Genomic DNA, 72,089 nt, shown 5'->3' on the forward strand with positions numbered 1-72,089 from the left:
TCCCTGACAGCCTTTACTCACTTACCATTTTAAATGACTGCTCTCTTGTTGTCTTTTACATTTATTCCCTCTTCCCCTAATTGCATCCTGGATTTAACGTTCTCCTGAATGTTGACTCTCTCCCCATATTTGTTGACTACTGGAGTTCTCCCCGATTCAGTTCTCTCTATTTCTCCTTTCCTTCGTTTTCTATCATTCACTGCCCTTTTTTGTTCAGTCATGGCATTACATCCCTAAAACATCTATTTATCCTGTGTCCAGAGACTTGACACTCAAGCATGGAAAACTTAGTGATGTTTTAATGCCGAAGTGACCAGAGACTTAGAGGCATCTGAACTCAGATATTTTTGCAGGAGCAGTGGCTCAGGAGTAATGAACTCAGGGTTGATCGTGACTTAATACTACATTGCTACCATGAAAATGAGAATCAATATCATAGGTTTACTGGGAATCAAAGACATTATCAAAGAAACCTAAAAAGAAAAGTGCAAATAACATACAAAATAAAATTATTTTATACTGTTACCATCAGAACTAATATTTCTATCCTTTCTCAGTGAATCAAATTTCTTCCTTTTCTTTAATTCTGTATATCATGTTACTTAGACAAAATCAGTTTTCCAGCATCATGGCTGCGTGTATGTATGTGTTTGTGTGTGCATGCATCTGTATTTTGAGTTTAAATTTTGCATTGCATTTTACATAAGTTGCAAGTTTCTTAACCTTTTTATAACAAAAATATGTATAATGATTTTTCCATTTATTTTCAGATAAACTTCTGAGAAATAATGGTAATTACATTCTGACGATTCTTTAACCCATTAAAAGTTTAGAATTCTCCTAACCTTTTGTTATTTAAGAACATTAATATTGAATTTTTCATCTTATTTTCAGATGAACTTCAGAGAAATAATGGTAAATAGTGTCTGACATTCATTTATTTCCTTAAAATGTTAGAATTTTTGGGTCCGGCACTGTGGTGCAGTGGGTTAACCCTGGCCTGAAGCGCTAGCATTCCATATGGGTGCAGGTTCAAGACCCGGCTGGTCTGCTTCCTGTACAGCTCTCTGCTAAGGCCCAGGAAAGCAGTAGAAGATGGCCCAAGTCCTTGGGCCCCTGCACACAAGTGTGAGACCAGGAATAAGCTCCTGGCTATTGGCTTCGGATTGGCACAGTTCCAGCCATCGCAGCCATCTGGGGACTGAACCATCAGATGGGAGAACTCTCTCTCTCTCTCTCTCTCTCTCTCTCTCTCTCTCTCATCTCTGTGTAACGCTGAAACTCCAAAACTAAAATAAATATTCAAAAAGAAGTTAGAATTTTCTCATTCTTGCATTCCGTAACAAGAATGTTTATATTGATTTTTTCCATTTTATTTTCAGAAGAACGTCAGAGAAGATGTGGTAAATATTCCTAGACAGCATTTACTCACTTATCACTTTAAAGTGACTGTGCTCGTGTTATCTTTTGCATTATTTCCCTCTTCCCCTAAATGCATGGCTTGATTTACCCTTCTCCTGTATGTCACTCTATCCCCATATTTGTTGACTACTGGGCTTCTCCCATATTCCTTTGTCTCCATTTCTCTTTTCCTTCATTTTCTATCATTCACCTCCAGTTTTAGTTCAGCTTTACTTCCCCATAAACATCTATTTCTTCTGTGTCCAGAGACTTGACACTCAAGCATGGAAAACAAATGGATGTTTTGGTGCCGAAGTGACCAGAGACTTAAAGGCATCTGGACTCAGATATTTTGGCAGGAGCAGTGGCTCTGGAGTCCCTAACTCAGGGTTGATTGTGACTTAATACAGCATTGCTACCCTGATAATGAGAATCAATTTCATAGATTTACTGGGAATAAAAGACAGTATCAAAGAACCCTAAAGAGAAAAGCGAAAAGAACATACAAAAAATAAAGATATTTTATGTGGTAATCATCAGAACTAATATTTCTATTTTTGTATCAGAGAAGCAAATTTCCTCCTCTTCTTAATTCTGTACAGCATGTTGCTTAGACAAAATTAGTTTTCCAGCAGCATGCGTAGGTGTGTGTCTCTGTGTGTGTGTAAGTATCTTGAGTTTAGATTTTGCTTTGCATTTTACGTAAGTTGGAATTTTCTTATCCATTGTTAAACAAGAATATTAACGTTGATTTTATCCTATCTTATTTTCAGATGAACCTCAGAGAAATAATGGTAAATATTGTCTGACATTCCTTTATTCCATTAAAAGTTTATAGATTTATTAAGCTTGCATTCTGAAAGAAGAATATTTATATTGATTTTTTCCATCTTATTTTTAGATGAACTTCAGAGAATATTTGGTAAATATTCCCCGACAGCCTTTCCTCCCTTTTGTTTTTAAAATGATTGCTCTCTTGTTGTCTTTTGCATTTATTCTGTTTCACCCTAATCACATGCCTTGCTTTACCCTTCTCCTGTAAGTCTACTCTCTCCCCTTATATGGTGACTTCGGCACTTCTTCCATATTCTGTTCTCTCTATTTCTCTTTACCTTCATTTTCTATCATTCACCTCCCTTTTCCGTTCAGCCATGGTGTTACTTCCCCATAAATATCTATTTCTTCTGTGTCCAGGGACTTGACACTCAAGCATGGAAAGCTTAGTGATTTTTTAAAGCCGAAGTGACCAGAGACTTAGAGGCATCTGAACTCAGATTTCTTTCCAGGAACGGTGGATAAGGAGTAATGAACTCAGGGTTGACTATGACTTAATACATCATTGCGACCATGATAATGAGAATCAATATCATAGGTTTACTGGGAATCAAAACAGTGTCAAAGAACCATAAAAAGTAAAGCACGAATAACGTACAACAAATAAAGATATTGTATATGATAACCATCAGAACTAATATTTCTATTTATTCTCAATGAAGCAAATTTCCTCCTCTTCTTTAGTTCTGTATAGCACGTTACTTAGACAAAATTAGTTTTCTAGTCGTATGGGTGTGTGTGTGTCTGCGCATATTATCTCCAGTTTCAATTTTGCATTATATTTTACATAATTTGCAATTTTCTTATCTTTTTATAACAAGAATATGTATAATGATTTTGTTTCCATTTTTTCAGATGAACTTCAGAGAATTAAGGGTAAGTACAAACTTTTATCCCATTAAAAGTTTAGAATTTTCTTAACCCTGCATTCTGTAAGATGAATATTAATATTGATTTTTTTCATCTTAATTTCAGAACAACTTCAGAGAAATAATGGTAAAATTGTCAGACATCCGTTTTTTCCCTCACAATGCTAGAATATTCTTATCCTTGATTTCCATAACAAGAATATTTATATAGATTTTTCCACCTGATTTTCAGATGAATCTCAGAGAAGAAGTGATAAATATTCCCTGACAACCTTTACTCCCTTGAGACTTTAAAATGATTGCTCTCTGGTTGCTTTTTGCATTTATTCCCTCTCCCATAATTGCATGCCTTGATTTACCCTTCTATGCATGTCTACTATTTTCTCATATGTGGTGACTACTGGACTTCTCCCATATTCAGTTCTCTCTCTTTCTCTCTTTTCCTTCATTTTCTAACATGCACCTCCAGTTTTAGTTCAGCCATGGCTTTACTTCCCCATAAACATCTATTTCTTCTGTGTCCAGAGACTTGACACTCAAGCATGGAAAACAAATGGATGTTTTGGTGCCGAAGTGACCAGAGACTTAAAGGCATCTGAACTCAGATATCTTGGCAGGAGCAGTGGCTCTGGAGTCCCTAACTCAGGGTTGATTGTGACTTAATACAGCATTGCTACCCTGATAATGAGAATCAATTTCATAGATTTACTGGGAATAAAAGACAGTATCAAAGAACCCTAAAGAGAAAAGCGAAAAGAACATACAAAAAATAAAGATATTTTATGTGGTAATCATCAGAACTAATATTTCTATTTTTGTATCAGAGAAGCAAATTTCCTCCTCTTCTTAATTCTGTACAGCATGTTGCTTAGACAAAATTAGTTTTCCAGCAGCATGCGTAGGTGTGTGTCTCTGTGTGTGTGTAAGTATCTTGAGTTTAGATTTTGCTTTGCATTTTACGTAAGTTGGAATTTTCTTATCCATTGTTAAACAAGAATATTAACGTTGATTTTATCCTATCTTATTTTCAGATGAACCTCAGAGAAATAATGGTAAATATTGTCTGACATTCCTTTATTCCATTAAAAGTTTATACATTTATTAAGCTTGCATTCTGAAAGAAGAATATTTATATTGATTTTTTCCATCTTATTTTCAGATGAACCTCAGAGAAATAGTGGTAAATATTGTCTGACATTCCTTTATTCTCTTGAAATGTTAGATTTTTCTTAACCTTGCATTGCATATCAAGAATATTTATATTGATTTTTTCTATCATGTTTTTAGACAAACTTCAGAGAAGGTTTAGTAAAGATTCCCTTACAGCCTTTACTCACTTGCCGCTTTAAAATGATTGCTCTCTTGTTGTCTTTTGCATTTCTCCCCTCTTCCCTAATTGCAAGCCTTGATGTGCCCTTCATTTGAATGTCTGCTCTCTCTCCATATTTTTTGACTACTGGACTTCTCCCATATTCAGTTCTCTGCTGTTATCCTTTTCTACATTTTCTATCATTACACCCAGTTTTACTTAGCCATGGCTTTACTTACCTATAATCATCTATTTATTCTGTGTCCAGATACTTGACACACAAACATGGAAAACTTAGTGATATTTGGCTGCCGTAGTGACCAGAGACTTAGAGGCATCTGAACTCAGATTTCTTTCCAGGAGCAGTGGCTCAGGAGTCCCGAACTCAGGGTTGATGGTGACTTAATACACCATTGCGACCATGATAATGAAAATCAATATCATAGGTTTACTGGGAATCAAAGACATTATCAAAGAACCCTAAAAAAATTAGCATGAATAACATAAAAAAGATATTTTATACTGTTGCCACCAAATTATTATTTCTATTTTTTCTCATTGAAGCAAATTTCCTCCTTTTCATTAATTGTGTATATGTAGTTACTGAGACAAAATTAGTTATCAGTATCATGGCTGTGTCTATGTGTGAGTTTTTGTGTGCGTGCATCCATATCTTGTGTTTAAATTTCGTCTTGCGTTTTACATAAGTTGTGATTTTCTTAACCTTTTTTATAACAAGGACATACATAATAATTTTTTTCATTTATTTTCAGATAAACTTCCAAGAAATAATGGTAAACACATTCTGAATTTCCTTTAACCCCTTGAAAGTTGTGGATATTCTTAACCTTGGTTTCTCTAAGAAGAATATTAATATTGATTTTTCATCTTATTTTCTGATGAATTTCATAGAAATAATAATAAATAGTGTCTGACATGCCTTTATTCACTGAAAATGTTAGAATTGTATTATCCTTGCAATCCATAACAAGAATATTTATATTGATATTTTCCATCTTATTTTCAGATCAACGTCAGAGAAGAGGTGGTAAATATTCACTGACAGATTTTACTCCCTTGACACTTTAAAATGTCTGTGCTCTTGTTTTCTTTTGCATTTATTCCCTTTCACCCTAATTGCATGCCTTGATTTACCCTTCTCCTGAATGTCTACTCTCTCCCCATATACCATACTTCTCCCATATTCAGTTCTCTCCATTTCTCTTTCCTTCATTTTCTATCATTCATCTCCAGTTTTAGTTCAGCCATGGCTTTACTTCCCTATCAACCTCTATTTATTCTCTGTCCAGAGACTTGACACACAAGCATGGAAAATTTAGGGATATTTGGCTGCTGTGGTGACCAGAGACTCAGAGGCCACTGAACTCAGATTTTTTTGAGGAGCAGTAGCTCAGGAAACCCTAACTCAAAGTTGATTGTGACTTAGTACAACATTGCTATATGATAATGAGAATCAATATCTTAGGTTTACTGGGAATCAAAAACGGTTTCAAAGAACCCTAAAAAGAAAAATGCAAATAACATAAAAAAGTGAAGATATTTTATAAGGTATTCATCAGAACTAATATTTCTATTTTTTCTCAGTGATGCGAATTTCCTCCTTATCTTTAATTCTGTATAGCATGTTGCTTAGACAAAACTAGTTTTCAGGAGCATGCATGGGTGTGTTTCTGTGTGTGTGTGTGTGTAAGTATCTTGAGCTTAAATTTTACCTAAGTTGGAATTTTCTTATCCATTTTTAATCAAGAATATTTATATTAATTTTATCCTTCTTATTTTCAGAAGAACCACAGAGAAATAATGGTAAATATTAGCTGACATTCCTTTATTCTCTTGAAATGTTCGAATTTTCTTAACTTTTCATTCCATAACAAGAATATTTATACTGACTTTTTTTCCATCATGTTTTTAGGCGAACTTCAGAGAATATTTGGTAAATATTCCCTGACAACCTTTACTATTTACCATGTTAAAACGAATGCTCTCTTGTTGTCTTTTGCATTTATTCCCACTTCCCAAATTGCAAGCCTTGATTTACTGTTCTTCTGAATGTTTGCTCTCACCCATATTTGTCCACTACTGGACTTCTCCCCTATTCAGTTCTCTCTCTTTCTCTTTTCCTTCATTTTCTATCATTCATCTCCAGTGTTATTTCAGCCTTGGCTTTACTTCCCTATCAACATCTATTTCTTCTGTGTCCAGAGACTTGACACTCAAGCATGGAAAACTTAGTGATGTTTTAATGCCAAAGTGACCAGAGACTTAGAGGCATCTGAACTCAGATTTCTTTCCAGGAACGGTGGATAAGGAGTAATGAACTCAGGGTTGACTATGACTTAATACATCATTGCGACCATGATAATGAGAATCAATATCATAGGTTTACTGGGAATCAAAACAGTGTCAAAGAACCATAAAAAGTAAAGCACGAATAACGTACAACAAATAAAGATATTGTATATGATAACCATCAGAACTAATATTTCTATTTATTCTCAATGAAGCAAATTTCCTCCTCTTCTTTAGTTCTGTATAGCACGTTACTTAGACAAAATTAGTTTTCTAGTCGTATGGGTGTGTGTGTGTCTGCGCATATTATCTCCAGTTTCAATTTTGCATTATATTTTACATAATTTGCAATTTTCTTATCTTTTTATAACAAGAATATGTATAATGATTTTGTTTCCATTTTTTCAGATGAACTTCAGAGAATTAAGGGTAAGTACAAACTTTTATCCCATTAAAAGTTTAGAATTTTCTTAACCCTGCATTCTGTAAGATGAATATTAATATTGATTTTTTTCATCTTAATTTCAGAACAACTTCAGAGAAATAATGGTAAAATTGTCAGACATCCGTTTTTTCCCTCACAATGCTAGAATATTCTTATCCTTGATTTCCATAACAAGAATATTTATATAGATTTTTCCACCTGATTTTCAGATGAATCTCAGAGAAGAAGTGATAAATATTCCCTGACAACCTTTACTCCCTTGAGACTTTAAAATGATTGCTCTCTGGTTGCTTTTTGCATTTATTCCCTCTCCCATAATTGCATGCCTTGATTTACCCTTCTATGCATGTCTACTATTTTCTCATATGTGGTGACTACTGGACTTCTCCCATATTCAGTTCTCTCTCTTTCTCTCTTTTCCTTCATTTTCTAACATGCACCTCCAGTTTTAGTTCAGCCATGGCTTTACTTCCCCATAAACATCTATTTCTTCTGTGTCCAGAGACTTGACACTCAAGCATGGAAAACAAATGGATGTTTTGGTGCCGAAGTGACCAGAGACTTAAAGGCATCTGAACTCAGATATCTTGGCAGGAGCAGTGGCTCTGGAGTCCCTAACTCAGGGTTGATTGTGACTTAATACAGCATTGCTACCCTGATAATGAGAATCAATTTCATAGATTTACTGGGAATAAAAGACAGTATCAAAGAACCCTAAAGAGAAAAGCGAAAAGAACATACAAAAAATAAAGATATTTTATGTGGTAATCATCAGAACTAATATTTCTATTTTTGTATCAGAGAAGCAAATTTCCTCCTCTTCTTAATTCTGTACAGCATGTTGCTTAGACAAAATTAGTTTTCCAGCAGCATGCGTAGGTGTGTGTCTCTGTGTGTGTGTAAGTATCTTGAGTTTAGATTTTGCTTTGCATTTTACGTAAGTTGGAATTTTCTTATCCATTGTTAAACAAGAATATTAACGTTGATTTTATCCTATCTTATTTTCAGATGAACCTCAGAGAAATAATGGTAAATATTGTCTGACATTCCTTTATTCCATTAAAAGTTTATACATTTATTAAGCTTGCATTCTGAAAGAAGAATATTTATATTGATTTTTTCCATCTTATTTTCAGATGAACCTCAGAGAAATAGTGGTAAATATTGTCTGACATTCCTTTATTCTCTTGAAATGTTAGATTTTTCTTAACCTTGCATTGCATATCAAGAATATTTATATTGATTTTTTCTATCATGTTTTTAGACAAACTTCAGAGAAGGTTTAGTAAAGATTCCCTTACAGCCTTTACTCACTTGCCGCTTTAAAATGATTGCTCTCTTGTTGTCTTTTGCATTTCTCCCCTCTTCCCTAATTGCAAGCCTTGATGTGCCCTTCATTTGAATGTCTGCTCTCTCTCCATATTTTTTGACTACTGGACTTCTCCCATATTCAGTTCTCTGCTGTTATCCTTTTCTACATTTTCTATCATTACACCCAGTTTTACTTAGCCATGGCTTTACTTACCTATAATCATCTATTTATTCTGTGTCCAGATACTTGACACACAAACATGGAAAACTTAGTGATATTTGGCTGCCGTAGTGACCAGAGACTTAGAGGCATCTGAACTCAGATTTCTTTCCAGGAGCAGTGGCTCAGGAGTCCCGAACTCAGGGTTGATGGTGACTTAATACACCATTGCGACCATGATAATGAAAATCAATATCATAGGTTTACTGGGAATCAAAGACATTATCAAAGAACCCTAAAAAAATTAGCATGAATAACATAAAAAAGATATTTTATACTGTTGCCACCAAATTATTATTTCTATTTTTTCTCATTGAAGCAAATTTCCTCCTTTTCATTAATTGTGTATATGTAGTTACTGAGACAAAATTAGTTATCAGTATCATGGCTGTGTCTATGTGTGAGTTTTTGTGTGCGTGCATCCATATCTTGTGTTTAAATTTCGTCTTGCGTTTTACATAAGTTGTGATTTTCTTAACCTTTTTTATAACAAGGACATACATAATAATTTTTTTCATTTATTTTCAGATAAACTTCCAAGAAATAATGGTAAACACATTCTGAATTTCCTTTAACCCCTTGAAAGTTGTGGATATTCTTAACCTTGGTTTCTCTAAGAAGAATATTAATATTGATTTTTCATCTTATTTTCTGATGAATTTCATAGAAATAATAATAAATAGTGTCTGACATGCCTTTATTCACTGAAAATGTTAGAATTGTATTATCCTTGCAATCCATAACAAGAATATTTATATTGATATTTTCCATCTTATTTTCAGATCAACGTCAGAGAAGAGGTGGTAAATATTCACTGACAGATTTTACTCCCTTGACACTTTAAAATGTCTGTGCTCTTGTTTTCTTTTGCATTTATTCCCTTTCACCCTAATTGCATGCCTTGATTTACCCTTCTCCTGAATGTCTACTCTCTCCCCATATACCATACTTCTCCCATATTCAGTTCTCTCCATTTCTCTTTCCTTCATTTTCTATCATTCATCTCCAGTTTTAGTTCAGCCATGGCTTTACTTCCCTATCAACCTCTATTTATTCTCTGTCCAGAGACTTGACACACAAGCATGGAAAATTTAGGGATATTTGGCTGCTGTGGTGACCAGAGACTCAGAGGCCACTGAACTCAGATTTTTTTGAGGAGCAGTAGCTCAGGAAACCCTAACTCAAAGTTGATTGTGACTTAGTACAACATTGCTATATGATAATGAGAATCAATATCTTAGGTTTACTGGGAATCAAAAACGGTTTCAAAGAACCCTAAAAAGAAAAATGCAAATAACATAAAAAAGTGAAGATATTTTATAAGGTATTCATCAGAACTAATATTTCTATTTTTTCTCAGTGATGCGAATTTCCTCCTTATCTTTAATTCTGTATAGCATGTTGCTTAGACAAAACTAGTTTTCAGGAGCATGCATGGGTGTGTGTGTGTAAGTATCTTGAGCTTAAATTTTACCTAAGTTGGAATTTTCTTATCCATTTTTAATCAAGAATATTTATATTAATTTTATCCTTCTTATTTTCAGAAGAACCACAGAGAAATAATGGTAAATATTAGCTGACATTCCTTTATTCTCTTGAAATGTTCGAATTTTCTTAACTTTTCATTCCATAACAAGAATATTTATACTGACTTTTTTTCCATCATGTTTTTAGGCGAACTTCAGAGAATATTTGGTAAATATTCCCTGACAACCTTTACTATTTACCATGTTAAAACGAATGCTCTCTTGTTGTCTTTTGCATTTATTCCCACTTCCCAAATTGCAAGCCTTGATTTACTGTTCTTCTGAATGTTTGCTCTCACCCATATTTGTCCACTACTGGACTTCTCCCCTATTCAGTTCTCTCTCTTTCTCTTTTCCTTCATTTTCTATCATTCATCTCCAGTGTTATTTCAGCCTTGGCTTTACTTCCCTATCAACATCTATTTCTTCTGTGTCCAGAGACTTGACACTCAAGCATGGAAAACTTAGTGATGTTTTAATGCCAAAGTGACCAGAGACTTAGAGGCATCTGAACTCAGATTTCTTTCCAGGAACGGTGGATAAGGAGTAATGAACTCAGGGTTGACTATGACTTAATACATCATTGCGACCATGATAATGAGAATCAATATCATAGGTTTACTGGGAATCAAAACAGTGTCAAAGAACCATAAAAAGTAAAGCACGAATAACGTACAACAAATAAAGATATTGTATATGATAACCATCAGAACTAATATTTCTATTTATTCTCAATGAAGCAAATTTCCTCCTCTTCTTTAGTTCTGTATAGCACGTTACTTAGACAAAATTAGTTTTCTAGTCGTATGGGTGTGTGTGTGTCTGCGCATATTATCTCCAGTTTCAATTTTGCATTATATTTTACATAATTTGCAATTTTCTTATCTTTTTATAACAAGAATATGTATAATGATTTTGTTTCCATTTTTTCAGATGAACTTCAGAGAATTAAGGGTAAGTACAAACTTTTATCCCATTAAAAGTTTAGAATTTTCTTAACCCTGCATTCTGTAAGATGAATATTAATATTGATTTTTTTCATCTTAATTTCAGAACAACTTCAGAGAAATAATGGTAAAATTGTCAGACATCCGTTTTTTCCCTCACAATGCTAGAATATTCTTATCCTTGATTTCCATAACAAGAATATTTATATAGATTTTTCCACCTGATTTTCAGATGAATCTCAGAGAAGAAGTGATAAATATTCCCTGACAACCTTTACTCCCTTGAGACTTTAAAATGATTGCTCTCTGGTTGCTTTTTGCATTTATTCCCTCTCCCATAATTGCATGCCTTGATTTACCCTTCTATGCATGTCTACTATTTTCTCATATGTGGTGACTACTGGACTTCTCCCATATTCAGTTCTCTCTCTTTCTCTCTTTTCCTTCATTTTCTAACATGCACCTCCAGTTTTAGTTCAGCCATGGCTTTACTTCCCCATAAACATCTATTTCTTCTGTGTCCAGAGACTTGACACTCAAGCATGGAAAACAAATGGATGTTTTGGTGCCGAAGTGACCAGAGACTTAAAGGCATCTGAACTCAGATATCTTGGCAGGAGCAGTGGCTCTGGAGTCCCTAACTCAGGGTTGATTGTGACTTAATACAGCATTGCTACCCTGATAATGAGAATCAATTTCATAGATTTACTGGGAATAAAAGACAGTATCAAAGAACCCTAAAGAGAAAAGCGCAAAGAACATACAAAAAATAAAGATATTTTATGTGGTAATCATCAGAACTAATATTTCTATTTTTGTATCAGAGAAGCAAATTTCCTCCTCTTCTTAATTCTGTACAGCATGTTGCTTAGACAAAATTAGTTTTCCAGCAGCATGCGTAGGTGTGTGTCTCTGTGTGTGTGTAAGTATCTTGAGTTTAGATTTTGCTTTGCATTTTACGTAAGTTGGAATTTTCTTATCCATTGTTAAACAAGAATATTAACGTTGATTTTATCCTATCTTATTTTCAGATGAACCTCAGAGAAATAATGGTAAATATTGTCTGACATTCCTTTATTCCATTAAAAGTTTATACATTTATTAAGCTTGCATTCTGAAAGAAGAATATTTATATTGATTTTTTCCATCTTATTTTCAGATGAACCTCAGAGAAATAGTGGTAAATATTGTCTGACATTCCTTTATTCTCTTGAAATGTTAGATTTTTCTTAACCTTGCATTGCATATCAAGAATATTTATATTGATTTTTTCTATCATGTTTTTAGACAAACTTCAGAGAAGGTTTAGTAAAGATTCCCTTACAGCCTTTACTCACTTGCCGCTTTAAAATGATTGCTCTCTTGTTGTCTTTTGCATTTCTCCCCTCTTCCCTAATTGCAAGCCTTGATGTGCCCTTCATTTGAATGTCTGCTCTCTCTCCATATTTTTTGACTACTGGACTTCTCCCATATTCAGTTCTCTGCTGTTATCCTTTTCTACATTTTCTATCATTACACCCAGTTTTACTTAGCCATGGCTTTACTTACCTATAATCATCTATTTATTCTGTGTCCAGATACTTGACACACAAACATGGAAAACTTAGTGATATTTGGCTGCCGTAGTGACCAGAGACTTAGAGGCATCTGAACTCAGATTTCTTTCCAGGAGCAGTGGCTCAGGAGTCCCGAACTCAGGGTTGATGGTGACTTAATACACCATTGCGACCATGATAATGAAAATCAATATCATAGGTTTACTGGGAATCAAAGACATTATCAAAGAACCCTAAAAAAATTAGCATGAATAACATAAAAAAGATATTTTATACTGTTGCCACCAAATTATTATTTCTATTTTTTCTCATTGAAGCAAATTTCCTCCTTTTCATTAATTGTGTATATGTAGTTACTGAGACAAAATTAGTTATCAGTATCATGGCTGTGTCTATGTGTGAGTTTTTGTGTGCGTGCATCCATATCTTGTGTTTAAATTTCGTCTTGCGTTTTACATAAGTTGTGATTTTCTTAACCTTTTTTATAACAAGGACATACATAATAATTTTTTTCATTTATTTTCAGATAAACTTCCAAGAAATAATGGTAAACACATTCTGAATTTCCTTTAACCCCTTGAAAGTTGTGGATATTCTTAACCTTGGTTTCTCTAAGAAGAATATTAATATTGATTTTTCATCTTATTTTCTGATGAATTTCATAGAAATAATAATAAATAGTGTCTGACATGCCTTTATTCACTGAAAATGTTAGAATTGTATTATCCTTGCAATCCATAACAAGAATATTTATATTGATATTTTCCATCTTATTTTCAGATCAACGTCAGAGAAGAGGTGGTAAATATTCACTGACAGATTTTACTCCCTTGACACTTTAAAATGTCTGTGCTCTTGTTTTCTTTTGCATTTATTCCCTTTCACCCTAATTGCATGCCTTGATTTACCCTTCTCCTGAATGTCTACTCTCTCCCCATATACCATACTTCTCCCATATTCAGTTCTCTCCATTTCTCTTTCCTTCATTTTCTATCATTCATCTCCAGTTTTAGTTCAGCCATGGCTTTACTTCCCTATCAACCTCTATTTATTCTCTGTCCAGAGACTTGACACACAAGCATGGAAAATTTAGGGATATTTGGCTGCTGTGGTGACCAGAGACTCAGAGGCCACTGAACTCAGATTTTTTTGAGGAGCAGTAGCTCAGGAAACCCTAACTCAAAGTTGATTGTGACTTAGTACAACATTGCTATATGATAATGAGAATCAATATCTTAGGTTTACTGGGAATCAAAAACGGTTTCAAAGAACCCTAAAAAGAAAAATGCAAATAACATAAAAAAGTGAAGATATTTTATAAGGTATTCATCAGAACTAATATTTCTATTTTTTCTCAGTGATGCGAATTTCCTCCTTATCTTTAATTCTGTATAGCATGTTGCTTAGACAAAACTAGTTTTCAGGAGCATGCATGGGTGTGTTTCTGTGTGTGTGTGTGTAAGTATCTTGAGCTTAAATTTTACCTAAGTTGGAATTTTCTTATCCATTTTTAATCAAGAATATTTATATTAATTTTATCCTTCTTATTTTCAGAAGAACCACAGAGAAATAATGGTAAATATTAGCTGACATTCCTTTATTCTCTTGAAATGTTCGAATTTTCTTAACTTTTCATTCCATAACAAGAATATTTATACTGACTTTTTTTCCATCATGTTTTTAGGCGAACTTCAGAGAATATTTGGTAAATATTCCCTGACAACCTTTACTATTTACCATGTTAAAACGAATGCTCTCTTGTTGTCTTTTGCATTTATTCCCACTTCCCAAATTGCAAGCCTTGATTTACTGTTCTTCTGAATGTTTGCTCTCACCCATATTTGTCCACTACTGGACTTCTCCCCTATTCAGTTCTCTCTCTTTCTCTTTTCCTTCATTTTCTATCATTCATCTCCAGTGTTATTTCAGCCTTGGCTTTACTTCCCTATCAACATCTATTTCTTCTGTGTCCAGAGACTTGACACTCAAGCATGGAAAACTTAGTGATGTTTTAATGCCAAAGTGACCAGAGACTTAGAGGCATCTGAACTCAGATATTTTTGCAGGAGCAGTGGCTCAGGAGTAATGAACTCAGGGTTGATTGTGACTTAAAACAGCATTGCTACCATGATAATGAGAATCAATATCTCAGGTTTACTGGGAATCAAAGACAGTTATCAAAGAACCCAAAAAATGAAAGCACAAATAACTTATAAAAATATATTTTTATGGTCTCCATCAGAGCTATATTTCTATTTATCTCAGTGAAGAAATTTCCTTCTTTTCTTCAATTCTCTGTAGCATGTTACTTAGACAAAATTAGTTTTCCAGCAGCATGCATGGGTTTGTGTATGTTTGTGTTTTTTTTTTTTTTCGTGTGTGTGGTGTGTGTGTCTGTATCTTCAGATTAAATTTCGCATTGCATTTTTCATAAGTTGGATTTTCTTAACCCTTTTATAACAAGAATATTTATTTTAATTTTTTCATCTTATTTTCATATATACTTAAGAGATGTGATGGTAAATGCATTCCGACATTTTATTATCTCATTGGAATATTAGGATTTTCTTAACCTTGCATTCAGTAAAAAGAATAGCTATATTGTTGTTTTTTTTTTTTTTTTCATCTTATTTTCAGATGAGCGACAGAGAAGATCTGGTAAATATACCCTGAAAGCCTTTACTCACTTACAACCTTAAAATGATGGCTCTCTTGTTGTCTTTTGCATTTATTCCCTCTTCCCCTAATCGCATGCCTTGATTTACCCATCTCCTGAATGTCTACTCTCTCACCTTATATGGTGACTCCTGGACTTCTCCCATATTCCGTTCTCTCAATTTCTCTTTACCTTCATTTTCTATCATTCAACTCACTTTTTTATTCAGCCATGGCTTCACTTCCCAATAAAGAACTATTTATTCTTTGTCTAGATTTTTGACACTCAAGCATGTAAAACAAATGCATGCTTTGGTGCCATGGTGATCAGAGACTTAGAGGCATCTGAACTCAGATTTTTTTTTCCAGGAGCAGTGTGGCTCAGGAGTCCAGATCTCAGGGCTGATTTTGCCTTAAAACAACATTGCTACCATGATACCATGATAATGCGAATCAATACCATAGATTTACTGGGAATCATAGACAGTATCAAAGAACCCTAAAGAGAAAAGCCTGAATAACATACAAAAAAATTAAGATATTTTATATGGCAACCATCAGAGTAATATGTCTATCTTTTTCTCAGTGACCAAATTTCCTCCTCTTCTTAAATCTGTATGGCATGTTGCTTAGACAGAATTAGTTTTTCAGCAGCATGCATGGGTTAGTGTGTGTGTGTGTGTGTGTGTGAGTCCATATCTTGAGTTTAAATTTTGTATTGCATTTTACATAAGTTGGAATTTCTTATCCATTTTTAAACAAGAATATTTATGCTGATTTTTTCCATTTATTTTTTAGGCGAACTTCAGAGAATATATGGTAAATATTCCCTAACAGCCTTTACTCACTTACCACTTTATGATAATTGCTCTTTTGTTGTCTTTTGCATTTCTCCCCTCTTCCCTAATTGCAAACATTGATTTACCATTTGCCTGAATGTCTACTATCTCCCCATATTTGTTGACTACTGGAGTTCTCCCCCATTAAGTTCTCTCCATTTCTCCTTTCCTTCATTTTCTGTCATTCACACCCAGTTTTACTTCAGCCATGGCTTTACTTCCCTACAATCATCTATTTATTCTGTGTCCAGATTCTTGACACACAAGCATGGAAAACTTAGTGATATTTTTTTCGAGGAGCAGTGGCTCAGGAGTGCTGAGCTCAGGGTTTAATTTGCCTTAAAACAACATTTCTACCTTGATAATGAGAGTCAATATCATAGAATTACTGGGAATCAAAGACAGTATCAAAATACCCTAAAAATGAGACCGCAAATAACGTACAAAAAATAAAGATATTTTCTATGGTAACCATCAGAACTAATATTTCTGTTTTTTCAGTGAAGCAAATACCTCCTCTTCTTTAATTCTGTATAGTTTGTTGCTAAGACAAAATTAGTTTTCCAGCATCCTACCTGGGTGTGTGCATGCCTTTGTGCGTCCATATCTTGAGTTTAAATTTTGCTTTGCATTTTGCTTAAATTGGAATTTTCTTATCCAATTTAAAATATGAATATTTATATAGATTTTATCCATCTTACTTTCAGATGACCTTCAGAGAAATAATGGTAAATATTGTCTGATATTCCTTTATTCAATTAAAAATTTAAAATTATCTTAACCTTGCATTCCATAACAGCATGTTTATGTTGATTTTTTTTCCACACGAGCATGAGAAACTTAGTGATATTGTGGTGCCAAGCGACCAGAGACTAAGAGGCATCTGAACTCAGATATTTTTGCAGGAGCAGTGGCTCAGGGTAATGAACTCAGGGTTGATTGTGACTTAATACTACATTGCTACCATGATAATGAGAATCAATATCATAGGTTTACTGTGAATCAAAGACAGTGTTAAAGAACCCTAAAAAGAAAAGTGCGAATAACATACCATAAATGAAGATAGTTTATACTGTTACCCTCAGAACTATTATTTCTATTTTTTCTCAGTGAGGCAAATGTCCCCCTTTTCATTAATTCTGCATCACATGTTACTTAGACAAAATTAGTTTTCCAGCATCATGGTTGTGTGTGTGCATGTGTTTGTGTGTGCGAGCATCTGTTTCTTGAGTTTAAATTTCAAATACATTTTACATAAGCTGCAAGTTTCTTAACCTTTTTATAACAAGAACATGTATAATAATTTTTTCCATTTATTTTCAGATAAACTTCCAAGAAATAATGGTAAATACATTGTGATGTTCCTTAAACCCATTAAAAGTTTAGAATTTTCTTAACCTTGGTTTCTCTAAGAAGAATATTAAGATTGATTTTTTCATCTTATTTTCAGATGAACTTCAGATAAATAATGGTGAGTAGTGTCTGGCCTTCCCTTAAAATGTTAGAATTTACTTATCTTTGCATTCCATAACAAAAATATTTATATTGACTTTATGCTTCTTATTTTCAGATGAACTTCAGAGAAATAATGGTAAATATTGTCTGACATTCCTTTATTCTCTTAAATTATAAAATTTTCTTCACCTTGCATTCCATTCACCATATTTATATTGAGCTTTTCCATCTTATTTTTAAACGAAAGTCAGAGAATATTTGGTTCATATTCCCTGACAGCCTTTACTCACTTACCATTTTAAATGACTGCTCTCTTGTTGTCTTTTACATTTATTCCCTCTTCCCCTAATTGCATCCTGGATTTAACGTTCTCCTGAATGTTGACTCTCTCCCCATATTTGTTGACTACTGGAGTTCTCCCCGATTCAGTTCTCTCTATTTCTCCTTTCCTTCGTTTTCTATCATTCACTGCCCTTTTTTGTTCAGTCATGGCATTACATCCCTAAAACATCTATTTATCCTGTGTCCAGAGACTTGACACTCAAGCATGGAAAACTTAGTGATGTTTTAATGCCGAAGTGACCAGAGACTTAGAGGCATCTGAACTCAGATATTTTTGCAGGAGCAGTGGCTCAGGAGTAATGAACTCAGGGTTGATCGTGACTTAATACTACATTGCTACCATGAAAATGAGAATCAATATCATAGGTTTACTGGGAATCAAAGACATTATCAAAGAAACCTAAAAAGAAAAGTGCAAATAACATACAAAATAAAATTATTTTATACTGTTACCATCAGAACTAATATTTCTATCCTTTCTCAGTGAATCAAATTTCTTCCTTTTCTTTAATTCTGTATATCATGTTACTTAGACAAAATCAGTTTTCCAGCATCATGGCTGCGTGTATGTATGTGTTTGTGTGTGCATGCATCTGTATTTTGAGTTTAAATTTTGCATTGCATTTTACATAAGTTGCAAGTTTCTTAACCTTTTTATAACAAAAATATGTATAATGATTTTTCCATTTATTTTCAGATAAACTTCTGAGAAATAATGGTAATTACATTCTGACGATTCTTTAACCCATTAAAAGTTTAGAATTCTCCTAACCTTTTGTTATTTAAGAACATTAATATTGAATTTTTCATCTTATTTTCAGATGAACTTCAGAGAAATAATGGTAAATAGTGTCTGACATTCATTTATTTCCTTAAAATGTTAGAATTTTTGGGTCCGGCACTGTGGTGCAGTGGGTTAACCCTGGCCTGAAGCGCTAGCATTCCATATGGGTGCAGGTTCAAGACCCGGCTGGTCTGCTTCCTGTACAGCTCTCTGCTAAGGCCCAGGAAAGCAGTAGAAGATGGCCCAAGTCCTTGGGCCCCTGCACACAAGTGTGAGACCAGGAATAAGCTCCTGGCTATTGGCTTCGGATTGGCACAGTTCCAGCCATCGCAGCCATCTGGGGACTGAACCATCAGATGGGAGAACTCTCTCTCTCTCTCTCTCTCTCTCTCTCTCTCTCTCTCATCTCTGTGTAACGCTGAAACTCCAAAACTAAAATAAATATTCAAAAAGAAGTTAGAATTTTCTCATTCTTGCATTCCATAACAAGAATGTTTATATTGATTTTTTCCATTTTATTTTCAGAAGAACGTCAGAGAAGATGTGGTAAATATTCCTAGATAGCATTTACTCACTTATCACTTTAAAGTGACTGTGCTCGTGTTATCTTTTGCATTATTTCCCTCTTCCCCTAAATGCATGGCTTGATTTACCCTTCTCCTGTATGTCACTCTATCCCCATATTTGTTGACTACTGGACTTCTCCCATATTCCTTTATCTCCATTTCTCTTTTCCTTCATTTTCTATCATTCACCTCCAGTTTTAGTTCAGCTTTACTTCCCCATAAACATCTATTTCTTCTGTGTCCAGAGACTTGACACTCAAGCATGGAAAACAAATGGATGTTTTGGTGCCGAAGTGACCAGAGACTTAAAGGCATCTGAACTCAGATATCTTGGCAGGAGCAGTGGCTCTGGAGTCCCTAACTCAGGGTTGATTGTGACTTAATACAGCATTGCTACCCTGATAATGAGAATCAATTTCATAGATTTACTGGGAATAAAAGACAGTATCAAAGAACCCTAAAGACAAAAGCGAAAAGAACATACAAAAAATAAAGATATTTTATGTGGTAATCATCAGAACTAATATTTCTATTTTTTTTATCAGAGAAGCAAATTTCCTCCTCTTCTTAATTCTGTACAGCATGTTGCTTAGACAAAATTAGTTTTCCAGCAGCATGCGTAGGTGTGTGTCTCTGTGTGTGTGTAAGTATCTTGAGTTTAGATTTTGCTTTGCATTTTACGTAAGTTGGAATTTTCTTATCCATTGTTAAACAAGAATATTAACGTTGATTTTATCCTATCTTATTTTCAGATGAACCTCAGAGAAATAATGGTAAATATTGTCTGACATTCCTTTATTCCATTAAAAGTTTATAGATTTATTAAGCTTGCATTCTGAATGAAGAATATTTATATTGATTTTTTTCCATCTTAGTTTTAGATGAACTTCAGAGAATATTTGGTAAATATTCCCCGACAGCCTTTCCTCCCTTTTGTCTTTAAAATGATTGCTCTCTTGTTGTCTTTTGCATTTATTCCCTCTTCCCATAATTGCATGCCTTGCTTTACCCTTCTCCTGTAAGTCTACTCTCTCCCCTTATATGGTGACTTCGGCACTTCTTCCATATTCTGTTCTCTCTATTTCTCTTTACCTTCATTTTCTATCATTCACCTCCCTTTTCCGTTCAGCCATGGTGTTACTTCCCCATAAATATCTATTTCTTCTGTGTCCAGGGACTTGACACTCAAGCATGGAAAGCTTAGTGATTTTTTAAAGCCGAAGTGACCAGAGACTTAGAGGCATCTGAACTCAGATTTCTTTCCAGGAACGGTGGATAAGGAGTAATGAACTCAGGGTTGATTGTGACTTAATACATCATTGCGACCATGATAATGAGAATCAATATCATAGGTTTACTGGGAATCAAAACAGTGTCAAAGAACCATAAAAAGTAAAGCACGAATAACGTACAACAAATAAAGATATTGTATATGATAACCATCAGAACTAATATTTCTATTTATTCTCAATGAAGCAAATTCCCTCCTCTTCTTTAGACTGTAAAGCACGTTACTTAGACAAAATTAGTTTTCTAGTCGTATGGGTGTGTGTGTGTCTGCGCATATTATCTCCAGTTTCAATTTTGCATTATATTTTACATAATTTGCAATTTTCTTATCTTTTTAAGACAAGAATATGTATAATGATTTTGTTTCCATTTTTTCAGGTGAACTTCAGAGAATTAAGGGTAAGTACAAACTTTTATCCCATTAAAAGTTTAGAATTTTCTTAACCCTGCATTCTGTAAGATGAATATTAATATTGATTTGTTTCATCTTAATTTCAGAACAATTTCAGAGAAATAATGGTAAAATTGTCAGACATCCGTTTTTTCCCTCACAATGCTAGAATATTCTTATCCTTGATTTCCATAACAAGAATATTTATATAGATTTTTCCACCTGATTTTCAGATGAATCTCAGAGAAGAAGTGATAAATATTCCCTGACAACCTTTACTCCCTTGAGACTTTAAAATGATTGCTCTCTGGTTGCTTTTTGCATTTATTCCCTCTCCCATAATTGCATGCCTTGATTTACCCTTCTATGCATGTCTACTATTTTCTCATATGTGGTGACTACTGGACTTCTCCCATATTCAGTTCTCTCTCTTTCTCTCTTTTCCTTCATTTTCTAACATGCACCTCCAGTTTTAGTTCAGCCATGGCTTTACTTCCCCATAAACATCTATTTCTTCTGTGTCCAGAGACTTGACACTCAAGCATGGAAAACAAATGGATGTTTTGGTGCCGAAGTGACCAGAGACTTAAAGGCATCTGAACTCAGATATCTTGGCAGGAGCAGTGGCTCTGGAGTCCCTAACTCAGGGTTGATTGTGACTTAATACAGCATTGCTACCCTGATAATGAGAATCAATTTCATAGATTTACTGGGAATAAAAGACAGTATCAAAGAACCCTAAAGAGAAAAGCGCAAAGAACATACAAAAAATAAAGATATTTTATGTGGTAATCATCAGAACTAATATTTCTATTTTTGTATCAGAGAAGCAAATTTCCTCCTCTTCTTAATTCTGTACAGCATGTTGCTTAGACAAAATTAGTTTTCCAGCAGCATGCGTAGGTGTGTGTCTCTGTGTGTGTGTAAGTATCTTGAGTTTAGATTTTGCTTTGCATTTTACGTAAGTTGGAATTTTCTTATCCATTGTTAAACAAGAATATTAACGTTGATTTTATCCTATCTTATTTTCAGATGAACCTCAGAGAAATAGTGGTAAATATTGTCTGACATTCCTTTATTCTCTTGAAATGTTAGATTTTTCTTAACCTTGCATTGCATATCAAGAATATTTATATTGATTTTTTCTATCATGTTTTTAGACAAACTTCAGAGAAGGTTTAGTAAAGATTCCCTTACAGCCTTTACTCACTTGCCGCTTTAAAATGATTGCTCTCTTGTTGTCTTTTGCATTTCTCCCCTCTTCCCTAATTGCAAGCCTTGATGTGCCCTTCATTTGAATGTCTGCTCTCTCTCCATATTTTTTGACTACTGGACTTCTCCCATATTCAGTTCTCTGCTGTTATCCTTTTCTACATTTTCTATCATTACACCCAGTTTTACTTAGCCATGGCTTTACTTACCTATAATCATCTATTTATTCTGTGTCCAGATACTTGACACACAAACATGGAAAACTTAGTGATATTTGGCTGCCGTAGTGACCAGAGACTTAGAGGCATCTGAACTCAGATTTCTTTCCAGGAGCAGTGGCTCAGGAGTCCCGAACTCAGGGTTGATGGTGACTTAATACACCATTGCGACCATGATAATGAAAATCAATATCATAGGTTTACTGGGAATCAAAGACATTATCAAAGAACCCTAAAAAAATTAGCATGAATAACATAAAAAAGATATTTTATACTGTTGCCACCAAATTATTATTTCTATTTTTTCTCATTGAAGCAAATTTCCTCCTTTTCATTAATTGTGTATATGTAGTTACTGAGACAAAATTAGTTATCAGTATCATGGCTGTGTCTATGTGTGAGTTTTTGTGTGCGTGCATCCATATCTTGTGTTTAAATTTCGTCTTGCGTTTTACATAAGTTGTGATTTTCTTAACCTTTTTTATAACAAGGACATACATAATAATTTTTTTCATTTATTTTCAGATAAACTTCCAAGAAATAATGGTAAACACATTCTGAATTTCCTTTAACCCCTTGAAAGTTGTGGATATTCTTAACCTTGGTTTCTCTAAGAAGAATATTAATATTGATTTTTCATCTTATTTTCTGATGAATTTCATAGAAATAATAATAAATAGTGTCTGACATGCCTTTATTCACTGAAAATGTTAGAATTGTATTATCCTTGCAATCCATAACAAGAATATTTATATTGATATTTTCCATCTTATTTTCAGATCAACGTCAGAGAAGAGGTGGTAAATATTCACTGACAGATTTTACTCCCTTGACACTTTAAAATGTCTGTGCTCTTGTTTTCTTTTGCATTTATTCCCTTTCACCCTAATTGCATGCCTTGATTTACCCTTCTCCTGAATGTCTACTCTCTCCCCATATACCATACTTCTCCCATATTCAGTTCTCTCCATTTCTCTTTCCTTCATTTTCTATCATTCATCTCCAGTTTTAGTTCAGCCATGGCTTTACTTCCCTATCAACCTCTATTTATTCTCTGTCCAGAGACTTGACACACAAGCATGGAAAATTTAGGGATATTTGGCTGCTGTGGTGACCAGAGACTCAGAGGCCACTGAACTCAGATTTTTTTGAGGAGCAGTAGCTCAGGAAACCCTAACTCAAAGTTGATTGTGACTTAGTACAACATTGCTATATGATAATGAGAATCAATATCTTAGGTTTACTGGGAATCAAAAACGGTTTCGAAGAACCCTAAAAAGAAAAATGCAAATAACATAAAAAAGTGAAGATATTTTATAAGGTATACATCAGAACTAATATTTCTATTTTTTCTCAGTGATGCGAATTCCCTCCTTATCTTTAATTCTGTATAGCATGTTGCTTAGACAAAACTAGTTTTCAGGAGCATGCATGGGTGTGTTTCTGTGTGTGTGTGTGTGTAAGTATCTTGAGCTTAAATTTTACCTAAGTTGGAATTTTCTTATCCATTTTTAATCAAGAATATTTATATTAATTTTATCCTTCTTATTTTCAGAAGAACCACAGAGAAATAATGGTAAATATTAGCTGACATTCCTTTATTCTCTTGAAATGTTCGAATTTTCTTAACTTTTCATTCCATAACAAGAATATTTATACTGACTTTTTTTCCATCATGTTTTTAGGCGAACTTCAGAGAATATTTGGTAAATATTCCCTGACAACCTTTACTATTTACCATGTTAAAACGAATGCTCTCTTGTTGTCTTTTGCATTTATTCCCACTTCCCAAATTGCAAGCCTTGATTTACTGTTCTTCTGAATGTTTGCTCTCACCCATATTTGTCCACTACTGGACTTCTCCCCTATTCAGTTCTCTCTCTTTCTCTTTTCCTTCATTTTCTATCATTCATCTCCAGTGTTATTTCAGCCTTGGCTTTACTTCCCTATCAACATCTATTTCTTCTGTGTCCAGAGACTTGACACTCAAGCATGGAAAACTTAGTGATGTTTTAATGCCGAAGTGACCAGAGACTTAGAGGCATCTGAACTCAGATATTTTTGCAGGAGCAGTGGCTCAGGAGTAATGAACTCAGGGTTGATTGTGACTTAAAACAGCATTGCTACCATGATAATGAGAATCAATATCTCAGGTTTACTGGGAATCAAAGACAGTTATCAAAGAACCCAAAAAATGAAAGCACAAATAACTTACAAAAATATATTTTTATGGTCTCCATCAGAGCTATATTTCTATTTATCTCAGTGAAGAAATTTCCTTCTTTTCTTCAATTCTCTGTAGCATGTTACTTAGACAAAATTAGTTTTCCAGCAGCATGCATGGGTTTGTGTATGTTTGTGTTTTTTTTTTTTTTTTCGTGTGTGTGGTGTGTGTGTCTGTATCTTCAGATTAAATTTCGCATTGCATTTTTCATAAGTTGGATTTTCTTAACCCTTTTATAACAAGAATATTTATTTTAATTTTTTCATCTTATTTTCATATATACTTAAGAGATGTGATGGTAAATGCATTCCGACATTTTATTATCTCATTGGAATATTAGGATTTTCTTAACCTTGCATTCAGTAAAAAGAATAGCTATATTGTTGTTTTTTTTTTTTTTTCATCTTATTTTCAGATGAGCGACAGAGAAGATCTGGTAAATATACCCTGAAAGCCTTTACTCACTTACAACCTTAAAATGATGGCTCTCTTGTTGTCTTTTGCATTTATTCCCTCTTCCCCTAATCGCATGCCTTGATTTACCCATCTCCTGAATGTCTACTCTCTCACCCTATATGGTGACTCCTGGACTTCTCCCATATTCCGTTCTCTCAATTTCTCTTTACCTTCATTTTCTATCATTCAACTCACTTTTTTATTCAGCCATGGCTTCACTTCCCAATAAAGAACTATTTATTCTTTGTCTAGATTTTTGACACTCAAGCATGTAAAACAAATGCATGCTTTGGTGCCATGGTGATCAGAGACTTAGAGGCATCTGAACTCAGATTTTTTTTTTCCAGGAGCAGTGTGGCTCAGGAGTCCAGATCTCAGGGCTGATTTTGCCTTAAAACAACATTGCTACCATGATACCATGATAATGCGAATCAATACCATAGATTTACTGGGAATCATAGACAGTATCAAAGAACCCTAAAGAGAAAAGCCTGAATAACATACAAAAAAATTAAGATATTTTATATGGCAACCATCAGAGTAATATGTCTATCTTTTTCTCAGTGACCAAATTTCCTCCTCTTCTTAAATCTGTATGGCATGTTGCTTAGACAGAATTAGTTTTTCAGCAGCATGCATGGGTTAGTGTGTGTGTGTGTGTGTGTGTGAGTCCATATCTTGAGTTTAAATTTTGTATTGCATTTTACATAAGTTGGAATTTCTTATCCATTTTTAAACAAGAATATTTATGCTGATTTTTTCCATTTATTTTTAGGCGAACTTCAGAGAATATATGGTAAATATTCCCTAACAGCCTTTACTCACTTACCACTTTATGATAATTGCTCTTTTGTTGTCTTTTGCATTTCTCCCCTCTTCCCTAATTGCAAACATTGATTTACCATTTGCCTGAATGTCTACTATCTCCCCATATTTGTTGACTACTGGAGTTCTCCCCCATTAAGTTCTCTCCATTTCTCCTTTCCTTCATTTTCTGTCATTCACACCCAGTTTTACTTCAGCCATGGCTTTACTTCCCTACAATCATCTATTTATTCTGTGTCCAGATTCTTGACACACAAGCATGGAAAACTTAGTGATATTTGGTTGTCTTGGTGACCAGAGACTTACAGGCACCTGAACACAGATTTTTTTCGAGGAGCAGTGACTCGGGAGTGCTGAGCTCAGGGTTTAATTTGCCTTAAAACAACATTTCTACCTTGATAATGAGAGTCAGTATCATAGAATTACTGGGAATCAAAGACAGTATCAAAATACCCTAAAAGTGAGACCGCAAATAACGTACAAAAAATAAAGATATTTTCTATGGTAACCATCAGAACTAATATTTCTGTTTTTTCAGTGAAGCAAATACCTCCTCTTCTTTAATTCTGTATAGTTTGTTGCTAAGACAAAATTAGTTTTCCAGCATCCTACCTGGGTGTGTGCATGCCTTTGTGCGTCCATATCTTGGGTTTAAATTTTGCTTTGCATTTTGCTTAAATTGGAATTTTCTTATCCAATTTAAAATATGAATATTTATATAGATTTTATCCATCTTACTTTCAGATGACCTTCAGAGAAATAATGGTAAATATTGTCTGATATTCCTTTATTCAATTAAAAATTTAAAATTATCTTAACCTTGCATTCCATAACAGCATGTTTATGTTGATTTTTTTTTCCACACGAGCATGAGAAACTTAGTGATATTGTGGTGCCAAGCGACCAGAGACTAAGAGGCATCTGAACTCAGATATTTTTGCAGGAGCAGTGGCTCAGGGTAATGAACTCAGGGTTGATTGTGACTTAATACTACATTGCTACCATGATAATGAGAATCAATATCATAGGTTTACTGTGAATCAAAGACAGTACTAAAGAACCCTAAAAAGAAAAGTGCGAATAACATACCATAAATGAAGATAGTTTATACTGTTACCCTCAGAACTATTATTTCTATTTTTTCTCAGTGAGGCAAATGTCCCCCTTTTCATTAATTCTGCATCACATGTTACTTAGACAAAATTAGTTTTCCAGCATCATGGTTGTGTGTGTGCATGTGTTTGTGTGTGCGAGCATCTGTTTCTTGAGTTTAAATTTCAAATACATTTTACATAAGCTGCAAGTTTCTTAACCTTTTTATAACAAGAACATGTATAATAATTTTTTCCATTTATTTTCAGATAAACTTCCAAGAAATAATGGTAAATACATTGTGATGTTCCTTAAACCCATTAAAAGTTTAGAATTTTCTTAACCTTGGTTTCTCTAAGAAGAATATTAAGATTGATTTTTTCATCTTATTTTCAGATGAACTTCAGATAAATAATGGTGAGTAGTGTCTGGCCTTCCCTTAAAATGTTAGAATTTACTTATCTTTGCATTCCATAACAAAAATATTTATATTGACTTTATGCTTCTTATTTTCAGATGAACTTCAGAGAAATAATGGTAAATATTGTCTGACATTCCTTTATTCTCTTAAATTATAAAATTTTCTTCACCTTGCATTCCATTCACCATATTTATATTGAGCTTTTCCATCTTATTTTTAAACGAAAGTCAGAGAATATTTGGTTCATATTCCCTGACAGCCTTTACTCACTTACCATTTTAAATGACTGCTCTCTTGTTGTCTTTTACATTTATTCCCTCTTCCCCTAATTGCATCCTGGATTTAACGTTCTCCTGAATGTTGACTCTCTCCCCATATTTGTTGACTACTGGAGTTCTCCCCGATTCAGTTCTCTCTATTTCTCCTTTCCTTCGTTTTCTATCATTCACTGCCCTTTTTTGTTCAGTCATGGCATTACATCCCTAAAACATCTATTTATCCTGTGTCCAGAGACTTGACACTCAAGCATGGAAAACTTAGTGATGTTTTAATGCCGAAGTGACCAGAGACTTAGAGGCATCTGAACTCAGATATTTTTGCAGGAGCAGTGGCTCAGGAGTAATGAACTCAGGGTTGATCGTGACTTAATACAACATTGCTACCATGAAAATGAGAATCAATATCATAGGTTTACTGGGAATCAAAGACATTATCAAAGAAACCTAAAAAGAAAAGTGCAAATAACATACAAAATAAAATTATTTTATACTGTTACCATCAGAACTAATATTTCTATCCTTTCTCAGTGAATCAAATTTCTTCCTTTTCTTTAATTCTGTATATCATGTTACTTAGACAAAATCAGTTTTCCAGCATCATGGCTGCGTGTATGTATGTGTTTGTGTGTGCATGCATCTGTATTTTGAGTTTAAATTTTGCATTGCATTTTACATAAGTTGCAAGTTTCTTAACCTTTTTATAACAAAAATATGTATAATGATTTTTCCATTTATTTTCAGATAAACTTCTGAGAAATAATGGTAATTACATTCTGACGATTCTTTAACCCATTAAAAGTTTAGAATTCTCCTAACCTTTTGTTATTTAAGAACATTAATATTGAATTTTTCATCTTATTTTCAGATGAACTTCAGAGAAATAATGGTAAATAGTGTCTGACATTCATTTATTTCCTTAAAATGTTAGAATTTTTGGGTCCGGCACTGTGGTGCAGTGGGTTAACCCTGGCCTGAAGCGCTAGCATTCCATATGGGTGCAGGTTCAAGACCCGGCTGGTCTGCTTCCTGTACAGCTCTCTGCTAAGGCCCAGGAAAGCAGTAGAAGATGGCCCAAGTCCTTGGGCCCCTGCACACAAGTGTGAGACCAGGAATAAGCTCCTGGCTATTGGCTTCGGATTGGCACAGTTCCAGCCATCGCAGCCATCTGGGGACTGAACCATCAGATGGGAGAACTCTCTCTCTCTCTCTCTCTCTCTCTCTCTCTCTCTCTCATCTCTGTGTAACGCTGAAACTCCAAAACTAAAATAAATATTCAAAAAGAAGTTAGAATTTTCTCATTCTTGCATTCCGTAACAAGAATGTTTATATTGATTTTTTCCATTTTATTTTCAGAAGAACGTCAGAGAAGATGTGGTAAATATTCCTAGACAGCATTTACTCACTTATCACTTTAAAGTGACTGTGCTCGTGTTATCTTTTGCATTATTTCCCTCTTCCCCTAAATGCATGGCTTGATTTACCCTTCTCCTGTATGTCACTCTATCCCCATATTTGTTGACTACTGGGCTTCTCCCATATTCCTTTGTCTCCATTTCTCTTTTCCTTCATTTTCTATCATTCACCTCCAGTTTTAGTTCAGCCATGGCTTTACTTCCCCATAAACATCTATTTCTTCTGTGTCCAGAGACTTGACACTCAAGCATGGAAAACAAATGGATGTTTTGGTGCCGAAGTGACCAGAGACTTAGAGGCATCTGAACTCAGATATCTTGGCAGGAGCAGTGGCTCTGGTGTCCCTAACTCAGGGTTGATTGTGACTTAATACAGCATTGCTACCCTGATAATGAGAATCAATTTCATAGATTTACTGGGAATAAAAGACAGTATCAAAGAACCCTAAAGACAAAAGCGAAAAGAACATACAAAAAATAAAGATATTTTATGTGGTAATCATCAGAACTAATATTTCTATTTTTGTATCAGAGAAGCAAATTTCCTCCTCTTCTTAATTCTGTACAGCATGTTGCTTAGACAAAATTAGTTTTCCAGCAGCATGCGTAGGTGTGTGTCTCTGTGTGTGTGTAAGTATCTTGAGTTTAGATTTTGCTTTGCATTTTACGTAAGTTGGAATTTTCTTATCCATTGTTAAACAAGAATATTAACGTTGATTTTATCCTATCTTATTTTCAGATGAACCTCAGAGAAATAATGGTAAATATTGTCTGACATTCCTTTATTCCATTAAAAGTTTATAGATTTATTAAGCTTGCATTCTGAATGAAGAATATTTATATTGATTTTTTCCATCTTATTTTTAGATGAACTTCAGAGAATATTTGGTAAATATTCCCCGACAGCCTTTCCTCCCTTTTGTCTTTAAAATGATTGCTCTCTTGTTGTCTTTTGCATTTATTCCCTCTTCCCATAATTGCATGCCTTGCTTTACCCTTCTCCTGTAAGTCTACTCTCTCCCCTTATATGGTGACTTCGGCACTTCTTCCATATTCTGTTCTCTCTATTTCTCTTTACCTTCATTTTCTATCATTCACCTCCCTTTTCCGTTCAGCCATGGTGTTACTTCCCCATAAATATCTATTTCTTCTGTGTCCAGGGACTTGACACTCAAGCATGGAAAGCTTAGTGATTTTTTAAAGCCGAAGTGACCAGAGACTTAGAGGCATCTGAACTCAGATTTCTTTCCAGGAACGGTGGATAAGGAGTAATGAACTCAGGGTTGACTATGACTTAATACATCATTGCGACCATGATAATGAGAATCAATATCATAGGTTTACTGGGAATCAAAACAGTGTCAAAGAACCATAAAAAGTAAAGCACGAATAACGTACAACAAATAAAGATATTGTATATGATAACCATCAGAACTAATATTTCTATTTATTCTCAATGAAGCAAATTCCCTCCTCTTCTTTAGTTCTGTATAGCACGTTACTTAGACAAAATTAGTTTTCTAGTCGTATGGGTGTGTGTGTGTCTGCGCATATTATCTCCAGTTTCAATTTTGCATTATATTTTACATAATTTGCAATTTTCTATAACAAGAATATGTATAATGATTTTGTTTCCATTTTTTCAGGTGAACTTCAGAGAATTGAGGGTAAGTACAAACTTTTATTCCATTAAAAGTTTAGAATTTTCTTAACCCTGCATTCTGTAAGATGAATATTAATATTGATTTTTTCATCTTAATTTCAGAACTTCAGAGAAATAATGGTAAAATTGTCGGACATCCGTTTTTTCCCTCACAATGCTAGAATATTCTTATCCTTGATTTTTATAACAAGAATATTTATATAGATTTTTCCACCTCATCTTGATTTTTTCCATCTGTTTTTAAACGAACTTCAGAGATGATTTGGTAAATATTCGCTGACAGCCTTTATGCCATTGCTTCTTTTAAATGATGACTCTCTTGTTGTCTTTTGCATTTTCTTCCTCTTTCCTTAAATGTATGCATTGATTTACCCTTCTCCTGTATGTCACTCTCTCTCCGCGTTTGTTGACTACTGGACTTCTCCCATATTCAGTTGTCTCCATTTCTCTTTTCCTTCGTTTCTATCAATCACCTCCAGTTATAGTTTAGCCATGGTGTTACTTCCCTATAAACATCTATTTATTGCATGGGAGACCAGGAGAAGCAACTGGCTCCTGGCTTCAGATCAGTGTGGTGCGCCGGCTGCAGATCACTGGCCACAGCGGGCATTGTGAGGTGAACCTATGGTAAAGGAAGACTTTTCTCTCAGTCTCTCTCTCTCTCGCTGTCCACTCTGCCTATCAAAAAAAAAAAAAATCTATTGATTCTGTGTCCAGATTCTTGACACACAAGCATGGAAAACTTAGTGATATTTGGCTGCCATAGTGACCAGAGACTTAGAGGCATCTGGACTCATATTTTTTTCCAGGGCTGTGGACAAGGAGTCCCAAACTCAGGGTTGATTGTGACTTAATACAACATTGCTACCAGGATAATGAGAATCAATATCATAGATTCACTGAGAATCATAGACAGTATCAAAGAACACTAGAAATGAAAGTGCAAATAACATACAAATTATAAAGATATTTTATAGTGTTACCATCAGAACTAATTTTCTATTCTTTTTCTGTTACACAAATTTCTCCCTTTTCTCTAATTCTGTATAGCTTGTTACCTAGACAAAATTAGGTTTTGGTAGCATGTGTGGGTGTTTGTGTGTTTGTGTGTGTGTGTGGGGGGGTGTGTATTGAGTATATTTTTGCATTGCATTTTACATGAGTTAGAAATTTCTTATCCGTTTTAAAACAAGAATATTTATATTGATTTTATGCATCTTATTTTCAGGTATACTTCAGAGAAATAATGGTAAATAATGTCTGACATCCCTTTAATTCCTTAAAAGTTTAGAAAATTCTTAATGTTGTGGTCCATAACAAAAGTATTTATATTGACTTTTTATATCTTATTTTTAGATGAACTTCAGAAAAGATGTGGTAATTATCCCCTGACAGCCTTCACTCCCTTGCTACTTTAAAGTGACTGCTGTCTGGTTTTCTTTTGTATTTATTCCCTCTTCCTCTAATTGTATGCCTTGATTTAACCTTCTCTTGAATGTCTCCTCTCTCCCCATATATGGTGACTACTGGAATTCTCCCCTATTCAGTTCTCTCCATTTCTCTTTTGCTTCATTTTCTATCATTCACATTCAGTTTTAGTTCAGCCATGGCTTCACTTCCAGATAAACATCTATTGATTCTGTGTCCAGATTCTTGACACACAAGCACGGAAAACAAATGGATGCAAATTTCCTCCTTCTTTAGTTCTGTACAGCTTGTTACTTAGAGAAAATTAGTTTTCCAACAGCAAATGTGTATGCATTTATGTGTGTGTGTGTGTGTGTCCTCATCTTGAGTATAAATTTGAACTGTGTTTTTCATGAATTGGAATTTTCAAACCTTTGTTAACCAGTATATTTAATTTGATTTTTTCCATTTATTTTCAGGTGAACTTCAGAGATATAACGGTAAATATTATCTGACATCATTTATTCCTTTAAAATGTTATAATTTTCTTAAGCTTGTATTCCGTATCAAAAATACTTATATTGATTTTTCCATCTTATTTCCTGATGAACTTCTGAGAAATAATGGTAAATATTGTCCGACAGCCATTTCTCTCATATAATGTTTTCTTGATGTCTTTAACTCTCTATCGCTCTTCTCATAGATGGTGTCCTTTAGTTTTCCCTTCTCCAGATATCTAATCTTCTAGCCTCCTCATTTTATTTTTCGTTAAGTGCCATTCTTATATCATGTTCTCATTATTTCTTTTTCCTTATCTTTTCTATCCTTTCTTATTCCTTTTTCATTTTTGATTCTATGTCATTTTTTCATATAAATCTTGCATTTGTACTACAAATGTCTCTATGTGAAACAGTGACTTGATCAGCTCTTGTCCTGACGGTTGATGTACAATGTAATACTTTATCCATTTTAGTATTTTTTTTTTGTTCTAGTACCATTGGTTGAACTCTGTAATTAACACACAATTATTCTTAGGTGTTTAAATTTTAACTTAAAAGTGATCCCTGTTAGGAAGTTGGAAAACATTATGCTGAGTGAAAAAAGCCAATCCCAAAGGGACAAATACCATATGTTCTCCCTGATCGGTGACAACTAACTGAGCACCAAAAAGGAAACCTGTTAAAGTGAAATGAACACTATGAGAAATGGTGACTTGATCAGCCCTCACCCTGACTGTTGATGAGCAACTTGATATGTTATCCCTCTTAGTATTTTTTTTGTTTGTTCTACTTAATACTTTTGGTTGAATACTGTAATCAATACACAATTCTTCTTAAGTGCTGAAACGTAACTGAAAAGTGATCGCTGTTAAATATAAGAGTGGGAATAAGAGAGGGAAGAGATGTGCAATTCGGGACATGCTCAAGCTGACTTACCTCAAACGGTAGAGTTAATTATTTACACATAACATAACATACTCTAACTATATCCATGTTGTCCCTTGACATTTATATGAAGTTTCCATTTTATTTTTCAGAAGAACTTCAGGGAGAAATTGGTAATTTTTCTGATATTTTTACCTATCGATAGATTTTGGTTTTGTTTGTTTTTGCTGTCTTTTGATCATTTACGACATCTCTACTCTTTGCTTTTCTTTCTTGTGGAGTTCAAATTAAACTATTTATCTTCTATTTCTCTCCATGAACTTGTATCTTATTAAGTTTCCTTCTTATCCTCTCCCTCCCCTTCTCTTTATCCCTTTTCCTCTCTGTACTATATGTTATTTGACTTCTTCTCTCTTACAGGTAATTGTTGTATCTTCAATATAAGATTATGAGATGAATAGAGGAATACAGTTTTTTCCACTAAATGAAAACTTCCTTTAATTGTGTTCCACAACACATCTTCTGTAGAAGAGTGCTCATTATTTTTCACATGATGGTATCTTAATTATTAACTGTGGCTATCAGACTCCAAATTCCTGGAAGATATAAGTTTCTCCTTTTATTGGCCTTTATACAGTTAGTATATATTAATATCAAATATAGTCTGGAGACTTGTTAATTTGTATTACTCAATTGTATTTTTAAATAATCCTAGGTATTAACTATTTTCCCATGATCTTACAATCTTCTCTATGCGACCATAGCTACTACTGCTCTTTCTTTTTTTGGTCTATTAATTTTGATCTATGAATTTTTCTCCGTTCATGACTTTAGGATGCACTGTTAGGTAAATTCCATTGGAAATATATTTTTAAAATCTAAGACCTTGTTCTAAGATATTTCTACAAATTTTAGTGCCAAATTATAAGCATTAAAAGGAGTCTTCAAAAAGTTTTTGAAAAATGTAAATTATGAAAAAACTAGATATAAATGTCAATATTTTTGTACTAAAAACTTAACTTTTAATTCTTTTCATACAAGATTTCTGAAGCACTTTGTATTTAACTATTTACACCTAATATAGTTATTTTCCAATTGGAGTGAAGTTTTCAGTTGGAATGTACTTTAGAGTTTTCTTTTACTGCTAATGAAATGAACATTATCGGCTCAATATTGACACATGTACACTGACAGATATATGGTTTGAATTGTGTATTCTTTATGACATTAACAAAACCTATCTCATGAAGGTATGTTTTGTATATTTTTCTCTCAGGTAGGAGGAAGGCTCAATATATGTTAGGTAAGTAATTATTATCTCTAGGAAACCTCCTTTCCTATATCTTCAATGTGTTCAGTCCATATCTGAGTCCAATAACAATTTTAGGATGTATGTAATCATTGCTTCCTTCGGATAGAAGTAGGCTCAGTTCAAGTTCAGTGAGTAATCATTCTCTGGCAAAAAATTCCATTTTTCTGTCTCTTTTGGATTCAACACCTATCTTAACCTTTATAGTAATTGGTTAGGAAATAACAATGCAACAAAAATGTCTATGTGGCAAAGAAGAATTTCAATTTCAATTTCAATTTCTAGTACAGCTAGAGCTTCATCAACTTTACCACAGAGAGACTTTGCAGGTTCAAGCATATGAAGAAGTTCTGAATTATTAATCTCTGACAACATGCCAGAGATGTTACAAGCAGGTATAGAGTGTGAGAGCATTGCTTAGGAACAGCCATATGATCCAGCAATCACAGTACTGGGTATATATCCAAAAGCCATAAAATCATTGTGATTCTGCATTCTTCACGCCCTTTTTACACCCTTTCCTCTTTCTGATTTCCTTTATTTCTTGCTCCCACCTTTTATTGCTTTAATTTTTCTGAATTTCCTCCACTTGATCATTTTCATCATCATGTCTTTGAAATCTGAAATACAAGGATAGAGGTGAGAAAAAGAAAGCACAGAGAATGTAGAGAAGGAAGTGTGAGAAAAACGCAGGATGATATGAGAAGTACAATGAGAAAAAGACACAGAAGGAAAAAAAGGGATTTCCTATTTTCTTCTCTTTCAGACTGGAGGAAAGCAGCATTATATGCTGGTAAGTGCCACGGTTTCTATTAATAACCTATTACTGAAGATATTATACATGAATATCTTCAATGTACAAAACATCATGAAGGAAAAGAAATCCAAAGCATATCTCTCATAAATATGACATAATACTACATAATTTTAACACACTGGGATGAGTATTTTGACACCAAAGTTAAGCTAAAGCTAAACTTAACTGGAGTGCTGATGAGTTCAAGTTCCTCTGCTTCCAATCCAGGTTCCTGCCAATGCACCTGGGAAGGGAGCAGATGATGGCCCAACTACTTGGTTCTCTACTACCGCAGGGAGACTTGGATGGAGTTCTGGGCTCCTGGCTTTAGGCTAGCCCGTTCTTACTCATTGCAGTAGATGAAAGAGCTCTCGTTCTCCTGTTTCTCTCCTCAACTCTCAATCACTTTATTGTTCAAATAAACTTAAAATTTCAACACATATGGGGTTGAAACATTACATTTTAATCTTTGTAAATCTGTGTATCATCTTATATTTTGAGGGCAGGTAGAATGGTAACTATGTACTAAAATTTAAAGAAACAAAGCAAAATAACTTGTTGAGGCAAAGTCACCATAAATCCTATTTCCTCTCCAACATCTAAATATATAAAATAATGTTATCTTGTAGAATTTTTTAAATGAGGAAAGCATTGGCATGGGTCAAGCCTTCCAGTTAGATATAATTTAGCAAGCTATAAAATGAAGGGCAAGCATATGTAAGAGAATTTTCTTTAGTTGCTATTATTTTAAACTAAACCTGGGGAATTCATACTCTAAATGGTCAGGTAGCTTTCTTTCTCATATGGTGGCTTCTCATGTTGATATATTTCTTGCAGATTGGAGGAAAGAAGAGTTCCTGGCTGGTGAGTCTATGATGTTGTAGAGGGGACCATGTTCTTTGTGCATAGGTTCACTCAAAGCCGGGCAGAAGTTAGCAGAATTCACCTAGGGCCAGAAAAGCTCTCACAGAATACAGTTTCTCTGGCTCAGGAATATTGAGATTTTCCTGAGTTAGATAATAATGGTCCTCAGATGGCGCCACAGCTCAATAGGCTAATCCTCTGCCTGAGGCACTGACACCCCGGGTTCTAGTCCTGGTCGGGCGCCAGATTCTGTCCTGGTTGCTTCTCTTCCAGTCCAGCTTTCTGCTGTGGCCCGGGAGTGCAGTGGATGATGGCCCAGGTCCTTGGGCCCTGCACCCGCATGGGAGACCAGGAGAAGCACCTGGCTCCTGGCTTCGGATTGGCGTGGTGCACCGACCTCAGGGCTCCACTGCAGTGGCCATTGGGGAGTGAACCAACAGAAAAGGAAGACCTTTCTGTCTGTTTCTCTCACTGTCCCTCTGCCTGTCAAAAAAAAAAAAAAAAAAGATACTGATGGTTCTCTTGTCTTTGCAGTAAACGTGACCCTGGATGCAGAAACTGCACATCCTGCGCTCTTCCTGTCTGAACAGAGACGTGTAACCTGGCAAGAAGAGAAGCAAGATCTCCCTGACTGCCCACAGAGATTTGATTCCCTTCCCTGTGTGCTGGGTCAACTGAGTATCACCTCGGGGAGATATTACTGGGAAGTAGATATTGGGGACACAGTTTCCTGTGATCTAGGAATCTGTAGGGACAATGTTACAAGGAAGGGGATAGTAACAATGTCACCACAAAATGGTTTCTGGGCCATCAGGCTTTATGAGGGGGATTTCTGGGCTCTTACTTCCCCAGAAACTCATCTTACTCTGAGACAGCACCCCCGAAGGGTGGGGTTATTCCTAAATTATGAAGATAGAGAAGTGTCATTCTATAACATGACAGATGGATCCCATATTTACACCTTTACCCAAAATGTATTCCAAGGTGCCTTAAGACCTCTTTTCGGGCTTTGTAAGTCTGACTCAGGCACCTTGACCATTGTCCACTGAAGGAGAGCATAGTGATGTTGTAATTCAGAAGTGCACCCCATTTCACAAAAAATGACTTTGAGCCCCAATGTTGATTGCCATTCCAGCTAACTATTGAGAAATTGCATTTTTTTCTTTATCTTGATTGGTTCATTGTCAAAATGAAGCTGGGGAGTGGGACACAGATTTCTGATTGTTCCTTACCACTAATTTTTCTCATCCTCAGTAATAGACTTCCTGACCAATGATAGTCTAGTTTAATATTAGATTTCCTAGCCTCCTTTGCTGCATGTGACTAGACGTTGGCCAGTATAATGTATGCTGAATTGTGTATTCTGACTTCTGATATTTTCCTTTAAAGGGAAATTGTATGTCTTCCTTTGTGGTTCACTTTTTCTGCTGGCTTATACGAAATGATGCATAATTACTTGAAGCATATTTTTGAGCAGGAAATAAGAGATGGATAACAGACATTTTGATTATTAATTTTTGACAACTTATTGTAAATATTCTTGCTTAATACAAGACTTTTTTTCTTCGGAAAATAAACTTTACATCTTTAAGCCATTATTGTATTTTCGTGTGTCTTATTATGAGATCTAATTCTAACTGATGTGCACTGCTGTTCAGGATGGCAGCAGACATCCACATTTGAAACATGAGGTTTAACATCATGAACTGCACACTTATCTTTTGTACTCATCCACTGCTTCAGCCCCATCAGACTCTCATTTTTTTCTGGTCAGTCAGTCTTTCGTGACTTCAATTCCCACCCTTTTCTACTTAAATTGGAATGGCTAATAACTTCAAACATTCTCTTACTAGTAAATGAAAACCTTGCCCTATTTGTTCTTCTGTGACATCTTCTTAGCAAAGCCCCAGATATGGATGTTTCTATCCTTTGTTCACACTGGCAGCCTAACAGGCTATAAAACTTCATAGGTCTGAGCAGACTGGTACCTTGTATGTTTGTTGTACCTTTCACAATGAAGATGATAACACTATCCCTCATGCTTTTCTAGTCATCTACATTTCCTTAGATTTGTCCAATCAACTTTCAATAGTCCACTTATTTAAACTTTTTTTTTTTTTTTTTTATTCATCTTTTTTTATTTTTATTTTTTTTTTTTTAAGGATTTATTTATTTATTTATTTATTTTTTAACTTTTATTTAATGAATATACGTTTCCAAAGTACGAATAATGGATTACTATGGCTTCCCCCCCATACCGTCCCTCCCACCCACAACCCTCCCCTTTCCCACTCCCTCTCCCCTTCCATTCACATCAAGATTCATTTTCGATTATCTTAATATACAGAAGATCAGCTTAGTATACATTAAGTAAGGCTTTCAACAGTTTGCTCCCACACAGAAACATAAAGTGAAAAATAATAGATGATTTTTTTTAATGATGATGAAATCAGATCGACCTATTGTCATGTTTAATCCCAGTGAGAGTCAAGTTGGGAGTTGATAGTTTCTTTTCTTTTCTTTTCTTTTTTTTTTTTTTTTTTTTTTTTTACAGAGGATCAGTTTAGTATGCATTAAGTAAAGATTTCAACAGTTTGCACCCCCATAGAAACACAAAGTGAAATATATTGTTTGAGTACTCATTATAGCATTAAATCTCAATGCACAGCACATTAAGGACAGAGATCCTACATGAGGAGTAAGTGCACAGTGACTCCTGTTGTTGACTTTACCAATTGACACTCCTGTCTATGGCATCAGTAATCTCCCTATGCTCCAGTCATGAGTTTCCAAGGCGATGGAAGCCCCTTGAGTTCTCCGACAGAGGATCTCCAATCAGACTCACTTATTTAAACTTTCTATTCTACCCTCCCTTGTCCTCAGCAAAGTACTGTGTTCCCACTTAGAAAATCAAAGTAATAATAATTAGAATCCATCAGGAGGGAACTGGCTCATATTTATTTTATTTTTTTTGACAGGCAGAGTTAGTGAGAGAGACAGAGATACAGGTCTTCCTTCCATTGGTTCCTGTCTGATCTTTGTAACAACAAATAAAACTGTTCTATCTATCTGGGAATCTCTATTATTCCTCCTTCTCAGTTACATTAATATAAACAACCTCTTCCTATGTGGGGAACAACGTCTATTCTCTCTTTCAAGCCTATACTGACCTACCTGGTTTGGGGAACAATCAGTTATTTCTCTTACCTTTTCTACTTACTCCTTCTCATGAATCTTAAAAAAATTCAAATTCTGCCCAATTGAAACTGCAAGAGTAAATTTTTCCATGAACTCTATATCTTCCTATAAACTCATCTTTTTCCTTATATAATCAAAATTATCAAAATAATTATCTATCTACATAATATGTTTTCAATTATTCATATTTCTCTTAAATGTACTCTGTTATAATGATTGAATTGTGTCCTATCAGTTTCACATGTAGAATTTCTAACCTCTAGTATCTCATAATGTGACTTTATTTGTCTATAGGATTACTGCAGATGCAATTATGTAAGATGACATTACACTGAAAGAGGATGTGTCTTTAATACAATATGACTGGTATCCTTATGAAAAGATGAAATCGGTACAACTCTCCAGCACATAGGGAGAATCCAAAAGAATAACATCTACATGAATGTCAAAGAGATTTTCCCCTATTGTTTTTTTTTCTGGTAGCTTTTCAGCTTCACATTCATCTTTTTAACACTTTTTAATTGAATTTTGTATGAGGTAAGGGCCTAATTTCATGCTTATACATCTGCACCAGTTTGTACTTTCTAGGAAGCAAGGCTAATAATTGCACAGCCCCCATCTTCCAGAGTTCACAAAACAAGTCTAGACAAATTTAAAATAGCAGAAATCAGATCAGTATCTTTTCTGACCACACTGCAACAAAGCCAGAAAAAAATAACTAGATAAGTATTGGGAATCATACAAATACATAGACATTAAACAGCTTACTCCTGAACAATCAATGGACTCAGACACATACAATCAGAAATGAAAATGGAGACAATATGATTGACATCACAAAAATATAAAATTGTATAAGTTTACCATTAACAATTGTATGACAACAAATTTGATTACCTAAAAAATGCCAAATTCTTAAATATGTATAATTTATCAATGTGGAATCATGATCAGGATGTCTAGCAGATCAATAAATAGTAGAAATATCCAGTTAATATTGAAGTCTCCCATCAAAGTAAAGCCCAAGACCAAATGGATCACCGCTGAATTATACCAAACATTTTAACAAGAATCAACAAAAATCTTCTTAATCAATTTAAAAACATAGAAGAGGAGGGAATTCTTCCAGATTTATATTCATTCAACATTACACTCATATGAAAACCAGACAAGGACACAACAAAAAAAGAACATTTGGGGCCAATATCCTTAATGAATATGAGTACAAAAGTCCTCAGCAAAATACTAGCAAATCAAATTGAACAGCCCACTAAAATATCATTCAACATAATCAAGTAGGGTTCATATCAGAGATGCAAGCATAGTTCAAAATATGTAAATCAACAGATGTGATACACCATCAAAAGAATGAAGGACAAAACCAAGATGATCATCTTAAGAAATGAAGAAAAGGCATTAAATAAAATGCCACATCCTTAATGATAAAACTCTCACCACATTTACTATACAGGAGACATATGTCATGATAATAAAACCCATATGTAACATGACAATAAATAACATCATATTGCATAGGGAAAAGTTGAGTTTTCTGTCTAAGATTTTGCACAATAGGGGGTGTCCACCTTCACCACTTTTATTCAACATGGCACAGGTGGCCCAGATAAACCATAGGGCAAGAGGGGAAAAAAACAAACTCATCCAACTGGAAAGGAGGAAGTCAAACTGTCTCTAGTTGCCTAAGGAAAGCGTATAATTCAATTAGAAATATACAACAGATTTAAACACATTTATCAGAGGAAGACATAAAGGAGACCAACAGATATATAAAAATGCTCAACATCAGTAATCATCAGGGAAATGGTCACTTATTAAAAGTTTGACCATAATGTAATCTTAAAATGTTATCTCGATTTTTTAATGGAGACAAATGTAACCCTAGATTACACACAGCACTGTTCAGTCTTGAATATTTTCACTGTCTTGCTCTTTTGCAGTAAGACGAGTCAGGCAAATAGATAGTTTAAGTTCATGAGCTGCTTGCCATTCCTTTCCTGCTCTGTGCTACCATATCAACACACCTGTCAATCAGATGACCCCTCCTCTGGATGTACCTCCCCTTACCTGGGACCTGGGGGCAGTACTATGTAACCACTCCCCTTCTCTAAGCTCATAGGAAGCCTGGTAAAAGGGAGGGGATCATTCTCACACTCCAGCTCTCTCTCTGCCCTCATGGACCTAGGAAATTCAGGGTGTGGAAAGCCCTCTTTACTTTTCCTGGCACACTCTCCCTAAATAAGTCCTCATGTGCCTGTGTATTCTTCTTACTCTGTAAATATTCCTTACCACACTGCATGTTGTGTTTGTGCCTGTACTTACAATTCCTCTCTAAGTAAAGGCAAGAGTCTTTAATAGAGATTTAGGCCCTGCCACGCCCACAACACTGTGATGCTCAACTTCAAGGTCAACATAAAATTAAATAAGCATGGGGAGATAAACACAATTAGTACCTGCAGTAATCAACATCTAAAATGGCCCTAATATTAACTAAGTCCAAGGATTTATACCTTTGTGTGCTATCCTTCCATATTACGCCAAGGTTCTGAGACTTCCACAATTCAGTAACAAAAGAAATTGAGTTCTGTGACATTACGAGATATATATTTGGTCTTTGCATCTCTAGTCTTCTCACTCTGTAAATAATCCTTATCACACTGCATGTTGTGTTTGTGCCTGTACTTTCAATTCTTCTCTAAGTAAAAGGCAAGAGTCTGGAAAAGAGTTGTAGGCCCTTCCAAGCCCACAACAACACTAGGCGACATCTGGCAGGTCACAATTTTCACACTGGGTGTTTCTCAGCAAGGTTCATTCTATATACTGCTATTCTTTAAAAATGAAGCATAGGATGAAATCAGAAACTCTGAAATCGCATGTACTAGATTCTATGTTTTATACAAATATACAGCTAAGTCCTTATTAAATTGTAGCATTACTGCATGCAAGGCTTTAATGCTGCACATGGTAAATATCAGGATACCAATTTTGCAGATCCATGTGCCACCATGTTCTCCATACACTTCTCTATAGTCTTCAAAATAAAGTGTGCATGAGACAAAATCAATGTTTGGTTTGAATATGATCTGCAATATTGACCACAAGTGCTGAGCTGAAGGAATTATAATTGGCATCTGTGATAAACTATGCCCAGTTTCCACACTGTGATTCTCATCTTCAAGGTTAACATAAAATTATATAAGTTTGGGGAGATAAACACAAGTAGTACTTACAGTAGTCAACATTTAAAATGGCCCTAATATTCCCTAACTCAGAATCAGATCTTAAGGCATTTGGATCTGGCTAAAAAGCCCGTAAGAGTATTTCAGGCATGGAAAGCCAAGACACTGTGACAAAAAATGACCTAAATGAAAGATCTCTGTGAGTGAGATCTCAGAAGAAATAATGGGCCATCAAAGAAGAAGGTACCTTTCTCTGAAGGGAGGAGAGAACTTCCACTTTGACTATGGCCTTGTCTAAATAAGATTGGAGTAGATGAATTCAAGAGGCTTCCATAGCTTTGGCAGCTCATAGCAAGAGCCTAGGATGATTACTGATGTAATTAATTATAGTGTCAATTGTTAAATCAACAACAGGAGTCACTGTGCACTTACTCCCCATGTAGAATCTCTGTCCTTAATGTGTTGTACTATGTGAATTAATGGTAAAACTACTACTAAAACAGTACTCTATACTTAGTGTGTCTGTGTAGGTGCAAACTATTGAAATCTTTACTTAGTAAATACTGATTAGATCTTCTGTATATAAAGATAATTGAAAATTAATCTTAATGAAGAATGGGATGTGAGAGGGAGTGGGAGATGGGATGGTTGTGGGCAGGAGGAAGGTTATGGGGGGAAAAGCCACTATAATACAAAAATTGTACTTTGGAAATTTATATTTATTAAATAAATGCTAAAAAATACTCACTTTATTATCTCATTTTGTGATCTCTGTTTCTGAGAACCTCTGGGGTATTCCTGAACACTCAGGATAAAATCCAGTGTCTCACGTCACCAAGAATTCTTTTTTTTTTTTTCAAAAAGCATATTTCTCTATTTTTATTTCAAGCATTTAGCAGTAGTTTAAATTATTTTTTGTTCATATTTAAACAGTTTGGATAACAATTGCTGCAAAAGTCTTGAAAGAACCCTTAATCTTCGGATCTATATTTACGTTTTAAAGGTCACAGATGGCAGGTATAATGTAATGAAGCAATGCCTATAAAATGAAAATTTCAACAGCATTTGATCACATGTAATGAATTTTCTGCTGTGAACATGTTATGATCCTAGTTGTCATAAGTTTGTGGCATAGAAATTTATACTGACCTCCTTGAATGAGCAGAGGCTATCAGAGGAAATTAACAAAGTTATTTAGCAACAATTCCAATCAGCTCGTGTCTTTCAGCCAATAACATTTGTTCAGGGAAACTTATTCAGAAAACATTTACTATATCGCATCTAAAGCTGGAATGGACTACCCATGACATTTGTGCCCTTGCTCCCTCTACCCACCCCGTGTAGACATCCCTGATTAATCATGCTGCTCTTTGTTGTTGAGCCCAGATGCAGCCTCACATTCTTTCCAACACAGCATTCCAAGCAAGCATTGTCAATCAATCAGAGTTGGCAAAAGGTAAAACCTATTTCCAATACATGATCTTCTTTTCTGTGCCAACTTCTGTGTTCAGCTCTGCAGAAATATTGGTGAATAAGAAGTAGTCTTTGACCTCAGGGTATTCAGAGAGCAGTTGGGAAGGCAGGTATAAATCAACAATAGTGATGCAATATTATTGGTGTAGCAATAGTATTATAAGTAAAATACTATTGAGGTCTAGAAGCTAGAATACCTACTTAAGAATGATACAATGATTATAGAAAATCACCTAACAGTTATCTACCACCAGACATTGAGTAAGGTACTTTAAGTAGGTTATGCTATTTAAATTTTCCAACAATACTATCAGGTTAGTATCATTGTTATACCCATTTTACAAATCAATAAAGTAAGACACTGAGATTCTTTCCCAGTAATGTAGGGGTAGGAAATGATAGAATGAGGATTAGCACCAGGAAGTCTGACAGTAGAGCCCATTGCTGTAACTACTAAGCACAGATAGAAAGCCATAAATTCAGATCTCAGGTTTAATTAAATTTCATTATGTGTGTTTACATATGTGCATGTGCTTTTGTGTGTGCATGTGTTGTGAGACATTTTGAAAATATCCCTATCACTGGGACCGGCACCATGGCTCACTTGGTTAATCCTATGCCTGCAGTGCCAGCATCGCATATGGGCGCCGGGTTCTAGTCCTGGTTGCTCCTCTTCCAGTCTGGCTCTCTGCTGTGGCCCGGGAGGGCAGTGGAGGATGGCCCAAGTCCTTGGGCCCCTGCACCCACGTGGGAGACCAGGAAGAAGCCTCTGGCTCCGACCCCAGATCAGCGTAGCTCCGGCCATAGCAGCCATTTGGGGGGTGAATCAATGGAGGGAAGACCTTTCTGTCTGTCTGTCTGTCTCTCTCTCTCCCTCTCTCCTTCACTGTCTAACTCTATCTGTCAAATAAATTAAAAAATCCCTATTACTCAAATCAGTTGACATATTTAATATAGTTCCTATCAAAATTCCAATGTCATTTTCCAAAGAAGTGTAAATAGGTTCTTGAAACTATAGAAGAGATCATCCAGTGCAATGTATGTAGATTCAGAAATAATGAGAATCGAGTATGAAACCATGAGAAGTACCTGGATTTAAAACACTAAGCAGAGAAAAAGCGTTGATGTTGAGGTGTCTGAGAAGAAACAAAAGGAAATGGTATTACAACAGCAAAGGCAGAACTAACATCTTCATGTGCATCAGAATTAGCAAGTAGAATGAAAATGGACAAAAGGCAGTGAAGCAGATAATTTAGCAGGACTTTGCTGACTTTAAACCACAGATTATCCAACTTAACTGGAATTTGCAATCAGAATTTGTGGGGAGTGCCATCCAGGCATAAAAAAAAAAAAAAAAAAAAAAAAAAAAAAAAAAAAAAAAAAAAAACCAACCTCCTGAGGAGATTTCAGTAGGCATCCAAAATTGGGATCCGTGGCTTTAGAGTAAGCAGTTCCAATATTAGGGAAAGAGGCCAGATGACAAGGATTTGAAGAGTGCACAGGAATGTAATTTCTGGAGTGAGATCTTTTGGATAATGTGTCAGGATCTCAGGTGGAAGGAAAGGCTTTGAAAGGAGAACTTGCATGCTTCCTCTGAGACAGGAAGTACATTCTACAATGTACTACAATGTAGTATTTTTTTTGTCAACCACAGTTTCCCTAGAAATGGTCAGAGCTGTCTGTATAAAAGGCTAGGATTTCCAGTGAATACTTGTTATTGTCACGGTATCCACTTTATACAAAGAGCTGCCTATTTATTTGAGTCATGATTCCATCATTATTTACCTGCTACAGAATATGTGTTTTGCCTTTGATAGTTACTTAAATTTACTTGTACTCTATAGAGATTTGCATAGAAATGGTGGAGTACTTTATATCTATATTATCTCTAATGAAAGCAAAAATCTCTAATTTGGTTGATTTTTTGTTGTTGTTGTTCCTAGGTCCATAGCTACCGTATGGCCAAAATAAACAAGTTTCATTTGGATATTAATATTGGCTGGTATTTCCATTTCCATTAACAAGTAATCTAAAAGTGAAATTAAGAATGAGGGGTATGTCAGAAATTGACTTATTACTCTATAATATGAAAGACTTCTTCGTAAAATCATACAATGGCTTTCCCAAACTGGAAGACTGATTTCTAAAAAATTTGTGATATTCACAGTGTAATAGGTACAGACCTAAACTGTTTAAGTTTAATCGATATTATTTACATTTTCTTTATGATTTTATAAATAACTACTCAGCAAAACACAATAAATCATATTATGATTATTAGCATTTGCCAAATTTTGTGATGTAAAAATCACGTTGAGCATAATGAGATGGATACTGGAAGCCAAATACCACAGTAGTTTGATGGCAGTAAGATAGCTGTACATTGCAGGAGACCACAAATGGTTGAAATCATTTTTTTCAAAATTCCATCTAGCTTATTTATTTTGTAATTCACCATGAGTATATCAATTGTTGAGAATGCAAAAATACAAGGATAACACAGCTGATTCTCCTTTAGAGAGATTACTTGAATAACTTCTAACTCAAGCACAGTAACTATCAGTGGAAAGCATACTGATCTCAATTCTAGTAAGCTCTTTTACAAGGTTCAAATTCTTCTCATAATTTGGTGCAATTAAAAAATTATTCAAAGATGGCAGAATAGTGAGGGCGTGCACTGATAGTCCAGGAAAAGATAGTTTAATAAAAGTGGAGCTAGTGTAGTCTCAGGAAAAGGCTTAGGAAAAAATTGCAGAGGAAACTCTTCCAGATCTAGTGGATGTGACATGGAGGACCTACGGGGAGAGCAAGGTCACCCACCAAGTGGAAGCCCAGCCACAGAGTCTGCACGCCAGTGCTGGAAAGGGAGGTGAGACAAAAACCTCGGTAAGCTGAGACATTGGCGGGGAATGGCAGAAAGAGCCTAGAGGGAACAAGGCTTGAAGCCCCCTGGGGAAAGTGCACTAGGCTGACTGGAAGAGAGAAAAAATAAATAGGGGAAACCTGCATGGACACTAGCCAACCTCTCCACTCACCTTACAAAGCCAAGCAAGACAAAGAGCAAGCACCATTTTGGACATACGTAAAGCGGCGCCCGCCATCAGCCAAGCAGAAAAACCTGACTCTAGTGAGAAGAAATAACAGGAAGTTAGGTCCTAGTGAAAGTATGGAGCTAACGAACTTAGACTGTGAAAATCTGAGGGGGGGGGGGGCAAGAGAACTCACGGAGTACACAAACTTGGTAAACTTGGCAACCTGGTGAGAGACTGCGGAGAAATTTAAGACCACACTGAGGGCTGCATAAACTCTCTGTGTGGTCCCAGGGGTAGAGCAGACGAATGCCCACAGAGGCCAGATTTCACACATCAAATACCCTCAATTCCACTCAGGTGTATAGAATTACATCCCAAATGAGTCAAAAAAGAGAGAGAGAGAGAGCGAGAGAACAACTGGGTGAGTCACCTTTGGCACATCTTAACCCTGAAGAACCAAACACAACAATCTGGCCACACCCATCAAAGCCTCTAAGGATCCATCAAAAGCAGACAGCCCACTTAATCTAGAGTCATAGTATAATGAGAAAAAGCACCACAGCAAAGAAACCAAAGAATATCTCCACAATGCCAAACAACAAACGCCAAAACCAAGGTAACAAGAACAACGAAGAAACTATGATGCCCCCAAATGAAAAAGACACCCCAATTCAAGATTATGAAGATGATGAGATAGAAGAAATGCAAGAAGTGGATCTCAAAAAATTGATAAGAACATTCAGAAGTTCTCAAAAACAGATTCTTGAACTACAGAAATCCTCACTGGACAGGATAGAAAATCTCTCTTGTGAAAATGAAATATTAAGGAGGAATCAAAATGAAATGAAAAAACTAGTAGAACAAGAAACTGTGATAGTGAGGAGAAATCATAATGAAATGAAGAATTCAATAGATCAAATGACAAACACATTAGAGAGCCTTAAAAACAGAATGAGTGAAGCAGAAGAGAAAATATCAGACTTACAAGACAGAGAACAGGAAAGTATAGTCAAACCAAAGAAAAGAAGAGGAAATTAGAAATCTAAAACATGTTGTCGGGAATCTTCAGGATACTATTAAAAACCCAACATTCGGATTCCTGAAGGCATGGAGATGGATAAAGGATTAGAAGGCCTTTTTAGTGAGATATTAGCAGAAAATTTCCCAGATTTGGAGAAGGACAGAGAAATCCTAGTACAGGAAGCAAATAGAACCCCTAATAAACACGACCAAAAGAGATCCTCACCACGACACGTTGTAATTAAACTCTCCACAGTGAAACATAAAGAAAAGATCCTAAAATGTGCAAGAGAGAAACATCAGATTACTCTCAGAGGAACTCCAATTAGACTCACAGCAGACTTCTCATCAGAAACCCTACAAGCTAGGAGGGAATCGCCAGATATAGCCCAGGTACTAAGAGAGAAAAACTGCCAGCCCAGAATATTATATCCTGCAAAGCTCTCCTTTGTGAATGAAGCTGAAATAAAGACTTTTCACAGCAAACAGAAATTGAAAGAATTTGTCGCCACTCATCCAGCCCTACAAAAGATGCTTAAAGATGTGCTACACACAGAAACACAGAAGCACAGCCATCAATATGAAAGAAGGTAATGGAAGAAAACCTACCACTAAAAGATCATTGGAAGCTCAAAGCATATACTAGAAAATATCGTTGGGAGAATGGCAGGGCAAAGCCACTACTTATCAATAGTCACATTGACCGTTAATGGATTCAACTCTATAGACAAAAGGCACATTCTGGCTGAATGGATTAAGGAACAAAAGCCATATATTTGCTGCCTACAAGAAACACATCTTTCCAACAAAGATTCATGCAGACTGAAAGTGAAATGTTGGAAAAAGATATTCCATGCCAACAGAAATGAAAAAAAGAGCGGGCGTAGCCATCTTAATATCAGACAAAATAAATTTAACACAAACACTGTTAAGAGAGCAAAAGAGGGGCACTATATAATGATTAAGGGTTCAATTCAACAGTAAGATGTAACTATTATAAATGTATATGCACCTAATTACAGGGCACCGGTTTATTTAAAAGATTTGTTAAGGGACTTAAAGAGGGACTTATACCCCAATACAATAGTACTGGGGGACTTCAATATTCCACTCTTAGAAATAGACACATCAACAGGACAGAAAATCAACAAGGAAACAGCAGATTTAATCGACACTATAGCCCAAATGGATCTAACAGATATCTACAGAACTTTTCATCCTACATATAAAGCATTTACATTCTTCTCAGCAGTGCATGGAACCTTCTCTAGGATTGATCACATATGAGGCCATAAAGCAAGTCTCAGCAAATTTAAAAGAATTAGAATCATACCATGCAGCTTCTCAGAACACAGTGGAATGAAGCTGGAAATTACCAACTCAGGAATCCCTAGAGAATATGCAAACACATGAAGACTGAACAACATGCTCCTGAATGAACAATGGGTCATAGAAGAAATCAAAAGAGAAATCAAAAATTTTCTGGAAGTAAATGAGGATAACAGCACAACATACCAAAACTTATGGGATACGGAAAAAGCAGGGTTGAGAGGAAAGTTTATATCAATAGGTGCCTACATCAAGAAATTGGAAAGGCACCAAATAAATGAGCTATCAGTGCATCTCAAGGATCTAGGAAAACTGCAGCAAACCAGACCCAAATCTAGTAGGAGAAGAGATATAATTAAAATCAGAGAAGAAATCAACAGGATTTAACTAAAAAAATTACAAAAAATCAGCCAAACTGAGAGCTGGTTTTTTGAAAAAAAAAAAAAGAATAAAAATTGACACACCATTGGCCCAACTAATTAAAAAAAGAAGAGAAAAGACCCAACTCAATAAAATCAGAGATGAAAAAGGAAATGTAACAACAGACACCACAGAAATAAAAAGAATCATCAGAAATTACTACAAGGACTTGTATGCCAGCAAACAGGGAAACCTATCAGAAATGGATAGATTCCTGGACACATGCAACCTACCTAAATTGAACCAGTAAGACAAACAAAACCTAAAGAGCCCCATAACTGAGACAGAAATTGAAACAGTAATAAAGGCCCTCAAACAAAGAAAGGCCAGGACCAGATGGATTCACTGCTGAATTCTACCAGACATTTAAAGAAGAACTAACTCCAATTCTTCTCAAACTATTCAGAACAATCGAAAAAGAGGGAGTCCTCCCAATTTTTTTCTATGAAGCCAGCAGCACCTTAATCGCTAAACCGGAAAAAGATGCAGCATTGAAAGAGAATTACAGACCAATCTCCCTGATGAACATAGATGGGAAAATCCTCAATAAAATTCTCACCAATAGAATACAACAACACATCAGAAAAATCATCCACCAGACCAAGTGGGATTTATCCCTGGTATGCAGGGATGGTTCAATGTTTGCAAATCAATAAATTTGATACACCACATTAACAGACTGCAGAAGAAAAACCATATGATTATCTCAATTGATGCAGAGAAAGCATTCGATAAAATTCAACACCCTTTCATGATGAAAACTCTAAGCAAACTGGGTATAGAAGGAACATTCCTCAATATAATCAAAGCAATTTATGAAAAACCCACGGCCAGCATCCTATTGAATGGGGAAAAGTTGGAAGCATTTCCACTGAGATCTGGTACCAGACAGGGATGCCCACTCTCACCACTGCTATTCAATATAGTTCTGGAAGTCTTAGCCAGAGCCATCAGGCAAGAAAAAGAAATTAAAGAGATACATATTGGGATGGAAGAAGTGCAACTATCACTCTTTGCAGACGATATGATTCTTTATGTAGAGGATACAAAGAACTCTACTAAGAGACTACTGGAACTCATAGAAGAGTTTGGCAAAGTAGCAGGGTATAAAATCAAGCACAAAAAACAACAGCCTTTGTATACACAGACAATGCCATGGCTGAGAAAGAACTGCTAAGATCAATCTGTTCACAATAGCTACAAAACAATCAAATACCTTGGAATAAACTTAACTAAGGACGTTCAAGATCTCTACGATGAAAATTACAAAACCTTAAAGAAAGAAATAGAAGAGGATACCAAAAAATGGAAAAATTGTCCATGCTCATGGATTGGAAGAATCAATATCATCAAAATGTCCATTCTCCCAAAAGCAATTTATAGATTCAATGCGATACCAATCAAGCTACCGAAGACATTCTTCTCAGATCTAGAAAAAATGGTGCTGAAATTCATATGGAGACACAGGAGACCTCAATAACTAAAGCAATTTGGTACAACAAAAACAAAGCCAGAGGCATCATAATACCAGATTTCAGGACATACTACAGGGCAGTTGTAATCAAAACAGCATGGTACTGGTACAGAAACAGATGGATAGACCAATGGAACAGAATTGAAACACCAGAAATCAACCCAAACATCTAGAGTCAACTTATATTTGGTCAAGGATCTAAAACCAATTCCTGGAACAATGACAGTCTATTCAATAAATGGTGCTGGGAAAACTGGATCTCCACGTGCAGAAGCATGCAGCAAGACCACTACCTTTCACCTTACACAAAAACCCACTCAACGTGGATTAAAGACCGAAATCTACGACCTCACACAATCAAATTATTAGAGAACACTGGAGAAACCCTTCAAGATATTGGCACAGGCAAAGAGTTTCTGGAAAAGACCCGGGAGGCACAGGCAATCAAAGCCAAAATTAACTATTGGGATTGCATCCAATTTAGAACTTTCTGTTCTGCAAAAGAAACAGTCTAGAGAGTGAAGAGGCAACCGACAGAATTGGAATAAATATTTGCAAACTATGCTACAGATAAAGGATTAATAACAAGAATCTACAAAGAGATCAAGAAACTCCACAAAAACAAAACAAACAACCCACTTGAGTGATGGGTCAAGGACCTCAATAGACATTTTTCAAAAGAGGAAATCCAAATGGCCAACAGGCACACGAAAAAATGTTCAAGGTCACTAGCAATCAGGGAAATGCAAATCGAAACCACAATGAGGATCCACCTCACTCCAGTTAGAATGGCTCACATACAGAAATCTTCCAACAACTGATACTGGCGAGGCTGTGGGGAAAAAGGGACACTAACCCACTGTTGGTGGGAATGCAAACTGGTCAAGCCACTATGGAAGTCAGTCTGGAGATTCCTCAGAAACCTGAAGATAACCCTACCATTCATTCCAGCCAACCCACTCCTTGGAATTTAGCCAAAGGAAAGGAAATTGGCAAACAAACAAGCTGTCTGCACCTTAATGTTTATTGAAGCTCAATTCACAATAGCTAAGACCTGGAATCAACCTAAATGCCCATCAGCAGTAGACTGGATAAAGAAATTATGGGACATGTTCTCTATATCTGCTGAATTTTAAAACGGGTATAACCCAGATTGACAGGGGAATTTTCATGATTAATTAAATCAACATATAAAAAAATCTTGGAAGGTAGTGCCTGTAAAGTTTTTACAAAGTGCATGTAACTAAAACTATTCACTGCTTGAAAATGTGTAAATTACATATAGTAATTGCCATTACCCTCCAGCAGAAGCAGAGGAAATTATTCCACTCCATGTGTTAACCATGTCTTTTATTTTCTGTATTCTGATACATTGACAGATGAGGCTTTTCTGATCCTGGAGGGTTTGGCCTTCACAGGGTTAAACAGTTACTAGATATCCTAAACAATTGGACAGGCAGGTGCTTGGGCTCACTAGGCTAATCCTCTGCCTGCAGCGCCGGCACCCGGGGTTCTAGTCCCAGTTGGGGTGCCAGTTCTTTCCTGGTTTCCCCTCTTCCATTACAGCTCTCTGCTGTGGCCAGGGAGTGCAGTGGAGGATGGCCCAGGTGTTTGGGCCCTGCACCCACATGGGAGACCAGGAGGAATCACTTGGCTCCTGGCTTTGGATCAGCACAGTGCGCTAGCCGCAATGTGCCAGCCATAGCGGCCACTTGGGGAGTGAACAAACGGAAAAAGGAAGACCTCTCTCTCTCTCTCTCTCTCTCTCACTGTGTACTTCTGCCTGTCAAAAAAAAAAAAAAAAACACTTGGACAGAAAATGTGCCTTCCAAATAAAAATCAACAATCTAAAACCACATCTTTAATGGGGCCTTCGCCCACTGAACTATCTACCTGCTTCAATCACCACAGACCAAAAAAATACAGACAAGTACAGATAATCCCTATGCCCAAAATTTGCTGAAATTTTTGACTAGTTAAAGCCTGCTTATTTACCTTGTTAGTTCATTCTCTTGGCCTGTAGACTGTGTTCCCCTTCCCTCTCCCTCATGACCATGCCCAGTGCTTACCCATGTAGCCCTCCTAAATTATGGATTGTAGTCACCTCTGGGAACTGCTAACAATATACTATAGTGCTTTTTATTTCTTAACTTTAATCTATCTATGGCTGATAAATATAAATAGCACAAATTGCATATATTTAAAATGCACATATGTCTTGACATTTTATACACATATACACACACTATTAAATGATCAACACAATCAACCTAATTAACATATCAACTACCTCATGTAGTTATTATTTTTGGCCAATTTTACTTCTCATTACATCTTTCAGGTCCACATATACTGTTCCAAATGGCAGGATCTCTTTTTTAATGCTGATATTTCATTTTAAAAGAATACTCTAAAAAGTTTCTCAGTAAGTTGGAATTAAAAGATGTTTATTTTGGTGAAAAAAATGAAAATCATATACAGCTGTTTAACAAAATACACTTTCTGTGAACATTTGGAAGACCATCACATGCCAAATTTTCTTTTTAAAAGTTGTTTATTAATATGAATAGAACAGATTTCATTTATTCTACAGGTATGTTGGTTATAAGGTAACCATATCCCCACCATTTTTCTTTCCCTCCCACAATTCTTTCCCATTGTCTTCAGTTATTTTTTGTAAAAATGAAAGTTTGGTCCACTCTAAAATCACCAGCTGAATTCAGCACTAACAATAATATTGAACCAGTAAAAAGTAGAAAGACCAGAGGGTTAAAAACAGCAATCAAATCACAAGATATCTATTTTATTCCTATAATATTTTGTGTTCTATATTAGCTACCACATATCATAGAAAATGTGATATTTATCTTTTGGGAACTGGTTTATTTCACTAAGCATAATAGTTTCCAGTTGCATCCATTTTGTTGTAAAAGAGAGAATTTCATTCTTTTTTTGATGGCTGAGTAGCATTCCATAGTTTATATGCACTACATTCAGTTACGTGTCAGTGGAAACTAAAGTTGTTCACATATCTCAACTGTTGTGAATAATGATGCAATGAACACAAGAATACACTAATCTCTACCAGATATTGATGTTATTCCCATTGGATGTATACCTAGAATTGCACTGCTGGATCATATGTTAGTTCCCTTTTAAATTTTTGGAAGAACCTTAATGCTGTTTTCCTTAATGGCTACATAAAGTTACATCCCCAATAATGTTGCACAAGAGTTCCCTTTTCTTCACAGCCTCAAGATTTTTTCCCTTTTGGAACAATAATTGGTTTGATCTCATATATTAGGTGCTCATTTGCATATCTTCTTTGAAAAGTGTCCATTTGAATCATTTGCCCATTTATAAACCAGTTCATCGTTTTCTTGCTCTTGAGCTGTATGGATGCTTTGCATATTTTGGATGTTATTCCCTTATATCATATACATAACTTGCAAACATTTTCTCCCATAATACAGGTTTGCTTTGCATTTTATTGTTTTCTTTGATATACAAAATATTTGACGATTTCTCACTCATTTTTGTTCTCATTGTAATGTCTTTTGTGGTTGTATCAAAAACTCATTTTCTAGACAAATGTCATGAAGCTTTTCTCCAAGTTTCAGATTTTATTTATTTAATAGTTAGAGTTACATTAAATATAAGAGTGGGAATAAGAGAGGGAAGAGATGTACAGTTTGGCATATGTTCAATCGGACTTGCCCCAAATGGTAGAGTTAGAAACATGCCAGGGGATTCCAATTGAATCCCATCAAGGCGGCATGTACCAATGCCATCTCACTAGTCCAAGTGATCAATTTCAGTTCACAATTGATCATAATGATAGGACTAAGAGTCAAAGAGATCACATAAACAAGATTAGTGTCTGTGAATACTAACTGATAGAATTAAAAAAGGAGGGAACGATTCAACTTGGGAAGTTTTTGAATTTGAAATAATCCCAGTTGTTTAATTTTGCTTTGTTGACGGTGCTTTGAGGATCTTATCCAGGAAGTTAGCCCTACACAAATATCTTGGAGTATTCCCAATATATTTTCTTCCAGCTATTTCATTTTCTCAGGTCTTAAATTTAGGTCTGTGATCACAGAGAATTGGGTGGCAAAGAAAGAGGTCTCAGGCGAGTTTTGTGGTTGGCAGGAATACATGATCCTGAAGCAGCTCATATCACTGAGGGGAGAGTAAGGTCAGTGGGAGAGCCTGATCTGAGTCACGGCACCAAGGAAAGGCCACCACAAAGCACCGCAAACGCCATAGTAAGGGAAATGCTTATTGTAGGGGGTGTGTCAAACAGGCTGGAGAGAGAGTGCAAGAGAGAAAGAGAAGAGAAGAGAAGAAAGCCTGTGAGGGAAAGCAGGCCTTTATAGTCTTGCAGGGGTAGGGAAGTGGGAACAGTGAATCCCGTTAGAGTGGGGGTGAAGCTGATGCTTGTGGTTGGGCCAGTTGGCCACCTGACTACTAGTAAGCCAGGCTGGGCTTAGAACTGAGCCTTATTGTGCAAGATGGTGAAGGCCAGAGCCTAAGATGGCACCTGGGGCTTAGATGGCAACACAGATAAGACCGTGCCATTTTACTAACACTGCTCAACTCTGCTATGAGTACTAGAGATTTTTTTTTTTTAATTTTGTTATAAATTGCAATTCTAGGTTCCTCTCTGTATACCTTTTTGTAATTCCTATTTGGCATCTCAGTAGATCACTTTTCTTTGAATCCTATCCCTTATCCTTTAGCTCTTTAAACTTATTTATAATATCTGCTTTGACTTCCTTCTCTGTTATTTTCATCCTTTGTGTCATCTCGACAGCTTTTTTAATGAGCATTTTCCATGCTTACATCTTCTTGCACATTCTCTATGCCATTTTGTTGTTATGGAAAACTGAATGCTAAATAATATAGTAATTTGGGTTCTGATTTTACTCTCCTACCTGGTAATTATTGTGTATAGGTTTGTTCATTTAGTGGTCTCAGTATTAATTCTCCAAAGTCTTTTTTTCATCAATGTGTTGTTGTTAATGCCTTTGCTCATTTTTAAGAGTTTTAAATTTTTTTTTTAACTTTTATTTAGCAAGTATAAATTTCCAAAGTACACTTATGGATTACAATGCCCCCCCCATAACTTCCCTCTCAACTGCAACCCTCCCAACTCCCGTTCCCTCTCTCATTCCATTCACATCAAGATTCATTTTCAATTATCTTTATATACAGAAAATCAATTAAGTATATACTAAGTAAAGATTTCAACAGTTTGCACCCACACAGAACATAAAGTGTAAAATACTGTTTGAGTACTAGTTATAGCATTAATTCACATTGAACAACACATTAAGGACATAGATCCAACATGAGGAGTAAGTGCACCAAAAAGTAGCTCAAAAATAAGCAGCTCTGGAAAAAAAAAAAAGAGAAAATATACAGCTTATAATATAACATGGTTCAAAACCATGTGAAGGTAGATTCAAAGGATAATTAAAAGAGGTATAATATGATCAGCATAGCCCTGACTGCTAATGAATAACTTAATACATTATCCCTCTTAGTAGTTTTTTTGTCCGTTCTACTTAATATGACTGGTTTAATTCTGTAATTAATACACAGTTATTCTTAAGTGTTTAAATTTAACTGAAATGTGATCCCTGTTAAACATAAAAGTGGGAATAAGAGAGGGAAGAGATGTACAATTTGGGACATGCTCAAGCTGACTTTCCCCAAATGGTAGAGTTAGAAACATACCAGGGGACTCCAATTCAATCCCATCAAGGTGGCATGTACCAATGCCATCTCACTATTCCAAGTGATCAATTTCAGTTCACAATTGATCATAACGAAAGGACTAAGAGTCAAAGGAAGCACATAAACAAGTCTAGTACCTGCTAATACTAACTGATAGAATAAATAAAGGGGAGAGAGATCCAACATGGGAAGCAAGATACTCAGCAGACTCATAGAATGGTGGATATCCTAAATAGCACTCTGGCCTCAAAATCAGCCCTAAAGGCATTCGGATCTGGCTGAAAAGCCCATGAGAGTATTTCAGGCATGGAAAGCCAAGCCAAGACACTCTGGCAAAAAAAAAAAAAAAAAAAAAAAAAAAAAAAAAAACCCTAAATGAAAGATCTCTGTGAGTGAGATCCCAGTGGAAAGAACAGGTCTTCAAAGAAGGAGGTACCTTTCTCTGAAGGGAGGAGAGAACCTCCACTTTGACTAAGACCTTTTCTAAACAAGATAAGAGTCAGAGAACTCAAGGGGCTTCCATAGCCTTGGAAACTCATGACTGGTGCATAGGGAGATTACTGATGCCATAAACAGGAGTGTCAATTTGTAAAGTCAACAACGGGAGTCACTGTGCACTTACTCCTCATGTAGGATCTCTGTTCTTAATGTGCTGTACATTGAGACTTAATGCTATAATGAGTACTCAAACAGTATATTTCACTTTGTGTTTCTATGGGGGTGCAAACTGTTGAAATCTTTACTTAATGTATACTAAACTGATCTTCTGTAAAAAAAAAAAAAGAAGAAGAAATTATCAATTCCCATATTGACTCTCACTGGGATTAAACACGACAATAGGTCTGCTCTGATTTCATCATCATTTAAAAATCATCTATTATTTTTCACTTTATGTTTGTGTGGGAGCAAACTGTTGAAATCTTTACTTAATGTATGCTAAACTGATCTTCTGTAGATAAAGAGAATCAAAAATGAATCTTGATGTGAATGGAAGGGGAGAGGGAGTAGGAAAGGGGAGGGATGCGGGTGGGAGAGACGATATGGGGGGAAGCCATTGTAATCCATAAGCTGTACTTTGGAAATTTATATTCATTAAATAAAAGTTAAAAAAAATTGAGAAAAGAGGTATAATATGACTTGAATTAGGATTATAATGTTTTCTAGTATTTCCAGTTTAGTGCTTGTTAGAAACCAGAAATTTACAAATATCATGTTATTTTTTGGTTCTTTAATCAAAAAGGAAATTTCTAGCTTCAATTCTCAGGAGGGGAGGTGGTCACAGGCCATGGGGAAGTGTACCAGAAAACAGTTCCATGCAAATATCAAATTTTTCAAAGTGGAAGAACTCCAACTGAACCACCAAAGTTACTAACTCAGTTTTCACTGAAACAATCTTTCATGATAAGTGCAAACATGGCATTAAGTTTCAGAACCTAATATAAGCCTGATAAGTCCTTGTTTTCTGGAAGAAAGGCCTGAGATCCCAATCAATTCCCAGGAAAAATGTTTTTAAGATTTAACATGAGATTTGCTTCCTGTTTTTGTTTTTAGCATTTTAGTTTTAATGACTAGATTAGAAATTAGCTTGGTTCTCCAGATTGCAAACTTTTCACCTGCAGTATGAAGTAATTCACAAAAACCTCTTTTTTTTTTTCAACAGGCAGAATGGACAGTGAGAGAGAGAGAGAGAGAGACAGAGAGAAAGGTCTTCCTTTGCCGTCGGTTCACCCTCCAATGGTCGCCACGGCCAGCGTGCTGCGACCGGCACATTGCGCTGATCCAAAGCCAGGAGCCAGGTGCTTGTCCTGGTCTCCCATGGGGTGCAAGGTCCAAGGATTTGGGCCATCCTCCACTGCACTCCCGGGCCATAGCAGAGAGCTGGCCTGGAAGAGGGGAAACTGGGACAGAATCCGGCACCCTGACCGGTACTTAGAACTCTATGTGCCAGTGCCTCAGACGAAGGATTAGCCTAGTGAGCCATGGCACTGGCCAAAAACCTCTTCTTGAAACTGGCATTCAAGCTCCAATTTGTGCTTAAAATATATTTCTATAAAACCAAAATGTAACCCAATAAAAAGTGCCCATACCATTATAACTAGTTTTTAAATTTAACTAGTTTTATTACTTGTAAGTTAAAGCATAAATATTTGCAGCTTTGTTTTCTGCTGACAATGATTGTCAGAGACAGGATGTCAACATTTACAAACCTTCATTCATCTACATATTACACCCACCATATATCATACAACTTTTTTTCCTGTGTCTTAAGAGAATCTTCTGTTTTTTTTAAATCTTTGACATCTCAATCAATTCCAAGTTCAAATGAAATCAAACTCAAACGCCATTCTCATATTTTTAACCAGCTTCCCACTCAGATTTTAATGCTTGTCCTAATTGTTCATGTGTGCTGACAAAACCTAAAACCCAAAACCTGACCTAGAGAAAGCTAGATAACAGAACACTGGGAGAGGTGCAGTTCATTCAAGGTCTATATATTGAATATTATTCAATCTATTTTGATTTATGCTTGAAAAAGTGAGGGATATTATAATACAGCTTTTGAAATAGGATGTTACCAACAGATTTAATGACTATTCTCTTTTCAAATGTGTCCCTTTATATCACTAATCTCCCTGGATACATGATATGCCAGATGACCATCACAGGCAACAGTTTTAGCCAGAATTCTATCATATCTCATCATGGAATTCTAAAAATTAGTGAACCAAGATCATATATTTTATGTATGTGTTACAGCATTTAATTTTATTGTAATATTTTGCATAAAACAGTAATTATTCTATTTTTTAATCATATCCCATATCTTAGAAGTTTATCATGATTTGCTACTCTATACTGCTGCTAATCATAATACTAATATACCTGATTAAGTTTTTTTCCTGGGAAACTCATCAAAATGATGACTCTGAGAACCAGAGTTTTTTTTTTTTTTTTCAATCTTTTGCTCTACTTTATAGGGCTTTAATTTTAACCTTGTAGTCCTGGGAAATATTCGAAAAGTATTACAATGATAATAAGTATGAGGGAAACAAATCACATAAAGTATTATATCAGAAATTGTATAGATCATTACTCTGCAATATTTTTGGCCACCTAAATGTAATGAGAGGACTTGAGGAGACATGGGCTTGTTCTGTCTGTTCAAGAGGGGAATAACTGTATTTTCATGAATGTCTATCTGCAGTCTACAGGAAGTATAAGTAGTAAGAATTAATTCTTTTTTAAAATACATACTCATTTTATTTATTTGAAAAAGAGAGGAAAAGAGAATCTTCCATTTGCCCATATGAGCTAGAGTTGAGCCAGATAGATACCAGGATCCAGGAACTCCATCCTGGTCTCCCACAGAGGTGTCAGGGGCCCAGTCCTTTAGCCAACTTCTACTGTCCTCCTTGGTACATTAGCAGTGAGTAGAGCAAAAGCAGAGCACTTGGGTCTAGAACTAGATTCATACATGGGATGGCAGTGTGGCAATCTGCAGCTTAACTTGCTGTGTCACAATACTAGCCCTAAAGTATTACTTCTTATGGAAATGGGCAATAGGAAAAACAGTGAAACATTTTGATCAAGTGAAAGATGCAGAATACATTTGGAGTGTTAGCAGGAAAATAAAGCACAAATAATAGTAGGGAAAAAGGGAATTGCCTGACAACCTATATTTATGTTCTTTTGGGGCTGGAGGAAACAATTTTCCAGGCTAAGATTTATTCCCTGATGGTCTGAGTCTCTAACCGTCTACTCAGGTTCAGTTTCCGGAGGAGTTATTGGAGAAGGGAAAATGATGCACCCCATGTGAGAGTATGAGTATGTGTTCCTCCCACAGTCCTCTAGATAGCTCCGGCTAATATAGATATGTTGCTTTTTGCATTACTCTAACCATTTAGAAATTCAAAGAATGACATTCATTGCAGTGAATGTGGTCCTGAATCCAGACACAGTGCATCTTGTCTGAAGAGAAGACATGTGTAACATAGGGAGAGGAACTTCAGGATCTAGGTAGCAACCCACAGAGATTCTATGCCCTTCCCTGTGTGCAGGGCCAATAGCTCACCACCTACTGGGAGGTGGAGGTTGGGGACAGAACAGCCTGGGACCTAGGAATTTGCAGGCATAATGTAGAGATGAAGGGGAGGATTTGCACAAGGCCTGGGCCGTCTGTTTTTATAATAAGTTTTATAATAAGTCTAGATACACTGCTCACCCTAAAAGAACACACCGCCATGGTGTGTATTTTCTTAGAATCTAAGGATGGACGTGTCCCGTTCTATAACATGACAGATAAATCTCATATTTACACTATTCCTGAGACTCATTTGATAGGTCCCTGAGACTCAGTACACTTGTCCATGTGTCTAGTGCCTGAATCAGCACAGCTTGCAGATAAATCTCACCCTGATGCCATCCAGGCCTAGAGACATGCACCCTGCAAGTCAGTGAGGACTGAGGCCTACACCAGAGCAAATCACCTTTTATATTCTCTATGGTTCTTCCCATCATTTAATTTCTCTCATAAATTCTATACACTAGAGCCTGGTCCAGTGTAAAGAAGTCTGTGTTGCTTGTACCATGATATGAAAAATTACATACTTATAAGATAAAGACATACAGGCTCATGTATCATAATCAAAATATCACTACAAGATTATACAAGAAACTCTATAATGTCTATAATGAGTGAAATTTCTTGAATATTTGTCAAAAGTAGGAAAAAATGATTAAGTTTTCTTTCATATTTTAAGTTTGGATTTTTCACTTTGTTTTTAAAATGATATCAATAAAAATAAACTAGTAAAAAAGGCATAAATTATTCACAGTTGTATAACCCAGTATGATAATGGGGAAGCAAGTGTTTGTAAGTTTATCCTTTAGTTTCATCTGTGAGAACATTATGTACATTACATCTTGTTGTTTTTACATTCTTCATTCCCTTCAGACACATTATATTCTCTTTTTTTAAAGATTTATTTATTTATCTGAAAGAGTTAGAGAGAGAGAGAGAGTGAAAGAGAGAGAGAGTCAGAGAGAGAGACCTTCCATTCAGTGGTCCACTACCCATATGGCCACAGTGGGCCACTCTGAAGCATCCACATGGGTGTAAGGGCCCAAATACTTGGGCCAGCCTCCATTGAGTTCCCATGGACATTAGCAAGGAACTGGATTGGAAGTGGAACAGCCAGGACTTGAACCAGCGCCCATATAGGATGAAGGCACTGCAAGTGGAGGCTTAACATACTTTGTCACAGTGCCAGCCCCCATTCTTGTATTTTCCTGTCACCATTTATAGTTTTGGAGAATGTTTCCTTAATGCAAAGGCAATAAATTTATCTCTGAATAATACCTCCTATGAATTTCTGCACATGTATACACTCATGTAGCCACCATACATATAAATTTATATTTATTCATATAAAGATAAAGTTTCTAAAACTATGCCTTGGTAGTCATTCCTCTCAAGGACCTACCTTGTCAACAATTGATCAAGTTTGGTCTCTATACTTTTACATTGTTAAGTATATTTTATAAAATTTACAGATATGGGTACCTGTCTTCTTTCATTCAGAACAAGGTCTTTGACAGTCATCAATGTTAGTGTGTGTATTAATAGTACATTACCATGTTGGCTGAGTAGTTGTACAATGAATGAATATACCACAATGTGTCCATTCACTATTTGAAAAACATTCATGTCGCTTTTTTAATTTGGGTGATTTGTGAATAAAGCAGCTGTAAACATTCTTGTATACATTTTTAGGTGGATGTTATTTTTTTTTTTTTGGTAAACATCTTTGTATGGAATAACTGGGTCATATGATGGAATTACAACTTTGCAAGTAATTAGGAAACACCCTGCTGAATTCCTACTGAAAATGCCTAACAGTTTCAGTTGTTTCGCAACACTGATTTCAGTTTTGATTTCCTCTTATTCCTTTAATGCTATCCAACATAATATTTGGCCTAGAATCTACTTTGAGGCCAAGCTTGACACAGCAAAGATCAACCTGGCACCAACACCTCTTATTCTGTTTTTTAGGTAAATTTTATGGAATACAGCTTCAGATCAAAAGAATGCATCTATTTTAAGTGTACAGTCTAAATAATTTTGACTATGACTCATCCTCAATAAAGCCAAGATACATACCTTCATCATCTCAGAAAGTTCTCTCATGTCCCTTTGAGTTTCTGAAACTAGTCAGCTATAGTTATGATTTACAATGATAATTTGATCTATTTTATAATTTTATGCTTATAGAATCACTCTTTTAAAAACTTATTGTCTATATATTTAAAGTGTACAGCATTATATATAAAATATATATGCACATATAATATATGTACTTCAAAATTTTGTGTGGAAAAGGAATTAAATGAAGAGTTTAATTTGGTGCTAAATAATAAATAACGGATATTTCCCATGCATTTTTGAAGTGCCTAATATGCATGTGTATGATAATGTACTTCTTGAATTTCAACTATCAATTATTTATCTTTATAAACTCTCGTATGTTTTCTTTTAGTCTTTTTTAAGATTTATTTTATTTAGTTGAAAGGTAGAATTTAGAGAGAGAAGGAGAGATAGAGAGAATCTTCTATCCACTGGTTCACTGTCCAAATTGCCACAATGGCTAGGGCTGGACCAGGCTGAACTCAGGAGCCAGGAGCTTCATCCGGGTCTCCCATATGGGTGCAGGTGCGCAAGCACTTGGGCCATCTTATGCTGCTTTCTCAGGCCACAGCAGAGAGCTGGATTGGAAGTGGAGCTGCCAGGACTTGAACCGGCACCCATATAGGATACTGGCACTGCAGGCAGCTTTACCTGTTGTGCCACAGCTCCAGCCCCTCCTTCCTTCCTTTCTTCTCTCTCCAATATCATCCACTCCTCTTTTCCTCATCAACAAATATAATTACTTAAGTCTATGACTGCTTCCCTTCCCCTTTGTTATTAATTTTTTATATCCTGTTTCACTCTTTGCTTCACTCTTTCTCAGTCTTTTTCCTTCATTCTGTTTGCCCTAAGTCCTTTTCTCCCTGCCCCATCCCTGTTTCCGTTCTCCCTTCCTTCTTCTTTTCCATCTTTATTTCTCAGTCCATCCACCTCTCTTTCCTTCATTCCTCTGTGTCTTCTTTCTTTCTTTCTTTCTTTCTTTCTTTCTTTCTTTCTTTCTTTCTTTCTTTCTTTCTTTCTTTCTTTCTTTCTTTCTCTTTCTTTCTTTCTTTCTTTCTTTCTTTCTTTCTTTCTTTCTTTCTTTCTTTCTTTCTTTCTTCTCTTGTTTTTTGCTTATCTTTTCTTCTGTGTTTATATTTTCCACACTCCTCCATACCTGAAAAAGAAATGAGCCATTTTCAGGTTCAGGAAAGGAATGGTCACACATGAGTGAGGAAGGAAAGGGAGAGAAAGATAAATATATAATTGAACACCTAGGGAGTGCCAAGGATGAAAAGATAGGCAAAGATATGAGATGGACCCAAGAAGGTTAATCATATTTCAGCATTTCCTCCACTGCAGGCTGGCAGAATACAATACACCATTGTAACCTGGTGAGTGACATAGCTTTGGCTATGGGAATCTCCTTAGCTCTAAAATATGTAAATAAGATCTTAAGTTCTATAAAATAGTGCACAACTCACTACAGTTTAACAGAAAAAATTTATAGTACACAGCTTGCATTCTATTGGATGGCAAGTTATTTTTCTTTTAAATATTTTGTTTGTTTATTTGAGAAGCAGAGTTACAGACAGTGAGAGGGAGAGACAGATAGGTCTTCCTTCCGTTGGTTCACTCTCCAAATGGCTGCAACAGTTTAGCTGCACAGATCTGAAGCCAGGAGCCAGGTGTTTCTTCCTGGTCTCCTATGTGGGTGGAGCAGCCCAAGCACCTGGGCCATCCACCACTGCCCTCCTGGGCCACAGCAGAGAGCCGGACTGGAAGAGGAGCAACAGGGACTTGAACCGGCACCCATATGGGATGTCGGTGGAGCCACGGCACCGGCCCTGGTTATTTTTCTATCATCTTTTTCTCACCAATGTCTCATAGACACATTAATTAAAGCAGATAATAATAAGGCAGAATCAGCATCTTTATTTTATCTAATGAATTTATCTTTTCCACAAATCCTAGGCTGGTTTTTATTTATGTTAATTTTAGCTACTTCTTGAAACATACACGAAATCTTAGTGGTTAAGCAAGCTATAATGTCTTTCTGATATGTACATAAATATTCCTGATTTGGAAGCTCCACTTGAAAACTGACTTCCAAGGAAAGACTTTTATCTGGGATCTTTCCATTTTGTAGCTTCTCAATGTTCTAGATGCCCTTCAATTCTAGTAAGAATTTTTGGAGAAGAAAATATGTGAAGATCACCAAAAGAAAATATTTTGAGGAAGCCGTGTAAAGGAAATAAATCGCTCTACCTGCAAGAATAGAGCTATCTGCATCCTCCATTGCATATTGAGAAACACTGCAACAAATTGTGGAATAGAAATTCTATTTGTGATAAGAGAAGGAAACAGGAAGCATCACTCGCTAATAACAGTAAGGAGTATCGCCAGGCAGATATTGTCAAGGTCCTCTATTCTGAGCACGGAAGAATAGGGTCTGAGTATGTTGACTTTTATTTTTCTGTTGAGGTATAACTTGCTCCCTGTTTTCCTTGGAGATCTCTGGCTTTACTCCTTTTTTTTTTTAATCTCTTTTGATGTGTGTCTATGTTTGCATGTGTGTGTATGTGTGTGTGTGTGTGTGTGATTGCTGTTTTTATTTTAATATAATTTAATATTTTTTCTTTTTTTAAACTTTTATTTAATGAATATAAATTTGCAAAGTACGGCTTATGGATTACAATGGCTTCCCCCCATAACGTCCCTCCCACCCGCAAACCTCCCCTTTCCCATTCCCTCTCCCCTTCCATTCACATGAGGATTAATTTTCAATTCTCTTTATATACAGAAGATCAGTTTAGCATATATTAAGTAAAGATTTCAACAATTTGCTCCCAAACAGAAACATAAAGTGAAAAATAATAGATGATTTTTTTAACTTTTATTTAATGAATATACATTTCAAAAGTACAGCTTATGGATTACAATGGCTTCCCACCCATATCGTCTCTCCCACCCGCATCCCTCCCCTTTCCCACTCCCTCTCCCCTTCCATTCCCATGAGGATTCATTTTCGATTCTCTTTATCTACAGAAGATCAGTTTAGCATACATTAAGTAAAGATTTCAACAGTTTGCTCCCACACAAACATAAAGTGAAAAATAATAGATGATTTTTTAAATGATGATGAAATCAGATCAGACCTATTGTCATGTTTAATCCCAGTGAGAGTCAAGTTGGGAATTGATAATTTCTTCTTTTTTTTTTTTTTAACAGAAGATCAGTTTAGTATACATTAAGTAAAGATTTCAACAGTTTGCACCCCCATAGAAACACAAAGTGAAATATACTGTTTGAGCACTCATTATAGCATTAAGTCTCAATGTACAGCACATTAAGGACAGAGATCCTACATGAGGAGTAAGTGCACAGTGACTCCTGTTGTTGACTTTACAAATTGACACTCCTGTTTATGGCATCAGAAATCTCCCTATGCACCAGTCATGAGTTTCCAAGGCTATGGAAGCCCCTTGAGTTCACCGACTCTTATCTTGTTTAGACAAGGTCATATTCAAAGTGGAGGTTCTCTCCTCCCTTCAGAGAAAGGTACCTCCTTCTTTGAAGACCTGTTCTTTCCACTGGGATCTCACTTACAGAGATCTTTCATTTAGGGTTTTTTTTTTTTTGGCCAGAGTGTCTTGGCTTTCCATGCCTGAAATACTCTCATGGGCTTTTCAGCCAGATCGGAATGCCTTTAGGGCTGATTCTGAGGCCAGAGTGCTATTTAGGACATCTGCCATTCTATGAGTCTGCTGAGTATCTCACTTCCCATGTTGGATCACTCTCCCCTTTATTTATTCCATCGGTTAGTGTTAGCAGGTACTAGACTTGTTTATGTGCTCCCTTTGACTCTTAGTCCTTTCATTATGATCAATTGTGAACTGAAATTGATCACTTGGAATAGTGAGATGGCATTGGTACATGCCACCTTGATGGGATTGAATTGGAATCCCCTGGTATGTTTCTAACTCTACCATTTGGGGCAAGTCAGCTTGAGCATGTCCCAAATTGTACATCTCTTCCCTCTCTTCTTCCCACTCTTATGTTTAACAGGGATCACATTTCAGTAATTTTCAACACTTAAGAATAACTGTGTATTAATTACAGAATTAAACCAGTCATATTAAGTAGAACAGACAAAAAAAAAACTACTAAGAGGGATAATGTATTAAGTTGTTCATTAACAGTCAGGGCTATGCTGATCAAGTCACCGTTTCTCATAGTGTCGATTTCACTTCAACAGGTTTCCTTTTTGGTGTTCAGTCAGTTGTCACCGATCAGGGAGAACATATGGTATTTGTCCCTTTGGGACTGGCTTATTTCACTCAGCATGATGTGTTCCAGATTCCTCCATTTTGTTGCAAATGACTGGATTTCGTTGCTTCATATTGGTATAGTATTCTAAAGAGTACATATCCCATAATTTCTTTATCCAGTCTACCGTTGATGGGCATTTAGGTTGGTTCCAGGTCTTAGGTATTGTGAATTGAGCTGCAATAAACATTAGGGTGCAGACCGCTTTTTTGTTTGCCAATTTAAATTCCTTTGGGTAAATTCCAAGGAGTGGGATGGCTGGGTTGAACGGTAGGGTTATCTTCAGGTTTCTGAGGGATCTCCAGACTGACTTCCATAGTGGCTTGACCAGTTTGCATTCCCACCAACAGTGGGTTAGTCTCCCCTTTTCCCCACATCCTAGCCAGCATCTGTTGTTGGTAGATTTCTGAATGTGAGCAATTCTAACCGGGGTGAGGTGAAACCTCATTGTGGTTTTGATTTGCATTTCCCTGATTGCTAATGACCTTGAACTTTTTTTCATGTGCCTGTTGGCCATTTGGATTTCCTCTTTTGAAAAATGTCTATTGAGGTCCTTGGCCCATCTCTTAAGTGGGTTGTTGGTTTTGTTTTTGTGGAGTTTCTTGATCTCTTTGTAGATTCTGGTTATTAACCCTTTATCTGTTGCATAGTTTGCAAATATTTTTTCCCATTCTGTCGGTTGTCTCTTCACTCTCCTGACTGTTTCTTTTGCAGTACAGAAAATTCTCAATTTGAGGCAATCCCAATAGTTGATTTTGGCTTTGACTGCCTGTGCCTCCCGGGTCTTTTCCAGAAATTCTTTGCCTGTGCCAATATCTTGAAGGGTTTCTCCAATGTTCTCTAGTAACTTGATGGTGTCAGGTCGTAGATTTAGGTCTTTAATCCACGTTGAGTGGATTTTTGTGTAAGGTGTAAGGTAGGGTTCTTGCTTCATGCTTCTGCACGTGGAAATCCAATTTTCCCAGCACCATTTATTGAATAGACTGTCCTTGCTCCAGGAATTAATTTTAGATCCTTGATCAAATATAAGTTGGCTGTAGATGTTTGGGTTGATTTCTGGTGTTTCAATTCTGTTCCATTGGTCTATCCATCTGTTTCTGTACCAGTACCATGCTGTTTTGATTACAACTGCCCTGTAGTATGTCCTAAAATCTGGTATTGTGATGCCTCTGGCTTTATTTTTGTTGTACAAGATTGCTTTAGCTATTCGAGGTCTCTTGTGCCTCCATATAAATTTCAGCACCATTTTTTCCAGATCTGAGAAGAAGGTCTTCGGTATCTTGATTGGGATTGCATTGAATCTATAAATTGCTTTTGGGAGAATGGACATTTTGATGATATTGATTCTTCCAATCCATGAGCATGGAAGATTTTTCCATTTTTTGGTATCCTCTTCTATTTCTTTCTTTAAGGTTCTGTAATTTTCATCGTAGAGATCTTTACCATCCTTGGTTAAGTTTATTCCAAGGTATTTGATTGTTTTTGTAGCTATTGTGAATGGGATTGATCTTAGAAGTTCTTCCTCAGCCATGGCATTGTCTGTGTATACAAAGGCTGCTGATTTTTGTGCATTGATTTTATACCCTGCTACTTTGCCAAAATCTTCTATGAGTTCCAATAGTCTCTTAGTAGAGTTCTTTGGGTCCCCTAAATAAAGAATCATATCATCTGCAAAGAGGGATAGTTTGAGTTCTTCCTTCCCAATTTGTATCCCTTTAATTTCTTTTTCTTGCCTAATAGCTCTGGCTAGAACCTCCAGAACTATATTGAATAGCAGTGGTGAGAGTGGGCATCCCTGTCTGGTACCAGATCTCAGTGGAAATGCTTCCAACTTTTCCCCATTCAATAGGATGTTGGCTGTGGGTTTTTCATAGATTGCTTTGATTGTATCGAGGAATGTTCCTTCCAAACCCAGTTTGCTTAGAGTTTTCATCATGAAAGGGTGTTGTATTTTATCAAATGCTTTCTTGGCATCTATTGAGATAATCATATGGTTTTTCTTCTGCAGTCTGTTAACGTGGTGTATCACATTGATTGTTTTGCGCACAATAAACCATCCCTGCATACCAGGGATAAATCCCACTTGGTCTGGGTGGATGATCTTTCTGATGTGTTGTTGCATTCTATTGGCCAGAATTTTATTGAGGATTTTTGCATCTATGTTCATCAGGGATATTGGTCTGTAATTCTCTTTCAATGCTGCATCTTTTTCCGGCTTAGGAATTAAGGTGATGCTGGCATCATAAAAAGAATTTGGGAGGACTCCCTCTTCTTCGATTGTTCTGAATAGTTTGAGAAGAATTGGAGTCAGTTCTTCTTTAAATGTCTGGTAGAATTCAGCAGTGAATCCATCTGGTCCTGGGCTTTTCTTTGTTGGGAGGTCCTTTATTACTGTTTCAATTTCTGTCTCAGTTATGGGTCTGTTTAGGTTTTCGATGTCTTCCTGGTTCAATTTAGGTAGGTTGCATGTGTCCAGGAATCTATCCATTTCTGATAGGTTTCCCTGTTTTCTGGCATACAAGTCCTTGTAGTAATTTCTGATGATTCTTTTTATTTCTGTGGTGTCTGTTGTTACATTTCCCTTTTCATCTCTGATTTTATTGATTTGGGTGTTTTCTCTTCTTTTTTTAGTTAGTTGGGCCAATGGGGTGTCAATTTTGTTTATTTTTTCAAAAAAACAGCTCCTCGTTTGGCTGATTTTTTGTAATGTTTTTTTTTTTTTGGATTCAATCCTGTTGATTTCTTCTCTGATTTTAATTATTTCTCTTCTCCTACTAGATTTGGGTCTGGTTTGCTGTAGGTTTTCTAGATCCTTGAGGTGAACTGAAAGCTCATCTATTTGGTGTCTTTCCAATTTCTTGATGTAGGCACCTATTGATATAAACTTTCCTCTTAACACTGCTTTTGCTGCGTCCCATAAGTTTTGGTATTTTGTGCTGTTATCCTCATTTTCTTCCAGAAAATTTTTGATTTCTCTTTTAATTTCTTCTATGACCCATTGTTCATTCAGGAGCATGTTGTTCAATCTCCATGTGTTTGCGTATGCTCTAGGGATTCCTGAGTTGCTAATTTCCAACTTCATTCCTTTATGGTCTGAGAAGCTGCATGGTATGATTCTAATTCTTTTGAATTTGCTGAGACTTGCTTTATGGCCTAGTATGTGGTCAATCCTAGAGAAGGTTCCATGTACTGCTGAGAAGAATGTAAAATCTTTAGCTGTAGGATTGAAAGTTCTGTAGATATCTGTTAGATCCATTTGGGCTATAGTGTCGTTTAAATCTACTGTCTCCTTGTTGATCTTCTGTCCTGTTGATCTGTCTATTTCTGAGAGTGGAGTATTGAAGTCCCCCAGTACTATTGTATTGGGGTCTAAGTCTCCCTTTAAGTCCCTTAACAAATCTTTTAGATAAACCGGTGCCCTGTAGTTAGGTGCATATACATTGATAATTGTTATATCTTCTTGTTGTATTGATCCCTTAATCATTATATAGTGTCCCTCTTTGTCTCTCTTAACAGAGACAAAGTTTAGGTTGTCCGATATTAAGATGGCTACGCCCGCTCTTTTTTAATTTCTGTTGGCATGGTATATCTTTTTCCAGCCTTTCATTTTCAGTCTGTATGGATCTTTGTTGGAAAGATGCGTTTCTTGTAAGCAGCAAATAGATGGGTTTTGTTCCTTAACCCAATCAGCCAATCGGTGTCTTTTAACTGGACAGTTCAGGCCATTCACGTTCAATGTGACTAATGATAAGTGGTAACTTTGCCCTGCCATTTGCCAAAGATAAGTTCTAATATATGCTTTGAATTCCCTGTGATCTGTTGCTGTGAGGTTTCCTTCCTTTACCTTCTTTCATATTGCTGACCGTGTTTCTGTGTTTCTTTGTGTAACACATCTTTAAGCATCTTTTGCAGGGCTGGACGAGTGGCAACAAATTCTTTCAATTTCTGTTTGCTATGAAAAGTCTTTATTTCACCTTCATTCACAGATGATAGCTTTGCAGGATATAATATTCTGGGCTGGCAGTTTTTCTCTCTTAGTACCTGGGCTATATCTCGCCATTCCCTACTAGCTTTTAGAGTTTCTGATGAGAAGTCAGCTG

At 35.8% G+C, this 72,089-nt stretch overlaps 1 long non-coding RNA gene across 1 annotated transcript; it reads left to right on the forward strand.

The window, feature by feature from the left end:
- Positions 1–32,214: 32,214 nt before the first annotated feature.
- LOC103345329 (butyrophilin subfamily 1 member A1) lies at positions 32,215–38,128 on the forward strand. The gene is made up of 6 exons (XR_011388877.1): positions 32,215–32,758; positions 33,796–33,816; positions 34,920–34,946; positions 35,719–35,745; positions 36,586–36,612; positions 37,147–38,128. It is a non-coding gene; the product is annotated as a butyrophilin subfamily 1 member A1 (long non-coding RNA).
- Positions 38,129–72,089: the final 33,961 nt, after the last annotated feature.

This window comes from Oryctolagus cuniculus, chromosome 5, assembly GCF_964237555.1.
Source record: "Oryctolagus cuniculus chromosome 5, mOryCun1.1, whole genome shotgun sequence".
NCBI classification, from domain to species: Eukaryota; Metazoa; Chordata; class Mammalia; order Lagomorpha; family Leporidae; genus Oryctolagus; species Oryctolagus cuniculus.